The 72,089-nt window shown below is 38.4% G+C and overlaps 2 protein-coding genes, 1 long non-coding RNA gene and 1 other non-coding gene across 4 annotated transcripts; 2 read left to right on the plus strand and 2 right to left on the minus strand.

Moving 5' to 3' along the window:
* The first annotated feature begins 9,889 nt into the window (after positions 1–9,889).
* Positions 9,890–12,289, plus strand: LOC133805657 (uncharacterized). Its single transcript, XM_062243827.1, has 2 exons — positions 9,890–10,635; positions 10,705–12,289. The coding sequence occupies exons 1-2, from the start codon at positions 9,890–9,892 to the stop codon at positions 12,287–12,289; spliced, it is 2,331 nt and encodes a 776-aa protein (XP_062099811.1).
* On the minus strand, positions 10,433–10,539 carry LOC133807730 (small nucleolar RNA R71). The gene has a single exon (XR_009879627.1). It is a non-coding gene; the product is annotated as a small nucleolar RNA R71 (small nucleolar RNA).
* Positions 12,290–32,533: 20,244 nt separating the features above from the next.
* Positions 32,534–34,082, minus strand: LOC133804011 (uncharacterized). The gene is made up of 3 exons (XR_009878264.1): positions 33,660–34,082; positions 32,942–32,999; positions 32,534–32,690 (listed from the first exon to the last, which is right to left on the minus strand). It is a non-coding gene; the product is annotated as an uncharacterized LOC133804011 (long non-coding RNA).
* Positions 34,083–48,774: 14,692 nt separating this feature from the next.
* LOC133804076 (putative invertase inhibitor) lies at positions 48,775–49,516 on the plus strand. Its single transcript, XM_062242220.1, has one exon. The coding sequence runs from the start codon at positions 48,826–48,828 to the stop codon at positions 49,426–49,428; it is 603 nt and encodes a 200-aa protein (XP_062098204.1). The 5' UTR covers positions 48,775–48,825; the 3' UTR covers positions 49,429–49,516.
* Positions 49,517–72,089: the final 22,573 nt, after the last annotated feature.

Consider the following 72,089-nt stretch of genomic DNA (forward strand, 5'->3'; position numbering starts at 1 on the left):
TTTCCTCAAGCAATCTCCAAGAAAATCAAGGGTTCTCCAAAGTTGGGTAAGTCTTCTCCTCCATGCTCTCATATTGTTGTTATTTTCTTCAAAAACTTCATGAAAAAAAAAATGTTGTGGCCGAAACCCCATTGGGAGTTTTTTCTTGAATTTGTTCATGAATCTTATAGATATAATGTGTTGGGTGACTATTTTGATGATGTTTGTATTATGGGTAACCCAACATTATCCTCAATTTCATAAGAATTTCAAGAAAAATAGGTCAATTTAGTATAAACCATGATTGTGGGTTTTGGGGTTTTTGATGGCATGGAGGGTTTCAAGAACATTGATGAACTTCACAATTTTCTTATTTTGATCTTGTGATTGTGTGTTTTGGATGAGGAAACATGTTCATGTTAGGGAGTTCAAGCTTTTATTTTTGGCTATAGGAGCATAGGGGTTTTATGGTGAGATTTTGGGGGTATGGTTAGAGACATGGTCGATCGGCCACTGTCTTTTTTCCTTGTATACATGTGGTCCGATCGGACCACATATAGTCTTCTCGGGCCAATAAGCATTCATCTCCTCGGACACTTGATGCCGATCGGATCTCCTCGGATGCGCTCGGTTCGGATGCAGGCGGATAGGCACGGTTCGCTAAAACCAGGCCTATGTTACTCCTCGGACGCACGGTTTCCGATCGGACACGCATCGGGCTCCCCACGGGCGTGTTGGGCTTGAACTCACACGGCTTGGCATCATGCCAAGCATGGTTTACTGTCATGATCTCCTCGGACATGGGGTGTCCGACCGAACACACCCATGATCTCCTCGAATGTGCCTGCTGGGGAGACACACGACTGGCCACGCATCTCCTCGGGCCTAGGATGTCCGATCGGACACACCCCACTAGCTCCTCTTCGGACGCTGGGCTTGGACACAGATGGATAGGCACACACACACACTTGGAAGCTTCTCATCGAACACATGGTGTCTGACCGGACACTTGAATTGCTTCTCGGATGGCTTGCTTGGATGCACACGGCTGGCCACGCATATCCTCGGACACATGGTGTCCGACCGGACAGCTCCTCGCACGCACCCCTTGGATGCATATGGCTGGCCACGTATCTCCTCGGGCCTAGGGTGTCCGACCGGACATGCCCAATAGCCCCTCGTCGGACGCCAAGCACTTGGACACTTTTAGGAAATTTTAAACATTTTTAGGCACTTTCAAGCACTAAAATTATTTTTTCCCATGCATGCTATATTTTTACCACTTAGATAAATTTTTCTAAGTATAAAAATAAATTTTGTTCTTGTTGAATTTTATCTGTATGGTTACTCACCTCCCCATTTTTTATTTATTTTTGTAGATGAATCGCTTTGACTATAGGGGAGGTGACAACCATACGGACTCTGATACATCTATCCCGTAGTCAATCGAGACTCCTCAAAGCAGCGATTCCTCATCAAAATCTTCCACCAGTCGTACTCCTGAGGATTTCCTCCGTCGCTTCAAGCATATCCTTCCCCGTTCAGCCTTGTATTTCCTTCACGAGGAACAGTTTCTTCAACAAGCTGCATAGTCGACCATGAGGGTGAAGAAATCCAATAGACTCCCCTAGGACCAAGATCCACAGGTTGCCCGCAGAGCGGTGCAAAAGGTGGTGAAACACAATGAGGCCCATACTAAAACTTCTTCGAGATCACCCTCTCAGGAGTTTGCCACCGAGGTCCAGCACTTGGCCATTCAAAAACCACAGAAGGGAAGAGAAGAAGCACCTTCCTGGTTCACTGCCCAGCCTTCAAAACTCAATCCCGGGATGTTCTACAAACACATCCAAGCTTTGGGTTTGAGTGGGGTGAACGTGACATGTCCGGGCCCTCATCAGAGAGCCAACAGGCCCGGCGGAGCATACTGCGCCTGGTCCAGGCACCATATCCACGCAGGAGCGACACTCCCACTACACCCCTATTTTCGGTCTATAGCGGATTATTTCAACGTCTCCCCTTTCCAGATCGCACCGAATAGGGTCCAGGTGTTTTCCACGCTGTATATTCTCTACTTTCTACAAGGTTGGGACGAGCCCACTCCTCATGAGGTACACTATTTGTTCGACTTCAGGACTAACCACAGCCACAAGAACACAGGTTTCTTTCACCTCTTTCACAGGCAAAAGGGGATTAAATACCTTAGTGGTATCGCACACAAGTCAAACCCTGGGAAATATTACATAGAGTATTTCCTCACATCAAACATCAAGGCCAACAACTTGGCTTTTACACATGCGGGTCCGTTCCAGCAACCCTTGCCTACTCAAGGGATGTTCAAGCGAGCGAAGGTGTTGGCTAACATGAGTAGCGAGGAGAAAGACGTGAAAAGTTTGGTCACTATAGATTACCTCTAGATGGTGGGCCTGATACCGTGTAACCAAAATATCACGGTGGAAAGTACCACTGAGGAGAACAACACGACTGATCAGTCCAATGTGGGCACTGAGGTGGTGACTGACTAGTTTTCTCCTGGGCCATCTCCGTTTTCCCATAGACCTGGCGACCTTGTCATTAGGGAGCCTCAGCCTGAGCCTCAGCACAGATCTGCCATTCCCGCTCAGTCCGGGAAAGGAAAGGCCATCCAGACTGAGAGAGAACTCAGCTCATCTTCAGACGACGAAGATGACTTCATCGATCAGATTCTCAACTCAGGTCTAGTAGTCATTGGAATATGTTTAATAACTTGGTGATTTGAGACTAATAAAATTGTAGTAGTAATATACTTATCTACACTTTATTATATATATATATTCTTAACGAATCTCATGTTTTCCTCTTTTGCAGATCCAGAGATGTTCAGGCACTGCATCGTTCCTCTTGCTCCGAAGAGGAAGTCTGGCGAAGGAAGTGGTCTCACTCCCCCGAGGAAGGTCCCGAGGGCAGTGCCACCGAGCCAAGGGAGACAACCTGAGGGGTCAGTTACGATCCCGTAGTTGACCCCTTCCTCACTTCCTCCATTAGCGAGCCTAACTCCCCCAGGCCCGTCCGGCCCGAGCGAGGCACTCCGTGCTGCTAGCACCAAACTCAGGGGGCAGTTGATCAGACCCTCCATGATGCTTCAACGATTCAAGGCTTTGAATCTTTTCCTCAACTCAGTGTTGATGTTGTCTTAGAGAGAGGGATTTCTCAGTTGACAAATGTAAGTGCTCTACCACAAGATAGATTGTTACTTACGTTAATGCTTTGTAGTAACTTTTTGTTTTTCATGCAAACGCTCATGACCTTCTGTCATGCCCAGCAGTGATCAATCGACTACAAGGAGTTGATCAAGGTCCTAAATGATCAACTCGTGGAGGCTCAAGCGAAAACAGACGCTCTTCAATCCAAGCTGGAATAGGCGGAGAAGACTGTAACTGAGCAAAAGGAGTCTCTCAAGGGGTTGGCTGATGGGAATGATCAACTAACCCAAGCCAACAAGTCCTTGACTGATCGGCTAGATAGACTGACTCGTGAGAACGAGGGATTAGCTTGCAAGAATGAGGGATTAATTAGTGAGAATGAAGAGTTGAAGCAAGAGAAGGAAGTTGATCTAACCCGCTACGAGGAGACTTGCTTCAACTGCTTTTACCAGGTGTGGAAGCTAAATAAAACCCCTCAAGCTCGACTTTCTTACCGATGAGATTAAGGCAGAAGAGCTTGCCAGATGTGAGGTCAGGGCTGCTGAGGAAGCTGCTAATCCTACCGGCCCTACACCTACCTCCTCTTCACTGTCATTTCGAGCGAGAGGAGCAGTTGATGCCGAGGAGGGGGTTGAATAGCCTACCAGAGCAGCCAACCAGTGACTCCTCATCCTACCAGAGAAGCTTCTGCATGACCAGTTGTAGTCCTACCAGTCTTTTATCATAGTTTGTTTTATTTTTTATACTTTTGCTCGTATGATTGAGCTGTTTGGCACTTGCACTTTACTTTTCTTTCCTGACTAGCTTGAAACTTTTAAGTCTTTTTATACTTAAGACATTACAAGTTTATTGTGAATAGTAGAGTTTCTATATGCCTTCAACTTTCACATGAGTACTTAGTTTTCTAACTTAGAAATTCTAAACATTTCATAAGTCCATACTAAATATACTTCCTCACGCTCTTATTGCTCTAACATTTTATGAGCATAACGTTTATTATCACACGAATATCTGCTTCTAACTTGGAATTTTTTTTTAAAATTTCAAGTTACTTAAGCTTTGTCAAACAAGTTAGCTTAATGGCCTTTTTAGACTTCCAAATTTACAAGTCAGCCTAAAAAAAAATATCTTTGCTCGTGCTCGTATTGCCTGTGTTGAAGTGCACGCCAGTATTCCTTATGTGCACGCCAGTATACTCTATGCTATGTGCACGCCAGTGTACTGTTGGAGTGCACGCCAGTATGCCTTATGTGCACGCCAGTATACTCTATGTGCCCCCGAAGTGATTGAGGGTTGAAAAATCCTTGATCACTTACTACCTGACCGAATTTGTCCGAGCAGTGACTACTCGTGAAACACATAGAATATACAAACATATTTCAGCAGTTAATCACTACAAAAACATGCAACTATTTAAACGTTGGTCATTCATCTCATGGATACCGACCAGTTGAACACTATCCGGTATATATGTATATTTATTTTTAGAAGACCTGTTTTGTTTAAATCGTAATGACAGTTGAACACTGCCAAGCAAGAATAATCAACACATGTGCAAAATTTGTAGCAAGATTCGACCACGCTGCGCGTGATCTCTTTTATTACTCGTAATAATAAATGACAAAACGTGTCTAACAACGAGTTTCAAACAAAATAACATTGTTCAAAATAACATGACTGGTTGGCAAATAGCCAGTTCACAAGCAAAAAACTTAAATAACAAGTTAAGCACTTGATACAAAGCTACTACTCTGTAAGCAGTATTTATTGATAATATTTCCTCAAGTGCTCGCCATTCCAGTAATTCCTGATCAGATCTCCATTCAACCGAGCAAGCTTGTAGGTGCCGGGTGGCAAGACTTGCTCAATTTGATACGGTCCTTCCCAGTTTGGTCCTAGTACGCCAGCTACTGGGTCTCTGACACACACCTTTTTGGGGAGCAAATCTCCAACCTAGAACTTTCGATCTCGGACTTTGGAATTGAAGTAGCGCGCCACTTTTTGCTGGTGAGTAGCAACTCTCAAGTTTGCCTCCTCTCTTCTCTCCTCGAGGAAGTCCAAGGATTCTGCTAGCAATTGATGATTCTCCTCCTGGTTGTACATGGTCCTTCTATGAGATGGTGGGTCTATCTCCATGGGTAACATGGCTTCATACCCATATGCCAAGGAAAATGGGGTATGTCCAGTTGTTGTCCAGGCAGTAGTCCTATATGACCAAAGGACTTCTGGTAATTCTTCTGCCCAAGCACCCTTAGCTCGCTCCAGGCACTTTTTCAGAGTGTCCTTCAGTGTCTTGTTTACGGCTTCAACCTGCCCATTGGCTTGTGGATGGGCTACCAAGGAGAAGCTTTTTGTGATGCCATGCCGAGTGCAAAAATCGGTAAATATGTCGCTGTCAAATTGGGTACCATTGTCAGACACTATCTTCTTAGGCAAACCATAGCGACATATTACGTTCTTAACTACAAAGTCCAACACTTTCTTCGATGTGATCGTGGCTAATGGTTCGGCCTCAGTCCATTTAGTGAAATAATCTACTGCAACCACTGCAAACTGCACTCCTCCTTTCCCTTTTGGCAATTTCCCAATCAGATCAATGCCTCACACTGCAAAAGGCCATGGACTCTGCATTTGCTTCAAGACATTTGGGGGCGCTCTGGGCACTTTAGAAAATCTTTGGCATTTGTCACACCTCTTCACATATTCCATAGAGTCCTTGTTCATTGTAGGCCAGAAAATCCTTGCCGCAAGATCTTTTTAGATAGACTCTTCCCCTCAACATGATCTCCACAGAACCCTTCATGCACTCCAGCTAATAAATTCTTTGACTGGTCGGGTGTTATGCACCTGAGTAGAGGTAGGGAATACCCTCTTCTATACAACACTCCATCCATCATGGTGTACCTAGCATCTTGCCTCATAATCTTCCTTGCTTCATTACGATCATCTGGGAGGGTTCCTTGCTCAAGATAGGCAATGATGGGAGTCATCCAGGTGTCAGTTATCGTGATCGGCATGGCCTCTTGTTCATCAATGCTTGGCTCCGCCAAGTATTCTACCGGTACTATATTCAGAGTTTCAGCATCTTTTGCACTAGCTAGCTTTGCTAGAGCATCCACATTAGAGTTCTGCTCTCGTGGTACTAGCTTGATGGTGTACTCCTCGAACTGTGCTAGCAGATCTTTGGTCTTATTTAATTATGCCACCATGCGTAGACCCCTTTCCTGGTATTCTCCCAAGACTTGGTAGACCACCAATTGAGAATCACTATTTACTTCCACCGGCCGGGCACGTACATCTCTAGCCAGTCGTAAGCCTGCTAGGAGGGCTTCATACTCCGCCTCATTATTTAAAGCATTGAATCTGAACCTCAGTGCACAATGAATTTGGTGCTTCTCTGGTGTGACCAATATAATTCCAGCACCTGAATGATGCTCATTTGACGACCCATCAACGAAAAGTTGCCAAGTAGGAAGTTCATCTCTCTGCCCAGTGACGCTCTCTTGCTGGTCGGGAACATCATCAATCCCGGTACATTCAGCGATGAAATCTGCCACAGCTTGACCCTTAATAGCAGTCCTCGGCTAATACTTGATTTCGAATTGACCTAACTCAACTGCCCATTTAAGTAGCCGACCAGACGACTCCGGCTTCTGTAGGACTTAGCGTAGAGGCTGGTCAGTAAGGACCTTAATGGGGTGTGCTTGGAAGTATGGCCGCAATTTTCGTGATGCGAGTACTAAGTAATAAGCCAACTTCTCGATCACGGGATACCGAGACTCTACTCCTATCAGTCGCTTGCTAACATAGTACACCGGGTGCTACACTCTATCCTCCTCTCATACTAAGGCAGCACTAACAGCATGCTCCATAACCGCTAGGTACAAAAAGAGGTATTCTCCATCAACTGGCTTAGAAAGAACAGGAGGTTGGGCCAAATGCTCCTTTATGGCCTGGAAAGCTTACTCACATTCTACCGTCCACTCAAACTTCTTGCCTCTTCTAAGCTAAAAAACGGGACACACTTGTCCGTTGATTTAGAAACGAACCTGCTTAGACCTGCAATCCGCCCAGTCAAGCTTTGTACATCCTTTATTCTAGCTGGAGACTTCATTTCTATGAGAGCCTTTATCTTTTCTGGGTTTTCCTCTATTCCTTGGGAGTTCACAATAAACCCAAGAAATTTTCCAGAACCCACTCCAAATGAGCACTTGAGGGGGTTTAATTTCATGTTGTACTTTCTCAGTATTAGAAAAGCACTCCTCTAAGTCTTGCATGTGCCCTTCATCTTCCTTTGATTTCACCAGCATATCGTCTACGTACACCTCCATGCTCTTGCCAATTAAGTCGCGAAACATACCATTCACCAAACGCTGATATGTAGCTCCTGCATTCTTCAGTCCGAAGGGCATGACCCTATAGCAGTATAGCCCTATATCTGTTCGGAAGCTGGTATGCTCTTCATCAGGAGGATGCATGCTGATCTGGTTGTACCCTGAATATGCATCCATGAAGGACAATGTTTCATGACCAGAGGTTGCATCTACCAACTGGTCTATTCTCGGTAAAGGAAAGCAATCCTTTGGGCATGCTTTGTTTAGATCAGTAAAATCTACACAAGTCCTCCACTTTCCATTGGGTTTGGGCACCAACATTGGGTTTGAAACCCAGGCAGGGTAGTATGCTTCCCTTATAAACCCATTCTCCTTTAACCGCTCTACCTCCTCCTTAAGAGCTTTTGCTCGATCTTTGTCAAGCAACCTCCTCTTCTGCTGCACTGTTGGATAGCTTTCATCCACGTTGAGCACGTGGCTGATCACAGTTGGTGAGATACCCACCATATCTTTGTGAGACCAAGCGAAGACATCTTGATTCCTTCGCAAGAATTCTATCAGATGTGCTCTCACCTCTGCTTTCAAATTTTGTCCAATTTTGACCCCCCTCGTCGGGTCATTCTCATCTATAAGGACCTCCTCTAACTCCTCAGATGGTCCCACATCACTTTCATAATCCCCAAAGCGAGGATCAAAGTCCCTTCCCTCGCTTTGGGCAACGCCCTATTTGGTGACTTCATCACCGGATGGGGTCTTCTGCTCTTTTAAACTGATAACTCTATGATTTAGAGTTATTTTTATGAACTTTGAACTTGTTTTTGGATGAAAAGAGTAATGAGGGTGTTGTTAATTGTAAGTTTATTTAGTTTTTACCTTTATTTTCTAATTAGTGTGTCAATTCAAGAGTCTCGTGATTTGTTGGTAGTAATTGTAAATATTTATGTAAATATGTGTGTTTTGTTATCTAGGAAAGGAACCTTAAACTCGCCAAGGGAATCAAAAGAAAAAGGGGACAGAAATTTGGAATTGCTGCTCGAATGCTGTAGGCCAAAATGTTAGCAAATCTGGAAAATGAAGACTGACGTGGACAAAAGCCAGCTGCATTTATTTACTGATCTCAGCGCCTATGTGGCACCCATTTAAAGAATTAAGTCAGCTGGCTGAGGTGGCAAGGAGTAATGGACCAAAGATGGAAATGGGCTTTCTAATTAGGGTAAGGTGAAAAGGAAAGTACCCTAAGAAGAAGAGGACAGCCGAAATAGAAGGGTAGAAAACACAGTACAGTTTTTTTACTCAGCAAGAAACAGAGAGAGAAAAGTTGATGCAGAGAGATATACACAGAAAAAGGCAATACCCATAAGAGGAGACCCACGGCCAAGGAATGAGGAGGACTCTAGAACCCGATTCTACTTCTTCTCCTTCTTCTATACTTCCTTTTCTGTAGTGTATACTCTTGATTCTATAATTTTTTAACTGAATATTTGCTATGGATGAACAATTTTTGTTTTGGGTTGTAATTATCAGTTTGAACATGAACTAATCCTTTTGAGATTTGAATAGCTATGGAACCCGATGTTATGAATTAATGATGAAAATTGCATGAGTTTAGCAACTTGCCTTTGTTCATTCAAGTGAGATGAATGTTAAATGATTGTTAATTACTGTCCATGACTAACAATTTGCTTAGCTAGATCTGATTCTGGAAAGATTTTATCAAGTGGAAATAACTTGGATGATGCAAGAGAATTACCATGTTTAGGTTGTTCTTAGTCAGTAAAATAGGAATATTTTGCTACCTTGTATAACTTGAGAATTGGTGTGTAATTGTTGTTTTGCAACTTGATTAAATATAGGAATGTATTAAATCAAGTTGTAGAATTAATTCACTGAGTTTTGGGAAAATCTCACGTGCTTATCTTAGAATTTTGTTAACTCTGTGCAACTTTGCTGAACGAATGCTGTAACAACTAGGCAGATTAACATAGGGGGAAATAGCTATTTAGATCTATTAATCCATAGGCTTTTTCTTGAATTCAATTTTGCTATCATTTTAGTTATATTTTTAAATAGATTTAATTGCAGTCATTTAATTTCAGATTGATAGTACATTCATTCTCATAATTTCTTCCTTTAATTTTAAATTGTTGATTAGTTGGTTTTACATTTGCTTGATTTTGCAATCCCTGTGGAGACGATACTCAACTTACTACTATATTACTTGTTGCCGACTGTGTACACTTGCACATTTTATTTGCTTAAAATTACGCAACAAGTTTTTGGCGCCGTTGCCGGGGATTGAAAATTAAAATTTTGTATTATCACCTATTTTGCAATTTATTTCTGTTTGTTTTTAAATCTGTTTGTTCTAGCTGTATACTTTCAGGTTTCATCTAGTGCATGAACAAACAAGACGACTTTGAACTTGCTCCTATTGACCCCGAGATTGAACGTACTTTCAGAAAAAGGAGAAAGGCTCAAAAGGCTAAAAGCCGAGGCACTATGGCTGAACATGTTGATGACGAAGGGGATGCCCAGAATGTAATTAATCCTATTGTTTTGGAGAATGATAGAGCCAGAGCAATACGGGAATATGCTGCCCCCATGTTTAATGAGCTCAATCCAGGCATTGTGAGGCCCGAAATACAAGCACCTCAGTTTGAGCTCAAGCCGGTTATGTTTCAAATGCTCCAAACCATGGGGCAGTTTAGTGGGATGCTAACGGAAGATCCTCATCTCCACCTTCGTTCATTTTTGGAGGTGAGCGATTCTTTTAAGCTTCAAGGAGTAAGTGAAGAGGCGTTAAGGCTGAAGTTATTCCCGTTCTCTTTAAGGCACCGAGCTAGATCATGGCTCAACACCCTTCCTTCCGATTCCGTTGCAAATTGGAATGACTTGGCTGAGAAATTTCTAAGAAAATACTTCCCTCCCACCAGAAATACAAAGTTCAGAAGCGAAATTATGTCTTTTCAGCAGCTTGAAGACGAATCCACTAGTGATGCGTGGGAAAGATTTAAAGAGCTTTTGAGAAAATGTCCACACCACGGCATACCACATTGTATACAAATGGAGACGTTCTACAATGGTCTCAATGCAGCCTCTCAGATGGTATTAGACACCTCAGCCAATGGTGCCATTCTTTCCAAGTATTACAACGAAGCATTTGAGATTTTGGAAAGAATTGCAAGCAACAATTATCAATGGTCCAACACTAGAGCTCCTACAAGTAGAAAGGTGGCAGGAGTTCTTGAAGTAGATGCCTTAACGGCTTTAACAGCTCAAATGGCCTCAATGACCAACATTTTGAAGAATTTGAGTTTGGGAGGAAACATTCAGCCAGCTGCTGCCATTCAAAGTGGAGACATCTCATGTGTTTATTGTGGAGATGGTCACACATTTGAGAACTGTCTTTCAAATCCAGCTGCGGTTTGTTATGTGGGTAACCAAAATTTCAACCGCAACAACAACCCATACTCAAATTCTTATAACCCAGCGTGGAGGCAGCATCCGAATCAGTCATGGGGGGGTCAAGGAGCAAGTTCAAGTGGAGCGCCACCACAAGGGAAACAGTCATTTCCGCCAGGTTTTTCTCAACAGCCAAGGGCTCAGCAACCTCACCAATCTCAAGGCTCTCAATCTAGTTCTTTGGAGAGTTTAATGAGGGATTATATGGCAAAGAATGATGCTGTGATTCAGAGCCAAGCAGCGTCTCTTCGTAATCTGGAAATTCAGTTGGGGCACCTGGCTAATGATCTGAAAAATAGGCCACAAGGTTCTTTGCCTAGTGACACTGAGAATCCGAGGAGGCATGGTAAAGAACATTGCAAAGTAATTAATTTACGAAGTGAGAAAATTCTGGAAAATGATGATGAGAAAACAAAAGGCAGCAGGGAGCCCACTTCAATCCAAACTGAAGGGGAAACGAGTAAAAAATCAGCAAGTTCAGCTGCTGAAATTGGCCCAGTTGATACAGCATCGGGTCAGCATTTTGTTACGGAAAAGACTTTGCATAAGCCACCTCCACCATTTCCGCAACGTTTTAAAAAACAGCAGCAAGATGGGCAGTTCAGGAAGTTTCTGGAATTATTGAAACAGCTCCATATCAATATTCCTTTGGTGGAAGCATTGGAGCAAATGCCAAATTATGTAAAGTTTTTGAAGGACATTTTGACTAAGAAAAGGAGACTTGGTGAGTTTGAAACGGTGGCCTTGACGGAAGGCTGTAGTGCCATGTTGAAGAGTAAAATTCCTCCTAAGTTGAAGGATCCTGGTAGCTTTACAATTCCTTGCTCTATTGGTGGAAGAGATATGGGTAGAGCTTTATGTGACTTGGGAGCTAGTATTAACTTGATGCCTATGTCTATTTTTAAGAAGTTGGGAATTGGAGAAGTGAGGCCAACTACAGTCACTTTGCAATTGGCAGATCTTTCTATGGCACACCCGGAAGGAAAAATTGAAGATGTTCTAGTGCAAGTTGATAAGTTCATTTTTCCGGCCGATTTCATCATTCTTGATTATGAAGTGGATAGAGATGTTCCCATTATCTTGGGTAGGCCATTTCTAGCTACTGGGAGGACCTTAATTGACGTGGAAAAAGGGGAGCTCACAATGAGAGCTCAAGAAGAACAGGTAACTTTCAAGGTATTCAATCCTATACGTTCTCCAGATGAAGTAGGAGATTGTTTAGCCATCACTGTCAAGAACTCTAATATGGAGGAAGAGGTACCCACAAGGTATAGCAAGAGAATTAGAGCTAAATCAAATTATTCATTGTGGGTTAAAAAAATACATTTTGGGTGAGAGCTTGAGAAAAAAAAATTATAATAAGAGAGGTTCTTGATAAGTTGAGGTGGTTAGGTTATAAGCCATTAGAAATATTATCTTTTATCCTACCCTAACCTAAACCTTACACTACAAGCCGAGTAAAGTCCTTTTGATCTAAGGGGTAAAGCTAGACTACATTAGTGGAGAGGGTTGCACTAATTCAACCTATGGAAGCAGATATTTTTAAACTTGAGGATCAAGGGTAGTTATTAGAGGAATTCAAGGTGTTGGTGGGAAGAATTTGCACACTCTAGTGATTGGGTTACTTTTGGGAGGCATTAGTGATATCAATAGCACTTAAAATGAGATTGAGACATATAAAGTCAAGGCATATTCACTACCATCATATCATTCCATTCCACATAATTCTGAGAGCATTTTCTTCGCTAAGCTATGATTGATTGATCAGTACTCTCTCATTTACAAATATGTGTTTGTTGTTGTCTTAGTGTTTGTATTGTTTATTTTGCTTCTGTTTTTCATTACTCGAGGACGAGCAATATGCCAAGTTTGGGGTGTGATAACTCTATGATTTAGAGTTATCTTTTAAACCAAGAGTGCTCTCTTGGCCAAACTCCTCTAGCATCTCTTCCTGATCGTTTACAACTGCAAAACTTTGGTCGACATCCATCTCGTCCACCTCCTCTCTCTCAACACATACAATCATGTTGCTCTCCTTGGCTCCCTTCCTCACCTTAGCTACCGAGGCATTATAGCACTCCCTAGCCTCCCTCTGGTCTCCCTGAACACAGCCTATGCCAGCACTGGTCAGGAACTTCATGGAAAGGTGCTAGATTGAAACTACCGCATGTAAGTTTGTGAGCAGTGGTCGACCAATAACCACATTGTAGGCAGACAGGCAGTCAACAATCAAAAACTCGATCATTACTGTCTCATGTTTGGGAGCCTCCCTCATTGTGACTGGTAACTTGATTGTTCCAGCTGGTGACAATCCTTCTCCAATAAACCCATAAATGACTTGAGAGCATGGCTTCAAGTCAGTGATCGAAAGTTTCATCCTCTCGAAGGATGACTTGTAAATAATGTTCACAGAACTTCCTGTGTCGACTAGACATCTCTTCACCTTCATATTGGCAATTTGGACTGTCACAACAAGAGGGTCATTGTGAGGATACCTCACGTGTCGAGAATCTTCTTCAGTGAAAGTGAGGGACTCATTTTTGTATCTTGGGTTCTTTGGTGGTCGCTCCTCCACTGCCATAATTTCGGAGGTGGATACTGCATCCAACTCATGATGAAGGGTGCGAGCATATCTCTCCCTCACCTTATTGCTATCTCCAGCTAGATGTGGTCCTCCACATATAGTATCTAGTGTGAAGTCCACAGGTTCAGGTTGCAAAGGCGGGGATCATTTCCGCTTGAACCCAGGATTGTTATTACTCCCCTCTCCTTGGGTCTTCTCTGCTCGATACTTTTTTAACTTCCCCGATCGGAGGAGAAACTCTATCTCATCTTTGAGATGATTACACTCATTCGTGTCGTGACCATAGTCTCCATGGAAGCGACATAACTTGTTCATATCTCTTTTACTCATTTCCTTCTTGATAGGTGGGGGTTTCCAGTTGGGGACCTCTTGATGACTGGCCAAATAGATCTCCGCTCGGCTTGCCGAAAGAGTGGTGTAGTTGGTGAAACAAGGTTCATACTTAATTGGCTTGTCGTTTGGTCCCGACTTAGCCTTCTTCTCATTGTGGCGGTCAGACTCGTTATTCCCACGTTTCTTACCGCCACTTTGATCATTTCCACCATTCTTGGGGGGATCAGTTGATCCACTCGGGTTGTTCAGGCCCTTCTCTCCCTTCTCAATTGCATCATCTAACTTCATGTATTTGTTTGCCCGGTCCAAAATTTTTTGCAATGTTGAAATTGGGTTGCGATGTATATTGTCCCACAAAGGACTCCGATAGAAAATGCCGGAAGAGATTGCCACCATCTTCCCCTCATCTCCTACTGCAGTAGCTCGGTTAGCTTCTCTCATGAACCTTTGTATGTAGTTCTTGAGAGACTCATCTTTCCCTTGCTTTATATCTGCTAAGTGATTAGTATAAACAGGAGGGGTCCGAGCAGCACTAAACTGCCTGCAAAACTCCTTTCTAAAACTCTCCCAAGAAATGATGGAGTTAGGCTTGAACTTCCAATACCACTCTTGGGTAGTGTCGGAAAATGTGGTGGGGAAGACTCTGCAGTGATAGGCATCACTCACCCCGAGCAGCTCCATCTGATCTTCGAATTTCCCAACATGCCTAATCGGGTCTGCCTTTTCTGTATAAATTGGCAGTATCGATGCTTTGTATTTTGCTGGTGTTTGAGCTGCTCTAATTCGAGCACAGAAAGGGCTGCCACTCCTATGGTCTACTGGATCGATCGCAGCTGGTCGTTTTAACAAACTTTGCACTGCTGCTGTCAAAGCATCAAGCTGGGCTTGGATGCCTGGGGCCACTGCTAGGGACTCAATTTCGGGACCGCCTGGTCGGGTGTTCCTATTCGACAAACAATCATCAAGTATTTCTACTCGACTGGTAGAATGGATTGGCTCTTGCCCTTCGACCAGGACGGTCCTTCTTCTATCAGTAATGACATCCCTCAGAACCTTCTGAGTATTGTGCTTTCCCAACCGATCGAACACAGTACTCCGAGTCTTCTCGAAAGGTTTTCTGGGTGGAACATGCTCCTTGCCAATGCGCTGGTTGGGATGCAGCGGTGGCCTTCCTGTCTGAGCTGGGCGATCTTCTCCTCCTCGATGGTTATTATTATTCTTTTCTTTTGAATGGTTAGTGTGATGACTGTCAGCTTCATCATGCCCATGCCCATCTTTGAAGTGGGAAGTCTCATTGCCTCGAGGAGCTCTATTGTGTTCCTGCATAGAAGGTGTCTTCTTGCTGCCTGCCTTGTGACTTCCTGATCTGGAAGTCTCTAATCGGTGGCTCCTTGAGGGGGTTTTGGAGTTCCCCCTTTGAGTTGAGGCAGTGTGCGATCGGACTCCATCTTCCTCACGACCGGGTGGGTTATTACCACCTCTGCCTGGTCTATCAGTTTTCTTACGACCAGCTTCTGTGGTCCTTGCTCCTGGGGTGACTGCCACTCCAGGTGTAGCCTGGGCATTGGCCCGGGTCAACTGCGTAGCTGCCTCCAGAGCGAGTACAGCTTCGCGATGTTGCCTATCGGCCTCCTCCTGCTGTCGACGGATCTCCTCACTCCTGGCGTCCATTTCCCGTTTTTGCTGCTCGAATACGGCATTCTGCCTAGCCATTTCCTCAGCGAACGCCTCCTGCCCGACGTTGAACTGGGCCATCTCCTCCTGGAAGGTGCTCATGGCTTCCTGGAGCTCTTCAACTTCTGGAGCTACGTCCTCGAGCATGACTCTAGGCTCAGTTTCACGATCCTGAAGGCTAGGACCTTCTGATCTAGCATGCTCTTTAAAGGAGCCCGTCTTCTTGGAGGTTGCATTGGTGTTCTTAGGCGCCATATCACTCCAGGGACCGTCTGTTCTTCTCTTTAGGCTCTCAATGAAAGCACCAAAATGTTGACCGCGTTTTTGGCCAACGACGTGAGAACGTCAAAAATGACAGAACCTTCAAGAGAATTTAAACGACACAGACGGTTTAATAAAGAAAGTAAATAACACACACAATTTTTATAGTGGTTCAGCCCCAATATGTTGGTAATAGCTTAATCCACTTAGAGTTGTGATTATAGATCTGTACTCAAGATCAGATGAACTGAGCCAACTGAGTTTCTTCAGTACAAATTACAAGAATACAAGAATTCTTTCAGATACAAGCACTTTCTCTCTCTAGAAAATTCAGACCCAAAATTTCCAAAAAGTCCCTTTCTGATCCCGTAAGCCACATATTTATAGGCTTAGGATCATACATCTGCTATCCCCTAGAATTGGGATATTTCATTATATTTAAATTACAAAGATATTCAAAATGTAACAGAAACCCCAATTTGTGTGAAGAATGAGAGATTCCCGCGTATGCCGAGACCGATTCTTGTTGAAGCCATTTCTGGGAATCTTGACGTAGTCTGGTCTACCTGGTTGATGAATATCACCTTCTGGTCAGCCATACCTCTACTGACCAGTCACGCACTTGGCTGGTAGGACACGCACTCCTCTGGTCTAACATGGCACTCTGGTCTAGCATGCCATGTCTCTCGTCGAACATGGCACTCTGGTCTAGCATGCCATATCTCTACTTGGACAGTCATGCACTTGCTGGTAGGACATGCAAGTGCTGGTTAAACATGTGCATGCTCGATCGGCCAAGTCCACTACTAGGCAGCAAAGTCATTCCTGGGCAGCAAAGTCACTCTTGGGCAGCAAAGTCATTCCTGGGCAGCAAAGTCATTACTGGGCAGCAAAGTCACTACTAGGCAGCAAAGTCACTACTAGGCAGCAAAGTCATTGCTAGGCAGCAAAGTCATTACTGGGCAGCAAATTCATTATTGGGCAGCAAAGTCACTACTGGGCAGCAAAGTCATTGCTGGGCAGCAAAGTCACTACTGGTCGGATGCACCAACTTACCCAGTTGGTCATGACACCTCTTAAGCAGTCACAACTCTTCATTCCTTGCCACTTGTCATTTCTATTGCCACATATCATTTTCAAATTTTGGGGATAACAGAGAATATATTTTTATACTCAATGGAAATATGGAAAAACCAAAATACAACTCTATGCAAAAAATACAATAGACAAGGTAATTGATTAAATAAATATTACAATTCAATTGCTCAAAATACAAGTAAATAAAAATAAGAGAAGGAAGAGAATTATAAGAACTAAAACCCTAAAACAAAAGATACCAATGAATATGTAAATAGAAATAGAAGTAGAGGATTACAAACTCAATACACTAATAATACAAGAAGAACAATAGAATGAAAAGATCAATGAAAAAACAAACTCTCACACAACCAAAGTGTAGAGTAGTGGGGATCACCAACTTGAACAAGGTTCAAAACCTTTGTCCAAAAGCTTATTTCCCCCTATTCTCTAAGCACTAAGGGATCTCTCTAGGAAATAGCTCTCTGGAATTATCAAGCCTCTATGGTGTATTTTCCAGCCAAGTGCTTTCTGGATGGAAAATAGTGTGTCTTACAAGTGAGCATTTGGCTCCTATTTATAGAGTTTGAGATACCCCTTTGAATTTCAAATTCCACCAACTCCCATGGCTATTACCAATGTTTAATTGGATGTTTATGGAATTAAAATATAAATTTGGGAGTTATTTGGGATGTTAGAACCGTTCAATTTGGAAAAAAACTGAAAAACCAAATAGGCTGTCAGCCTCACTGGCTACGGCCAGGACTTTTCAGTGGCCACAACCACTGGCTTCTGTCCCCCAGGCCGCGGCCACTGAAAGTCAGTGGCCGCAGCCACAGGTCATTTTCAGCACAAAAAAGTCATTTTCCCAAAACGTTTCAAAACGTCCCAAATCATTTCCCACATGATTTTGTAACCTTCAAACACCTATTGGGAGTTAAAAACATGTCTCCAACAGCCATATTTCATCATGTCTTTGTGAAATCTGATCTCAAATGTGTAACATATAATATACACATTATTGGGTAATATTTGGGAGTTACAAATTCCTAACTGATTTTGTAACTCCAAAATATGTCACATTTGGGCACACACATGTGTCTAATTTTTTTACTTTCAATAAAATGTTACAAGGTGTGACAAATCATATTTTGTCGCATTATTTTATCTAACATTATATTATATGAAATAATATAACAATGAAAGCACCAAAATGTTGACTTGTGAAATTGGCCAACGGTCGTATGTACAGTATACGACACCTTTTGAATGAAATAAATGACAGAGTACGATTATCTTAAATAAACACACAGGAATTTTATAATGGTTTAGCCTTGTTCAAATGAACAGTAATAACCTAATCCACTTAGCTTTTAGTATTGATTCACTCGACAATTACAAGTACAAACTGGTGAGTTCACTCGTCAGTAAGATTTTTCTCCCAAAATTCTAGAGAGAGATCAGATCCAGAAAAGAGAGTCCAAAAAAAGTCCCTTTAAATGAAGCCTTGGGTCCTTTATTTATAGTACCCAGGGACTGTTACATGACCAGCCATACTGGGATTATGGTTTGGCACACGATTATCAGGTAGTGGAGATACGTGTCCACCTCTCCATGATCATGAGATCGTGGGTCTTCTCATTGTTTCTTTAGATCGTGGTAGACAATGCACGATTGAAACTTCTGGGAAAATGTTAAGTCTCTGTCGATATATGAGACTTAGGTGCTAGGCCCGATGACTAAAGCTTGGGTGCTGGACCTGCAACCTTCTGGGTGCTGGACCTGTTGATCCTCCGAGTGCTAGGCCTATTGATCTTCGGGGTGATAGGCCTACTGATCTTAGTTTGAATGAGAGTGATTATTTCTCAGTGAAGTGTACTTGGGGGTTTAGGCCAACCACCCCATGAAAGATAGGGTGGGTCGACCACCCAGGTGGCTCTTGGGCTTGCTTAGGCCGACCACCCAAGGGGTTGAGGTCAGGTCGACCACCCCTAGGGGTCTTTGTGCACGCTGGGGCCGACCACCCCCAGGGTAGGGGTCAGGCTGACCACTTCTAGGCCCTTGGGCCTGCTTAGGCCGACCACCCCTAGGGGTTTAGGCTTGGTCGACTTTCCTAGGTCCTGGACCTATCTGTTTTGCCCGTTGGTCTTTTCTCAATACTTTGTCGTTTTTCCCTTATTAGTGATGTCATGTGTCTCATTCTCATTCGCCACGTCATCCTTGTATTTTTTAGGGATAACAACATGCATTTGAGAAATGAAAAGTTTACAATATTATATTTTCATAATAAATACACGTTTTTCGTTAGGTAACCCTTCTAAAAATTTGAAAAAATCAAAATTTACTTTTAGAAATATTAATTAACAACTATAAATATAGATCATTGATCTTAATCCAATGATTAATATTAAAGTAACCATCTATGAGTAGCAACCATTAAAAGTGCACTCATATATATATATATATATTTTTTCCGGAAAAACAAAAACAACAAAAGGGGCAAGGTCTCATGCTCATAAATGCATGTAAAGCAGCAAGGTTTAAGAAATTAATAATTAAAATTCAAACATATATTTATATTCCAAATTAATTACATAAATAAAATTGATTATTAGCTATAGCAGGTAGAATAATGTGACTACTAGAATCATGTTTAGAGTACATATATGGAGAGAATAGTAGTAGAAGTACTACTAGTTTTGTATATCATTTTTGTGGTAGTGAGAGAGAGAAGAATGTGTGTATGTATGTATAATAATAATAATAATTGTTATGCAATCCGAACCAATCTCACACACTAGAACTAAGCAACAATAATAACCAAGAACAATACTCTACACCAGAAACACACACAATAAACTCAGTGTTTTACGTGGTTCAACCAAGATCACAAAGATCTTAATCTACTCCACGGGGGAAACCAGCTCTTTAAGTTTTATTTAGTGAAACTTAGCCTATGTTACAATTGATACAAATTAAAAGAATGTCAAGCCTTATATATATATATATATATTTATATATATATATATAGGCTGAGAATTATTAACTCTAACTAACCTAACTGAATCGACATACTAATATGAGTTGTTACATTCTAACAGGCTTAGGTATTAATAGACAGTACACAAGTAACATTAACAGTCAATATATCACAATTCTCCACCTTGACTGATAATTTACATAAGAAATCTGCTAAGAACTAAGAGAGAGGAAACCCGATCATTATACTTCATTCTTCAGTGATCGATAGCAAGTTTAAATAATGTGTAAACTTTGCATAAGGTAGGGCCTCAATGAGCATATTAGCTTGATTTTCTTTAGTTGAAACCTTGTTAAGCATTACCTTTCCATCTGAGATTACATCTCTAATAAAGTGCAGCCTTACATCGATATGTTTGGTGCGCTCATGGAATACTTGGTTCTTGTTGAGATGTAGAGCACTTTGACTATCACAGAATATGATAATAGATTTCTGATCTAACTCGAGTTCTCTAGTGATGCCTTTAAGCCATAATGCTTCTTTGACTGCCTCTCTACATGTAATATATTCAACTTCTATTGTAGATAGTGTAATAATTGATTGAAGGTTTGCCTTCCAACTGATTGTGCAGCCATTTAGCTTAAACACACACTCTCACTGAGACCTTCTTGAATTGATATCTCCTGCATAGTCAGAATCAACAAAACCAATAACTTCATTTTTGTTAGTTCTTGAACCGTACACCAAACCTGTACGAATGGTTCCCCTTAGATACTTCATAATCCATTTTACTCTCTTTCAATGTTCCATGCCCGGATTTGCTATAAATCTACTTACTTACCATAATGTACATAATGCTTCCAACCACATTGGTATAGGGTATACTTTCCATTTTATTGTTGTCTTCTTCCGTGAGTGGGGATTGATTTCTGTAAAGTTTAAATTGTTGAGATATGGGAGTACTTACTAACCTTATTTCAGCAAATCTGAACCTGTCCAATATCTTGGCAATATATTGTAATGACCCAAATTCACTAATATGGCTTAAGGGCCTTGATTAGTGTGCCGGGAGGGCATAATTGGTTTATGTGTGAATTTATTGATTTAATGCATGATTACATGATAAGCATGCTTGTATGATTATATGAATATAAATGTGATTAAATGTTATACTTGTGAGAACCACATTATTATATGGGTAAATTTGCAGCGGGTGACTTGAGGCGGTCCTAGGGAGCAAGATAGCGGGAAGGTCACAACGGGGCCTAATGTTTGACTTTCGACAAGTCAAGGGGTATTTCAGGTATCGGGTGGTTATTTAGATTACCGGGTTATGAAAATAAATAATTGGAGATATATTTGAGGTTAGGAAGTCTAGGTGGGAATATTGGGGAATTTTACCATTTTGCCCTCGGGGACATTTTCGGTACCCCGAGCTTTGGGATTAGCTTAATTTCCTAAGGATAGACTTAAGGAGCTACAGAAAACAGTAGAACATAATAAACCGACTCTTTCCTCTTTCTCCCTTTCTCTCTCAAAGGAAACTCTTGGAATCTAAAGGAACTCAGCTGAAAGCTCTGTGATTTAGGCTTGGGTCTTGAGGATTAGCTCAAGGATTATCAAAGGAACTTAATCAAGGTTGAGGTAAGCATTGAATTTTATTTTCTGTGGTTGAAATTCTGTGATTTTGAGTGTGTTCTAAGTGGTTTTTGGGTTTTGGATTTGAAGATTAAATTGAGGCTAGAACCTTGGAAGTTAGCCCTGAAAGCTCTTGGAGGATAGGTTCTGCAATTGAGGTAAGCTCAAATTTAAGGTTTAATGGCTAAGTAATGGTGTTTCCATGGCTGGGATTTGTGTTCTTGAGTTAGAAAGTTTCAGTGATTGAAATAGGTTTTTAATGGGTTTCTAGTCTAGTTTTCAGCTGGGTTGTGTTGTTGGAATCTTGTGGGAAGTTTTTGGATAATTGAGTTGTGGAATTGGGGTAGTTTTGGGTGAGTTTGCATGAGGTTTGAGAGTTAAAAATGGAGGTTTTTCTGGGTTCGAAGGGGTCGGGCCGTGGCATAGTTCTTGGTGAGTCACAGCCCTTCAAAGCTGATGTGTGCTGAGGAAGGAGGGGGGGCCGCGGCATGGTCTGAGTAGGGCCGTGACCCTTAAGGGATTTTGGGATTTTGAGATTCTAGGCTTGGGAATTTAACCTAGGGTGCTCGGGATTAAATCTTTTACCAAGTTTGGTGAAGTTCAATGTTCCGGAGACTAGAACTTTGTCTAGAACCTCATTTAAGATTGTTGATGGTATCCTTTATCTTGGTTGTGACTAGGTGTTAAGCTAGGGCTCGGGGATCGGATCGCGCTCAAGGGGCATCGCTCATAACTAGTTCACTTGGAAGCCAAAGGTAAGAAAACTGCACCTGGTTGTGTATTTGTAATGGGACTAAGGGTTCCCTAATATGTATGCATGGTATTATGCCATGTAAATAGTAAGCCAACAGCCTAAGAGTGCCAAAGGTTACACTCGCGCACAGGGCGCGGCTCGGCCACTAGTAGCCAAGGACAGCTTATTATGCACTAAGCTCAGTTTAAGCGGGTCGGAGTCAGTGGGGTAAACAAAGGGTGCGGCCTAAGTGGTCGGCCCTAGTTATTATGTAATTTGACTGTTATTAATGATTGATTGCATCTTTGATTCTGATTACATGCTATGTGATTAATGTGGAATATTAAGTGGTTGATCATGCTTGATAAATTATTCTCTCGATATGATTGTTGAGATGTGTAATATGTTTTCTTGCTGGGCCTTGGCTCATGGGTGCTACGTGGTGCTGGTAAAGGCAAGGGCAAACTTGATCAGCCCTGACTTGGAGAGCTCTGTGAGCAGAATGTACATGACCAGCTGCTCAACCGCCACGGTTGGGAGGATAACAAGAACAGAAAAGCTATAAATGTCTGTTTTGCCTTAGAGTGGGTGATGGTAGTCTGTATTTTGGAAATTTTGTAAACTAACCTTTAAACACTGTTCCTTTTTGGGATCTCATATGTAAATTTGTTTAAGTATATGAAATGTATCTTTTGAGACCAAAACCATTTTATCCTTAGCACATTTATGGTTTAGTGACACGTTTTGACAAAATGACTCGATTAGCAAGTCATGCACCTTTATAAGTACACAATGTAGCGGTCCTGGCTATCCAGGGCATTACATATATCCACTTTGAGACAACTTGAGCCTTCTATTGCTTCTATCCCTAGTGATCTCTATTCCCAAAAATTTCTTGGCTGGTCCAAGGTCTTTCATTTCAAACTCCGTACTCAATAGCTTCTTCACTTTGCCTATCTCTCCTTTATGCTTACTTGAAACAAGCATGTCGTCTACATATAGGAGTAAGTAAACTACAACTTTTGCATTTCTTACATAAACACATCTGTCATATGAGCTTCTTTTGAATGCAGATTTTGTAGCAAAATCATCAAATCTCTTGTACCGTTTTCGTGGAGATTTTTTTAGGCCATATAGGGACCTTTTCAATAGACAAACATGATCCTCCTTTCTTTTTTCTTCAAATCCCTTTGGCTGCCTCATTAGAATTTGTTCTTCTAAATCCCCATGCAGAAAAGTGGTCTTGACATCTAGTTGTTCAAGTTCTAAGTCTTTAGTTGCTACCAGACTTAATAACATTCTAATTGAGGTGTGTTTAACCACTGGAGAATGATAACTCTACAAAATAGAGTTATCTTACCACTTTTTATGTGCTAATTGTTGCTTAATTCTTTAGTTTTTAATTGATTTATTAAGTTTTAAAGTAATTTTGAATTTATTGAGTTTATTTTGATTTTATATATTTTTGTGTGTTTTTATAGTTATTTTGTTGTAAAATTTTGTAGTTAATTATTTGAATTGTTGTTGTTTAGTTTGAGGTAAAAAAAATGTTGTATTATTGAAACTAAATGTTAAATTAAATTAAGTTATCATTAATATTTTCAAAGAATTAAATTGATTTATTTTATAGTTGAAAATATTTTATTATGATTTATTTTATATTTATTTTGTAGGGAATTTATGGCATTTTTTCTCTTGAAAAGAAAGAAAAATGAAGGAAAGGTGGCATTTTCAAGAATTAAAGCTGAAAAAAATAAGGACAATATGGCATTTTCAAGAAAGAAAGACAGGAAAAAAATGTGGCATTTTTGCCATTTCCTTCAGCCTTTGGGCCACCTACCAGCACCAAGACCAGACCCAATGCCAGCTCTTCTCCAGCCATGCAGCGACCTTCCCCTTTATTGAGCCCATAAATGGTCCCTTTGTCCCCTTTGTCTAAAAATATCACATTTTTACCCCACATTTTACCCAAAAATCATCATTATACCCTACAATTTACCCATATTTTTCATATTATAATTAATTCAATTAATTTAATCAATTTAAATTGATTATTTTAATACCTTTTTTTGGCTATAAATAAAGGAGTTTAGGGCATAATTTTTAGGGGGGGTACACTACACAAAGTTTCTACACTTTCAAACCTCTTTATTCTCTTCATCTTCTTCTTCTTTTTTGTTAATTTTCTATGTATTTTTAGAGGAACAATTTGGGGGTTTTCCTCCAAATTTTCCTAGTTATGTTTGTAATTTTGTTTGTTTGTATTTTCTATTCTAGTTAAGAGTTTCTAATCTTTTTAAGATTATTAAGGTGATGATGAAACAATATGTAACTAGATAGTATTTATTTTGTATGTTGATATCCTATTTTGTGCAACAAAGTTTATAGATTTTTCTTTTTCAAATATTTTATTTCATCTTAAATATCATGTATTTTGGATTGTTAGCACATATTTACAATTTGTTCTTCATTAGTGCAAAAACATAATATTCTTTGTGTAAGATGTGTCATTAAATTGTACACATCCATGCTTAGAACAAAAATATTATGTTTTGCCTTATAAATAATGTTCATTGATTTATTTGTTATTTCATTAGATTGATTTACACTAAATGTTTTGAAATTATACTTTTTGAAAAGTGAAGATAGATCCTATAGTTTTATAAAAACTTGTGCTTAAATAGAATATCTAATTTGAATAAGTGGTGGTTTGATTAATTTCTACTATTACTAAAACTTGGGAATCAGTGTACTTTTAAATATTATTGAATTTATATTTTGTGGATTCTATTATCTTAATAATCTTTCTTTTACCATCTTGATTTTTATTATTAATTTATGTTTATATATTGTCTTTAATTTCATTATTATTATCTTTTATTTTATTTTATTGTCACAAATTCTCATCAATCTTTGGGGCTGGGTTAGAATTTATTAATTTTCGTTTAAAATAATTTTCTTTTCGATTTTAGACAATTCATTTGGGTACGACATCCTTGCTTACATGACCACTATTCTATATGAACGATTCGTGCGCTTGCGATATATAAATATTTAAAACATACCCGTTTTGGGTCCATCAAGTTTTTGGCGTCGTTGCCGGGGAGTTGCAAGAGAAAAGAAACGAAATTTATCTCAAGGTTAGTGAATTCTTCTACTAGTTATTTTAATTTTTGCACTTAAAAACTAAAAAAAAAAAGATAAAAAGAAAATTTGGGACGATTCTACCACTCATAAAAAAAACTTACTTATTTAGTTATATTTATTGTTTTTTTTAGTTGACGGCACTTGTGCCTTCTATTTATCTTTTTAATTTTTATAGTCGATGGCACTTGTGCCTCCTAATTTTGTTATAATTTTGTTGTAATTTATCTTGTTGTTATTTTTTATTTTTTATTTTTGCAAGTTACTAGTTGATGGAAATTTTGTCTCCTAGTCTTTTATTTTATGTTTTAGTTTATGGTACTTGTGCCTTCTAATTTTTACCTTAATTTTGTTATGGTTGTGGCATGTTATGCCTCCCTACTCTTGCCTAATTTTTGATAATCTTACTTAATTTTATCTTATTTTTCTTTGTCGTTTAGCATATTATCGTGTAATTGTTTAATATCTTAACATTGTTTTTGTTCTCTTAATTTTATTTTCTTTTTCTTTTTACCTTAATTGTCATTTAAAAAAAAATTAGTTTGTCATTTAGTTTACCATATGGATCTTTTTAACTATAGTTAGAATTCTAAGTACAACTATTATGAGCAATCAAATTTAAATTATGGAGAAACTAATGATATGCATGATCCAAATTTTTCATGGAGTCATACCCAGTCTGCAATAGGGCATGAATTCAATGTTAAGAAAATTAGATTGCCTCAATGGAAATGGTAAGATAATACAACTCTATGCAATAATATTACAAATAAATATTGATTGATTAAATAAAGTTACAACTCTATAACTGAAAAAATACAAAATAAACAAAGAAGAAGAAGAAGAAAAAGAAGAAGAGAATGGTGAAAAATACAACTCTAAACAAAAGATTACAAGTAAAGGAAAGAAGTTTGAAACAAAAGAAAAGAAGATTACAACTCTAAACAAAAGTTACAAGTAGTTAGAAAATGACAATAAGAAGAAAAGCAATAGAGAAAAATGTAAGAACAGAACAAAAGGAAACTCTCACTTACACAACCTAAGTGAAGAGGGTTGGGGATCACCAACTTAAACAAGGTTTAAAACATTTGTCCAAAAGCTTATTTCCCCCTAACTCAAGCACTAAGGGATCTCTCTCAGATATTGGAAATGATTTCTGGAATTATCAAGCCTCAAGATGTTTCTAGCCAAGTGCTCTGATGGATATAAATGTTGTGTCTTTCAACTAAGCTATAGGCTCCTATTTATAGAGTTTAGAGACACCCTTTGAATTTCAAATTCCACCAACCCCATGGCTGTTACCAATGTTTAATTGGATTAATATGGAATTAACAATGAGATTTGGCAGTTATTTGGGTTTTTTTAGCCGTTCAACAAAGATTGAAAAAACGAAAAAAATTGTCAGTTTTGGCCTGTGGCCGCGGCCAGAGACATTAGTGGTCGCGGCCACTACTCTCTGTCCCACAGGCCGCGGCCACTGACCATTTTCAGCACTTAAAAATGTGTTGTTTTTGCAAACGGTTCCAAACCCTTCCAAATGATTTTGTAAACCCCAAAACACATTATTGGGGTTGAAATCGTATCTCTAGCGGCCATTTCACATATGGTTTTATGAAATTCATCTCAATATTGTGTAATACCAAATTTACACAATAAAGGGTAATATTTGGAAGTTACAAATTTGTAACACCAAATATGTTACATTATTTTGATATATCTAAATATTGTAACTCTCTATTATATGTTACAATATGTGACACTCTTTGTCACATTTATTTTATCTAAAACATTATATTTTAATATTACATTATATTATAAAATAATATAACATTCCCCCACTAGATTAAATAGTTATCTATTGTAACACTTATTTAATCAATCATTATATTTTCAAATATAACATATCCCCCACTTGATTAAATAAGAACTCTCTCTTATAGGAGTCATTGCATTAGTGCATAAAGCAAAGTGTTTTTCAACTTGAACTTTAGTATAGTGTAATTATCACAAAATTTGTCAAAAATTTGGTTACACTAGGCATTGAACCATCTTTTCATGATAACAAATCGGTTATAACACACACACCTTTGCGATGTTCACTTGAGACCTCTATGTCTCGCTTTGCACCGTTAATAGCCATGTGAACTTTCCATTCATGGACGTTCTTGAGAATACTCCCAATTCTCATGAGAGGCGGCACCACATCTAGGTCCATATAGGTAGAATTCTTACAGCATTTTGTTACCAAAAATACTTGTCTTCACAAGACTGAATTCTATTAAAAAACATTTCGGTTTTAACCCTCAACTTGGTAACACACAAGTACTCAATATCTCATATGGGACTTGTTTTGAGTACAACTAATATTCACTTGATTGACTTGTTGTTACCTATTGAACATAACACTAGTTAAATAACTAGTGTTAAGATAGGTTACCATCAATCGTGAATCTTTTTAGGGAGTTTAAGTCCCATCCCTCGAGATGATGTAGCCACTAAATCCCTCGTTAGTGGCTTAGTGAAAGGATTCGCTAGATTTTCACTTGTTCTCACATAGGATATTGAGATGACTTCTCTTTGAATCAATTATCTTACATATCCATGTCTTAGACCAATATGTCTAGACTTCCCATTATACACTCCGTTGTATGCTCTAGCCAATGTCGCTTGGCTATCACAATGTATCGATATAGTAGATACATTCTCTTTGATTAGGGGAATCTCTATCAGCAGATCCCTTAACCATTTGGCCTCTTTGCCGGTAGCAGCTAAAGCTATGAACTCTGCTTCCATAGTGGAATGAGATATACAGGTTTGTTTCTTGGAACCCCAAGAAATTGCACCTCCACCAAGTGTAAATACCCAACCAGATGTGGACAAGTTGTCCCCAAGATTGGATATCCAACTTGCATCTGTATATCCTTCTAAAATTGAAGGAAATTTGGAGTAATAAAGGCTTAGTCCTTTGGTTTTCTTGAGATAACCTAGGACTCTTCCAATTGCCTTCCAGTGATCCACACTTGGATTACTTGTAAACCTACTAAGTTTACTTACCGCAAATGCTATATCAGGTCTAGTACATTGGGCAGCGTACATTAGACTCCCTATAGCACTAGCGTACTCCAATTGAGCCACCGCTCTTCCTTCATTCTTCTCTAGTTTTACACTATGATCGAATGAAGTATTGGCATCTTTAACCTTGAGATGGTTAAATTTTTTCAATACTTTCTCAACATAGTGGGCTTTCCCTAACGCAAAACCCCCACTATGTTTCTTTACTTTGATACCAAGTATGGTGTCAACTTCTTCAAGATCTTTCATCTTGAAGGTTGATGATAGAAACCTCTTCGTTTCTTCTATCCCTTTCATGCTATTACTTAGAATAAGCATGTCATCCACATATGAGCAAACAATGATCTCATATCCCTTACAATTTTTGGAATACAAACACTTGTCTCCATTGTTATGTCTAAACTCATTAGACATGATGGCTTGATCAAATTTCTCATGCCATTGCTTAGGAGCTTGTTTCAATCCATATAAGGATTTTACAAGTCTACATACTTTATGTTCATATTTTGGTAGAACAAACCCTTCGGGTTGTTCCATATAGACCTCCTCATTGAGGTCACCATTAAGGAATGTCATTTTGACATCCATTTGATGAACATACAAGTTTTGTATAGAACCTAAAGCGAACAAAATTCTTATAGAAGTTGTTCTTGCAACAGGCGCATAGGTATCGAAATAATCGATACCCTCTTTTTTACTAAACCCTTTAGCTACTAATCTAGCTTTAAAGGTTTGGATAGTGCCGTCAGTGTGGTATTTTCTCCTAAATACCCACTTACACCCAATTGGCTTAGACCCTGGTGGGAGGTCTACCGATTCCCAAGTGTTATTGGAAAGAGTGGAATCCATCTCATCATTGATGGCTTCTTTCCAAAATGCACTATCTCTCGATTGCATAGCTTCTCTATAAGTCTTAGGATCATCCTCAACGAGAAGTACAATAAGAATTTTCTTAATAACTTCCTCTTTATTTCCTTCTACCATGTAGAATGAAATTCGTTGAGAATCTATCTCATCCACTACTAGACTTTTATGATTTTTAAGCCTTTGACTTCTTCTAAGTTCAAAGGGTTGCTTTACATCCTTTTGAGAATTCTCCTCTTGAGAATCAACTTTGGATGTAGAGGCTTGAGAATTATTCTCATATAACAAATTCTCCTTTATAGATGTTGAAGCTTGAGAACTGTTGTCACATAACATATTATAAAAAAAATTCAACTTCTCTAGATTCAATTACAATATTAGACTCTAAGTCTAATAGCCTATAAGCTTTACTAATGTTGGCATAACCAACAAAAGCACACTTTATGGCTCTTGAACCTAACTTTGTTCTATTAGGTTCATTTTTCTTGCAACATGCAAGACACCCCCACAGTTTGAAGTACCCTATGTTGGGTTTTCTTCCTTTCCATAACTCATATGGAGATATCTCATTTTTCTTCATCAGTATTCGATTAAGAATGTGACAAGCGGTTAAAATCACTTCACCCCATAAGTTGAAGTTCAACTTAGAAAACACCAACATAGAATTTATCATCTCTAGATAAGTCCTATTTTTCCTTTCGGTAACACCATTGTGTTGTGATGTATAAGGTGCAGTGCACTCATGAATTATACAATTTTCTTCACAAAATATATTGAATTCATTACACTACTACAAAAATTACATGATAAGTCGGTTAAAAACTGACATCTGAATGTTCATAAGTCGGTTGGGAACTGACTTCCCATGCAGTGACTTATGATGTAAAAACGTGGTAGGTCAGTTGGCGCCAAACCGACATCTGGTATAAGACATGGTACGTCAGTGGAAAACCGACATCTGATGTAAGACATGGTACGTCGGTTGCAAACCGACCTCTAGTGTAAGACATGGTAGGTCGGTTGTACACCAACCTCTGGTGTAAAACATGATATGTCGGTTCACAGCCGACTTATGGTGTAGACATCTATTGTCAGTTTTAGTAGAACTGACTTATGGTGTTTTTTTCTTAAAAAGTGTATTACGCCCAAAACAAATCATGCTTTTTATATAAACAAACTGAACAAAACAAAACATATATCACAATAATATAAAATACTAGAATTTGAACTAAGTATCTAAAATAACGAGTCTTAAGTTAATTACAAAATGACTCATATAAGCATTGTAAACTATAGTTGGACAACAAAAGTGTGTATATCTTCAAGAAAGTTTAAGTTAATATTGTAAGTATATCTCATTAAAAGTCTATGTTAACAAAAGTGGGTGGACTTATGTAGTACTCATCAAATCCATGACGCATTGTGCCCATTCGTCACGTACTTCATTGATCTCATCCTTTGTGTAATAGTTCTTCCCGCCACACTAAAACAAAATTCATTGCATGAGTTGAATTAATATACTTAATCTTAAGGTAAAGCTAGAACTTTAATAATGAATATTTTCACTTACGTTACTAGTTAGCCATCGCATTGAAAATTCATTTGTCACGAAGTCCTTCATCATCCTCATAACATAGAATTCACATTGTGCTGATTGTAATGGTTGACGAGGACACTTAACTGTTCTCCACACAACTTCCTTAGTTTTCACATTATTTGTGCGTAAATGTTGAAAGACACTAAATAATAATAACGTAAACATTTAGATGTTGTTAATTTTAAATGAATATAAGAGTATGTAGTTAATTGGTTAGATTTTTACCGAGAAATGAGAAAATAAAACATAATTCTAGATGAATTTGGGAAACATTTCCCTTGTAATAGTAACCTAACCATCTGTCAATAGAGAATCAAGCAATTCAAACAACACACAATAAGTTTCTTCCTTATATCTCCGCAGTACACAAATAAATTTCCCAAAAACTACTTCACTAAAACATACAAGTTCTCAACCTTCCATTATCACCGCAACACACACTTTAAATCTCAGAACCTACTTCACTATGAATGGATACTTAAGATATTCAAACTCCTCTAACATTTTTATAATAATATTTATAAAAAAAATAAGAGAACATACGTACCTCTTGCAATTAACAATAATCAAGCAAATTAATTCACTTGGCAATGATCCATGCTAATATTTCTACCCTACAAAATTAAATTAATACCTTAAAGATTACTAGACAAATAAAAATTAAGGTCATTGGTGATTATAAATCAAAACAAAATTACATGCACACACCAAAATTAAATAATAAATAACAAAATTAATAAACATAAGAGAACTAATAATATTATTAAGAAGCATGTTCTTGCAAACATAGAAATGGCAGACAAGGCATGCAAATTATCATTACACCAATCATAAACCTCATGAGTATCACTGAACAGATTCCACTTCTCCATTCGTTTCAATGCCTCTGCAACTTTTCTTTTATGGGCTTCATCATATTCTTCACCAATAACTTGGATTTTGAAAAAAAGAAACAGGGGGAAAAATAAAAAAGTAAATAATAACAACAGAAAAACTAAGTATGTTTGTTGAAAACATTAATTTCACTTGATATATCTGAATCTTCTATCTAGTAAACAAGAAATATATACCTGCAACACTTTGTTCTAAATGGTAGTGGCAGTATCATTCCCTTGAGTTAACTTCTCAATGTTATTCAGTGCTTCCAGGCACATATTGTACCACTCTACCTAGAAATAATGATTGAATATAACTTTTTTAGTTACATTAGCAAACCAATAAAATTGATGCTCTTATACTTCCTATTAAGTAAATGATTTATGTGCTAGAACATGTCAGATGTTTGGTAGAAACAAATTAAATAAACTATAACAGTAGCACACACAACTTCTACACTCAAACAAGAGATTATACAAGATGGTCATCTTCCTAGTTTTTTTTTTTTTTTATCAAAATGAAGCTGCCGACAATCTTTATAGTTCTCATCATGTAAATAGGTAGAGGCATTAAAAGGAGCTTTATGAATGCTCCCTTCCAAATAATGAAAGTGAGTAAACCAATTTGGAGCCTTGTCTTGTCTCATCTAAAAAGACATACAACGCATATTAAATTATTTCCTTAGCAAATATTTCTTTCACTGTATTTAAATATCATTGCATATTTGACTCTATATCAGTGTAAACATGTTTGAGACAGTTGTTTCAAACAAGGCTCATCATTCACTATTATCCACATAAGAAAGGTAAGATGTACTAACTGTATCACTGTCTTCAGCTATCCTCAAAGAGAACTCTACCCCGGGATGTTTTTCGTACAAAGGCTTCTTAATCTTATCCAAGGCTGTAAACATTTTATATTTAGAAATCAGAATTCTCCAAATTCAGAGGTCACCTTAAAATTCAAATTATAATGCGTTGCTTTCCATCAAAAGCAAGCAAAGATCTTCCTAATGCACACTTGTAAACTTCAAAGGATCCTACTATCTAGTTGAATTTTATCAATATTGTCTACGCATGACTGATTTACTTTAAAAATGTCAAAAAAAAAATTATGCGCAACCCGATTTAAAATATTATATAGACAAGCCTTACAACTCTGCTTCCACTAGCTCTACCTCTTCCTCTGCCACGTCCTAGTCGAGGTGGCTTTCTATTTGAAAACACATAAGAGGGCAACTTAGTAATAGTATCAAGTAAAAATGAAAACTAGTATTCATGTAGTATACATATGAAATAGCCTTATTGCAGTACCCAAAACCTATTACGGGCACTCAAAGAAAAGATGTGCTTTTCTTATTAAAAAACAGATTTAGATAATACCCTAGCTAGCCTATCAATCTATTAATTCACCATTTATTTCCAATACTGTATACAATACATATCTAAGAGAAAACACTATTGGATTTTGACGCATATTCATTCAATAATATGTCTCATACTACTCAAAAGAACTCTAGAAACTCACATATTTCAGAAAAATCCAAAGGAGAGGAAAAGAAAGATAACCTACTACAAAATATCATCAAACACTGCTACAAATTCAAACAAATCGTTCAAATTATTAAATGCCTACATCTTTTCTCATTCAATCAAACACCTTAACTACATTCATTATATAGCCAATAAAAATTCTATAAACTTTTTCATTCTCACAAAAAAATCACAAAAGAATGGAATATCACATTCACAAAAACTTATAATCAACAAAATTACTAATATTCAATTCAATATATCTATATATATATATATTTATCTACATACACATAATCAAAGTTATTACCAAATCAACATTGCTGGAAGAAAATATTACCAATGGTTGTGAAGGAGATAGATAGAGGCTGAGATAGGGCATCTAAAGGAGTTGTATGTTGCAGATTGGTCGCTGGCAGAAGCGCATGACCGAAGATGGGTTGCTGGCTGAAGTACTTGGGTTGGGCAACTGAGATTCTGGCAGCAATGGTCGCACATGGGCGCAGAGCAAGGTCGTTTGCAGCTGCTGTGCCCTTCGTCTTCGTAGCCCCACGTCGTGCCTGAAGTCGGCGTCCTTCGTTGTCGAACGCTCATCAGTCGCTTGAGGAGAAAATGGTGGAGCCGTTCTTCTTCGTAAGTTCATAAGTCGCATAAGCCAGGCAGAGAGGAAATCAGTCAACCTAAATGAAAATATTAAGAGAGGAGAGGAGAGAGGGCTGGTCAGAGAGAGAGAGAGAGGGGGAGGGCGGAGGACACTGATAGGAAAAGAGAAGAGGGAGGTCGGTTCAATGTGAACCGACATACATTGTCAACTTATTTAGTTTATTTTTTTTCTAATATTTATAAATATGCTATTTATAAATTAAAATATTTTCTTATTAAAAACTAAATTAAAATTTTTTAATTCCAAATAATTAATTAATTAATATTTCAAAAATTATAATATTAATAAGTATATATTTTTTATACTTATTGCATTCACAAATCAATTATATATATGTATTGTTTGATAAAGTAATACATTTTAAAATTCAAATAATACAAAAAAAAAAATTAGACGATTTTTAATAATATATTTTTATAATGACATGATAGGTCAGTCCATAGAACCGACCTACCATGTCACATGAAAAGTCAGTTCCCACACAACCGACTTACCATGTCATTTAAAAAAAATATTAATTAAATACATTAAAATATTTATAAAGTTTTTTTATTTTAAATTATAAATACTATTCAATTAAAATATTTTTTTCATTGTAAAATATAATTATTTTTTATATTATAAATAATAGATTAATTTGATTCATCTATTTATATTTCAAAATATTATAATGTAGATAAATAAATATAAATTTTTTACATTTATTTCATACACTACTAAATAAATTATTGTATTTTAAAATTCAAATAATGTAAAATAAATAAAAATGTGACATGATAAGTCAGTTCATATAGTACCGACCTACCATGTTAGAAATGTAGGACATAGTAAGTCGGTCCACACAGAACTGACCTACCATGATTAACATGGTATGTCAGTTTTGCAGGAACTGACTTACTATGACATCTTCAAGCATGGGAGGTCGGTTCAATGTGAACCGACATACCATGTCAACATGGTAGGTCGGTTCCTGCATAACCGACCTCCCATGCTTACCTTTATTATACATGATATGTCGGTTCTATGTAAACCGACTTATGAACATGTGGTAAGTCAGTTTAAGTAGAACCGACTTCTCATGGCCGATGACTGATGTCCAGATTGTAGTAGTGTTAGAGAAGTACTCTCCTCCCATAGTGGAATGAGATATACAGGTTTGTTTCTTGGAACCCCAAGAAATTGCACCTCCACCAAGTGTAAATACCCAACCAGTTGTGGACAAGTTGTCCCCAAGATTGGATATCCAACTTGCATCTGTATATCATTCTAAAATTGAAGGAAATTTGGAGTAGTAAAGGCTTAGTCCTTTGGTTTTCTTGAGATAACCTAGGACTCTTCCAATTGCCTTCCAGTGATCCACACTTGGATTACTTGTAAACCTACTAAGTTTACTTACCGCAAATGCTATATCAGGTCTAGTACATTGGGCAGCGTACATTAGACTCCCTATAGCACTAGTGTACTCCAATTGAGCCACCGCTCTTCCTTCATTCTTCTCTAGTTTTACACTATGATCGAATGAAGTATTGGCATCTTTAACCTTGAGATGGTTAAATTTTTTCAATACTTTCTCAACATAGTGGGCTTTCCCTAACGCAAAACCCCCACTATGTTTCTTTACTTTGATACCAAGTATGGTGTCAACTTCTTCAAGATCTTTCATCTTGAAGGTTGATGATAGAAACCTCTTCGTTTCTTCTATCCCTTTCATGCTATTACTTAGAATAAGCATGTCATCCACATATGAGCAAACAATGATCTCATATCCCTTACAATTTTTGGAATACAAACACTTGTCTCCATTGTTATGTCTAAACTCATTAGACATGATGGCTTGATCAAATTTCTCATGCCATTGCTTAGGAGCTTGTTTCAATCCATATAAGGATTTTACAAGTCTACATACTTTATGTTCATATTTTGGTAGAACAAACCCTTCGGGTTGTTCCATATAGACCTCCTCATTGAGGTCACCATTAAGGAATGTCATTTTGACATCCATTTGATGAACATACAAGTTTTGTATAGAACCTAAAGCGAACAAAATTCTTATAGAAGTTGTTCTTGCAACAGGCGCATAGGTATCGAAATAATCGATACCCTCTTTTTTACTAAACCCTTTAGCTACTAATCTAGCTTTAAAGGTTTGGATAGTGCCGTCAGTGTGGTATTTTATCCTAAATACCCACTTACACCCAATTGGCTTAGACCCTGGTGGGAGGTCTACCGATTCCCAAGTGTTATTGGAAAGAGTGGAATCCATCTCATCATTGATGGCTTCTTTCCAAAATGCACTATCTCTCGATTGCATAGCTTCTCTATAAGTCTTAGGATCATCCTCAACGAGAAGTACAATAAGAATTTTCCTAATAACTTCCTCTTTATTTCCTTCTACCATGTAGAATGAAATTCGTTGAGAATCTATCTCATCCACTACTAGACTTTTATGATTTTTAAGCCTTTGACTTCTTCTAAGTTCAAAGGGTTGCTTTACATCCTTTTGAGAATTCTCCTCTTGAGAATCAACTTTGGATGTAGAGGCTTGAGAATTATTCTCATATAACAAATTCTCCTTTATAGATGTTGAAGCTTGAGAATTGTTGTCACATAACATATTATAAAAAAAATTCAACTTCTCTAGATTCAATTACAATATTAGACTCTAAGTCTAATAGCCTATAAGCTTTACTAATGTTGGCATAACCAACAAAAGCACACTTTATGGCTCTTGAACCTAACTTTGTTCTATTAGGTTCATTTTTCTTGCAACATGCAAGACACCCCCACAGTTTGAAGTACCCTATGTTGGGTTTTCTTCCTTTCCATAACTCATATGGAGATATCTCATTTTTCTTCATCAGTATTCGATTAAGAATGTGACAAGCGGTTAAAATCACTTCACCCCATAAGTTGAAGTTCAACTTAGAAAACACTAACATAGAATTTATCATCTCTAGATAAGTCCTATTTTTCCTTTCGGTAACACCATTGTGTTGTGGTGTATAAGGTGCAGTGCACTCATGAATTATACAATTTTCTTCACAAAATATATTGAATTCATTAGAGAAGTACTCTCCTCCTCTATCACTTCTCAACACCTTAATCTTTTATTTAGTTGATTTTCAACTTCTAATTTATACAATTTAAAAGCATCAAAAGTTTCATATTTATGCTTTAAAAGAAACACATAGGTATATCTACCAAAATTCATCTATAAAAGTAAGAAAATACATTTTACCACCTCTAGTTAAAACACCATTTAATTCAAAAAGATCACTATGGATTAAATCTAGTAAATTAGATGATCATTCTACACTAGGAAATGGTTTCTTAATCATTTTTGCCTTAACGCATGTTTCACATTTACCATAGTTTTTAATATTGCATGAAATCATACCACATTTTACTATTCTTTTCATGGTTGAAAAACCTATATGCGATAGTCTAAGATGCCACAAAAATAAAGAATCATATTCAACAATATAGGTGGAATTAGCATTTTTATTGATAACATTGAAAGTTACATCATTGGTGCACAATTTAACCATACCCTCACAAGAGTACCATTTTCCCAAAAATACATTTGATTTGGTAAGCATAAGTTTACCGAACTCAAAAACAGCTTTAATGTCGAGCTTTCCAAGCAAATCACCACTTACCAAGTTTCTACTCATTTCGGGAACATAAAGTACATTCACTAATGTAACTTTCTTGCCGGAGGTGAAAAAGACTTCAATGGTACATTTGCCAAGTACCTTGGATTTTCCCTCATTGCCCATTTGAATCTCATGGTTGCCCTTTGACTCTTCAAATGTCTTGAACAATGATTTGGCATAGGTGACATGGACGGTGGCACATGTATCATACCACCACCCTTTCACCTTGCCTTGGACTACATTCACCTCACTAAGGGTAGCAACTATGTTTTCCTCTTGAGTTGCATTCACCTTGGGTCATTGTTGGTCTTTTCTATGCCTACACTCTCTAGCATAGTGACCATTTTTCCCACACACAAAGCAAGGACCTTTCTCGCCCTTAAACTTGTTTGGGTTGGTTTTTGGATCCAAAGGTTTCTCGTTACCCTTTTTCCCTTTGTTTTTGGGATGTTTTGGTTGTGACACCGCATTTGTTTTGGAAGTCTCTCCATTAGACCCCTCCATAAGTTTATCTCTACATATCGATTCCTCTTCGATTCCAATATGCTTTTGGATTTCCTCCAAAGAATAATCCTCATTTTTATGAAGGATTCTTTTCCTATAGCTCTTCCAAGTTGGTGGTAATTTAGCCACTATAGCACCAACTTGAAAGGCCTCGGGAAGCTCAATCTTTAAAACTTTCAGTTTGTTAACATATTTGCAATTCATGAATTTGAGGAAGAATAGGTTTATCACCAAAAAATTTGAAATCAAAGTATTGAGATATCAAAAACTTTTTGGTACCTTCCTCTTCCGCCTTGAACTTTTTCTCAAGTGCATCCCATATCTCCTTGGCCGATTTGGTCTCGGTGTAGAGGTCATAGAGCCTATCGGAAAGAGCGTTGAGGATATGACCCCTACAAAGGAGATTGTCCTCCTCCCTCTTTCTTCTTTTCTCCACCTCCTCGGGAGTGTCCTTGTCGGATGGTGTTGGGAGATGTTCTAGAGTGGATTCTAGAATGTAGGCGATTTTGAGAGTGGTCAAAAGGAATCTCACCTTGTCTTGCCACCTAGTGAAATTGGATCCATCAAACCTATCCAACCTCACTTGGTCTTGATTCATTATCTTGATGGTCTCACCTTCCATTGAAACAAACAAAGGTTAAGCTTTTGAATGTTAGGAAAATTAGATTGCCTTAATGGAAATGGTAAAATAATACAACTCTATACAATAATATTACAAATAAATATTGATTGATTAAATAAAGTTACAACTCTATAACTGTAAAAATACAAATAAACAAAGAAAAGGAAGAAGAAGAAGCAGAAGAAGAAAATAATGGTGAAAGATACAACTCTAAACAAAAGATTACAAGTAAAGGAAAGAAGTTTGAAACAAAAGAAAAGAAGATTACAACTCTAAACAAAAGTTACAAGTAAATAGAAAATGACAATAAGAAGAAAAGCAATAGAGAAAAATGTAAGAACAGAACAAAAGGAAACTCTCACTTACACAACCTAAGTGAAGAGGGTTGGGGATCACCAACTTAAACAAGGTTTAAAACCTTTGTCCAAAAGCTTATTTCCCCCTAACTCAAGCACTAAGGGATCTCTCTCAGATATTGGAAATGATTTTTGGAATTATCAAGCCTCAAGATGTTTCTAACCAAGTGCTCTAATGGATAGAAATGTTGTGTCTTTCAACTAAGCTTAGAGACACCCTTTGAATTTCAAATTCCACCAACCCCATGGCTGTCACCAATGTTTAATTGGATTAATATGAAATTAAAAATGAGATTTGGGAGTTAGTTGGGTTTTTTGAGCCGCTCAACAAAGACTGAAAAAACTGAAAAAAATGGTCAGTTTTGGCCTGTGGCCGCGGCTAGATACATTAGTGGCCGCGGCCACTGACCATTTTCAGCACTTAAAAATATGTTGTTTTCCAAACGATTCCCAACCATCCCAAATGATTTTGTAACCCCCAAAACACACTATTGGGGTTAAAATCATATCTCTAATAGTCATTTCACATATGGCTTTATGAAATTCATCTCAATATTGTGTAATACAAAATTTACACAATAAAGGGTAATATTTGGAAGTTACAAATTTGTAACATCAAATATGTTACATTATTTGGATATATCTCATATATATAAATATTGTAACTCTCTATTATATGTTAGAATATGTGACACTCTTTGTCACATTTATTTAATCTAAAAATTGAGACAATAGTAGGACAACTTGCAACTGTTATAGAGTCAGAAAAACAAGTTTACCCCAACCAACTCATTCCCAATCCAAATAGTCAAATTGAAAATGAAAAGGAGAATGAAGTTGTTGAAGAACTTGTAATATGCATCCAACCCCCTAATAAAACCAAAGAGTTGGATGAAATAATTTTCGAGACTCATGAGGAAAATGAAAAAGATATAATTATATCTCAAGAGCCCATAAATAAACAAATTTGTATATTTACTCAAAATAAAAAGGAGTCTAATATAAATATGCAATTTTCTTAGTTTATTGATATTCCCTTAAAATTGCATATTTCTAATTTTCTTGTAGGTGTGAAGTTATCAATTATTATTTATGGCATATACACCAAAGTCATAACTCACCCTACAAATGAAATTTTACACCATCGATTGGGTGTAGGTTAAAAGAAAAAAAAATTATAGTCGAGCTAAAGACTATAAACTAAAGCGCTTTGTGGGAGGCAACCCATACTTTTCATGTTTCATTTTATATTTCACTTTTGTTGTGTGTTATGTTTCATGTTTTTCAAATTCCAAAAAGATTGAAGGAAACTTCTTGCCCAAAAAGAAAAGAAGAGAAGAAAACAAAAGAGCAAAATCAAGGAAGCATTCATTAAAGGGAGTATTTCTTAATTTTTTCCATTTTATTAAACATTGAGGACAATGTTTCATTTAAGTTTGGGGGTAGTGTGTATGTATTTTTCTTTGTGTTTATGCATGTTTTTCATTTGTTGTAAAATTCAAAAAATATATTTTTTCTTTATTTGTTTTTATGTGATTTTTCATTTGTTGTAAAATGTAAAAAATATATATATTTTCATTGTTTTGTTTGAAAAAAAAATATTGGCGATTTTCATTTTCTAATGATAAGAATTATGATTGAAATTGTTCTTAGTTCTTAGAAAAATATAAATAATTATTAAGCTTTACTTTTAATTTTTAAGTTAGTTTTGTTTAAATATATATTTTTCATAATATGTCACTTTTCTATTCTATTCGAATTTGTGATATTTGGATATAGTTTATTTAAACATTAAATTCTTCAAATCTCTAAAGAAAAGAAAATTGAAAAATCCTAGAATTTGCTTGATTATTTCTTGAGATTTAATTTATTTTTGTTTGCATAAGCTTGTCTAAATGTTCACATGATGATTTGATATTTTTGTGTTTGTATGTTAAGTACCTATTTTGAAAACAATTTTAACTTTTCAAATTAATTACATAAGCTTTACTTTTATTTATGATTTTCTTTGAACTATTTCCATTATGACGAAAACATTAGACATCACCAATTAAAAAAAAAATGTGTTTTTAATTTTTCTTTTGCTCGAGGATTAGCAAAATATTAAGTTTGGGGGTGTGATAACTCTACAAAATAGAGTTATTTTACCACTTTTTATGTGCTAATTGTTGCTTAATTCTTAAGTTTTTAATTGATTTATTAAGTTTTAAAGTAATTTTGAATTTATTGAGTTTATTTTGATTTTATATATTTTTGTGTGTTTTTATAGTTATTTTGTTGTAAAATGTTGTAGTTAATTATTTGAATTATTATTGTTTAGTTTGAGGTAAAAAAAATGTTGTATTATTGAAACTAAATTAGTTATAATTAATATTTTCAAAGAATTAAATTGATTTATTTTATAGTTGAAAATATTTTATTATGATTTATTTTGTAGGGAATTTATGGCATTTTTGCTCTTGAAAATAAAGAAAAATGAAGGAAAGGTGGCATTTTCAAGAATTAAAACTAAAAAAAATAAGGACAATATTTCATTTTCAAGAAAGAAAGACAAGAAAAAAATGTGGCATTTTTGCCATTTCCTTCAGCCTTTGGGCCGCCTACCAGGCCCAATGCCAGCTCTTCTCCAGCCATGCAACGACCTTCCCCTTTATTGAGCCCATAAATGGTCTATTTGTCTTATTTGTCTAAAAATGTCACATTTTACCCTACTTTCTACACATTTTACCCAAAAATCAGCATTACACCCTATAATTTACCCCTATTTGCCATATTATAATTAATTCAATTAATTTAATCAATTTAATTAATTCAAATTGATTATTTTAATACCCTTTTTTTGGCTATAAATAAGGGAGTTTATGGCATAATTTTTAGGGGGGATTACACTACACAAAGTTTCTACACTTTCAAACCTCTCTATTATCTTCATCTTTTTCTTCTTTTTGATTAATTTTCTATGTATTTTTAGAGGAACAATTTGGGGTTTTCCTCCAAATTTTCCTAGTTATGTTTGTAATTTTTTTTGTTTGTATTTTCTATTCTAGTTATGAGTTTCTAATCTTTTTAAGATTATTAAGGTGATGATGAAACAATATGTAACTAGATAGTATTTATTTTGTATGTTGATTTCTCATTTTGCAACAAAGTTTATAGATTTTTCTTTTTTCAAATATTTCCTTTCATCTTAAATATCATGTATTTTGGATTGTTAGCACATATTTACAATTTGTTCTTCATTAGTGCAAAAACATAATATTCTTTGTGTAAGATGTGTCATTAAATTGTACACATCCATGCTTAGAACAAAAATATTATGTTTTGCCTTATAAATAATGTTCATTGATTTATTTGTTATTTCATTAGATTGATTTACACTAAATGCTTTGAAATTATACTTTTTGAAAAGTGAAGATAGATCCTATATTTTTATTAAAAAATTTGTGCTTAAATAGAATATCTAATTTGAATAAGTGATGGTTTGATTAATTTCTACTATTACTAAAACTTGGGAATCAATATACTTTTAAATATTATTGAACTTATATTTTGTGGATTCTATTATCTTAATAATCTTTCTTTTACCATCTTGATTTTTATTATTAATTTATGTTTATATATTGTCTTTAATTTCTTTATTATCATATTTTATTTTATTTTATTGTCACAAATTCTCATCAATCTTTGGGGCTGGGTTAGAATTTATTAATTTTGGTTTAAAATAGTTTTCTTTTCGATTTTAGACAACTCATTTGAGTACGACATCCTTGCTTACATGACCACTATTCTATATGAACGATTCGTGCGCTTGTAATTTATAAATATTTAAAACATACCCGTTTTGGATCCATCAGAGAGAAAATCACATTGTAGTCTATACCCTCTCTTTGAGTGAACCCCCTAGCCACAAGTCTTGCCTTATACCTAGTCTTTTCTAAACCAAGAATTCATTATTTTATCTTATAAATCCATTTGTTGCCAACCACTCTTCTTCCAGCACCTTTTTCTACTAAGATCCAAGTCTCATTTTTGTTTAAAGACTCAATTTCTTCTTTCATTGCCTTTTCCCACTCTTGTTTATCACTTGAACTCATAGCCTCCTCATAATAACTTGGTTCATCTTCACATATTTCAGCAACATTCAATGCATAATGCACCACATCTGCAAAACCAAATCTATTTGGGGGTTTAATAGCTCTCATTTTTCTTTCTCGTACAAGTTGGTGATCTTGAGTGTCCTCTTCTTGTTCAAAATCATCACTTTCCACAACATCAGCTGGTTTTTGAACTTCACTCAAAATTTCTTCTGTATCATTCATGTCCTTTTGTTTCTCATTGCTTGGTATCTCCACCTCAAACTGTAGCTTACCATCTGAATCACATCTTGACTTATTAACTTATGACTTGACTGTGTCCTTATACAACTTACCTTCTTCAAAGATAACATCTCAGCTAATGAAGAACTATTGATGGTTCCCTAGTTCTGTGCTCCACATTGTGTACCCTTTAACACCTTCCGGATACCCAATAAAAACACACTTTCTTGCTCTAGGCTCAAGTTTTTCATGCTTGATGTGAGCATAAGCCACACAACCAAAAATTCTCAAATTTCCATAGCTTGTCGTGTGACCAAAACAAACTTCTATTGGAGTCCTAAACCCAATGGTTGATGATGGACACCTATTAATAAGAGAGCAAGTTGTCACAACTACCTCTGCCAGAAAACCTTAGGCAAACCCAAGTATACCAGCATACATTTGACTCTTTCAAGTATGGTTCTATTCATCCTTTCAGCTAGACAATTTTTTTGAGGGGTTCTTGGCATAATAAGATGTCTCCCTATACCATCTTGCCTACAAAAAAGATTAAATTCCTTTCCTTTGCACAAAACTCCAATCCATTGTCAGTTCTAAGCTTTTTAATCTTTTTAATCTTTCTATTAGTTTGAGTTTCAATCACAAATTTAAACTCTTTGAACTTTTTGAATGCATCATTTTTATTTCTTAAAATGTACACCCATACATGTCTAAAAAAATTATCTATGAAAGATAGAAAATACCTTGCACCTCCCTTTGAAATTTTCCTTGAAGGTCCCAATAAATCTGAATGTAGATTATCTAAAATGTCTTTAGTCTTGTGCAATCCAACTCCAAACTTGACTCTTGTAGATTTTCCAAGGAAACATTGCTCATAGAAACTCAGGTCTTGAATCTTGTCTTTGTCGAATACCCCTTTCTCACTAAGAATTTTCAGACCTCTCAAACTGATATGCCTGAGTCTTCTATGCCAAATCATGGTAGATTGCTCTGCATTCTTGGACACCAAATTCACTTTATGCTTAGAGGTACCTCCTTGTAACACATAAATTCCATTCTCAGTTGCTCATTTCATGATTATCATTGAGCCTTTAATAACCTTTAATTGACCATTCTCCACCTTAACAAGATAGTTATCTTGCTCAAGCATAGCAACTGAAATCAAGTTTCGTTTTAGCTAGAGAACATCCCAAACTTGTTGTAATTCTGTAACTCTTTCATCTTTTAATTCTAACTTGATTATGCCTATTCCAATAATGGGGCATGCTCTATTGTCTCCAAGTTTCACAGTACCTCCATTGATGACCTGATATTTAGAAAATTGACTTCTATCAAGACAAATATGGAAAGAAAATCCTGAATCAATGACCCAATCCTGATCTAAATATCTTTTTAGTGACCACCAATACACTAGCACTATCATGACCATCATTTTCTTCTCCTTCAGAAACAATATTGGCATCTCCATTCTTCTTGTGATTATAATCTTTCATTATAGGACAATCTTTCTTCAGATGTGAAGTTTTGTTACACATAAAATATCTTCTCTTGAATTTTGAGTTTGTCTTCCCTTTACTTGAATTATTCTGGCCCTTGTTCTCCTTCTTGTTAGCCTTTCCTCGAATCAATAGACCTTCCCCATTACTTTCTTCCATCTGCTCATATCTTCTCTTTATCTCCTTTGACATCAATGCATTATGCATTTCTTCTAATGTCAATGAGTCTTTACCATAGATCATGGTATCCACAAAATGCTCATAACTAATTGTGGGAAGAGAATTAAGGACTATGATTGTAACTTCCTCCTAATCCAAGACCGTTACACTGTGTAATTAATATAGTACTTAACTTGCTAAATAAGTCATTTGGACTTAAAACGTGTAATTAAAACTAACACCAAGTTTAGGTACTAAAAATTTAGGTCAAAACTCAACAATTCCATTAAAAGAGTTTGAGTTCGATACATGGGATCCCAACAGAGTTTAAAACTGTTACGGACTCAAAATGATTACAAAAGTCGACCTAAGCGACAAAATCAGGGTCCAACCCTAGTTCCAATAGATGCCCTTGTCCTTGGCGGTCAAGTAGGTCGCATATGTACACCCTTCCCTTGAAGCTCTACAACTCATGGTAGTCCATATTTTCTTTTTCTTTACCTGCATCATTTAGCACCCGTGAGCCGAGGCTCAGCAAGAAAACATAATCGTGCTCATGAGTAGTAAATCATCAGATCACAAAATTATAATTAGCATGCCTAGCAGTAATAACCTCACTCGTCCATGCATTCAATCCATAAAAGTGACTATAGAGTCACACTAGGGCCCATTGCCCTATTCTCCAGGCAGTGAGATGTGTTTTACTATCTTCGACGGGGAAAATTTTCTTATCTTCTGGTTTGCAGACCTCTGGAAATTACAAATTTGAGCATGCTGGTTTGATTTGGGAGACCCGGAGATCGACTTCTCAAAACTGAGTTTTTTGTTTCAAAAGAGTTCTCCTCAGAACTGAGACATATTGCTTAAAACCCTCTCGAGCTAGGCTACAAATGCCTAATGTCTCTTTATTCCGCCCAATAGGTAGCATTTATTTTCCCCCTGTTAACCCAACGGGCCCATCTTGTCCCACTCCGAATGGGCCCTTGGACCCTGAGACCCAACATGAGTAGCTGGGCTTCCATCCAAACTACCTCCGCCCAGAACTTTTGGACCTCTCAAATCAACACTTTTTAAGTCCGGCCCACTACAAGCATCTTGTACTGGGTCATTTGAATTAGGAGTAGGCACAGGCTCCATTTCAGGTATTACCAGCTGTCTCTTTTGCATTATCATCATTTCTGTGTTGGCTTTAGCTCCAAAACGGGACAACTTTGGTAAGCTCTGTTGTTTATTTTTGGGTCTCCAGACTTCCTTCTGTCTTCTAAACACTAAATGGGAAAGGTTTGGTTTTGCAGGCTGGGGACTCTTCTGGGCACCAGCCACCCTTTGACTTGCTGCACCTCTTCATCTTTAGACCCACTGATGAATATCTCCTCCATCGCCGGAGTTGGCAAAAGCACGAGATTAAACTGTTCTGGTGCCGGTGTAGTCACAAGGGGAGTGTAAGGCAAACCACTGCGTTCAGAGAAACGATCTTTAAGAGCGGATTGGGCCTTCAACCAAGGTCCAAAAAGATTTACTTCTACCCCATGCAAATTGCAAACCTTTGAAGGAATACGACTAACACAGAACTTCCTCCCATGACCAATGTTGCCACAGTTAAAGCAGAAATCACATTTGCACCAGTTAAAGTCTTTCATATTTCATTTGGACCCAGGCATAGTCCCCACTTTTCTTCTTCTGATAAAACCCTGCAAACAAGGGCTTTGAAAGTTGTACTTCGACTTTAATGCGAAGCTATTTGCACTAGTTTTGTAAACCATTGCCATTAAAGTCAACCTCTAAAATCTTGCCTACCTTTTCTCCAATGATTGTGGCATTATTACTAGACAATATTCAGGAGGTAAATTGTGGACTTGTACCCAAAATGCCACCGAGTCAAATGACATCTCACACAGATGTACATCAGCTTGCCATTCTTTTAACACTAAAAGATCTCCATTAATGCTCCAAGAGCTCCTATCAAGGACCCACTTCTTATCCGCTTCATGATCAAACGTAAAGCGGAAAATATTTCTATTGGACAATCCCACTTGAGCAATGGAAACAGTCTCGGGAAGGTTCCACACTCTAGAAAGAATACCCCTCGTGACCCGCAAACTCTGAAGTTTTTTGGACAAAAGTTTGCCATAAAGGCTCAGTAATGAGTAGTTATGGCACTTACCAGCATCCGGTTTGATATCCAAAGTGGCATTCTGAACATAAAGCACCACATGAGCCTCCGGATTAGTATTCTCCATATCACCTATAGGACAACCAAGAACCAACGCAAACGAAAAGCAAAACGCCAAGGAACGAGAAGACAACCACATGAAGCATAGAGAGAAGAAAGGGATGAACAAATAGAAGGGACAAGGGACCAAAGAGAACACAACACCATGACAAAAGGAGAACCAAAGAAAGAACTGGAAGCCAAAAAAAGGGGGAAGCAGACACATGAAAAGGAGGGTAAGGCTAAGCGAAAAGGTTGACAAGCTATGGAGCTTGGGAACAAAGATTGGAATCTTCGGAGTAGGAAGGCTTGGGGATTTGAGAAACACACACGACACTAGGAGAGAGAGTAGAGAGATATGCAAGTTAATGTACAGTGTGGAAAACCCTAGGCTCCCATGAAAATTTCTAGGTTGGAAAAATTATATGAACAACAGAAATCTAAACATTTTAAGCGTATTTGGTATAATTATATTTTTAATGAAAATTTCACTTTATACAAATAATAGTATTGTGTATTACTGCTAGTTTGCTCTCTAAGTGACCTTTCTTTTTTATCAATATATCCACGATCTTTAAAAAAAAATAAAAAATAAAAAGCTACAAATGTTGGTTTGGATGAATGAGAATTGAAAGAGAGAAAAGATACAAGGAGTTTGAGCTCTGATGAGATTAGTATTCTACCTAGAAAAAGCTATGATAAAAGTATTGCCAGACAATTTGCAGCTAGATTTCTGATTTCTAAGTTGTTTTTGGTAGTGATTCTTTATTACGAGTAAGTTCGACGTTTGCTAACTCATAACTAGATTGGCTTAACTATAGCCTATATGGTTTGACAAGTTTACTATTCTTCTTCTCCCTTATTTTTTTTTTTAAATAACTTTCCACCAAATTCCCAATTTAGTTACTATAATAGGCACTCTCTAGGGGGGAACAAAAAAAGAGAAGAAAAGAGAGAAGAAGTGGAAGAAATATGGGTAATGAAATCTTTGTGCTTGGTATTGGGAAAAAGTAATTGGGTCAACAGTATTATGCATTTTTAAGCTTAAAATATTGTAAGTGTCAATAAAATATTCATAAATAATACAACATACGAAATGTAGTAATTTAAAAAGTATTAAATGTGCCACATTAATACTTATATATTCAATATATATTTAACATATTTTAAAATAATATATCCACAACCTAAAAAAGAAAAAAACAATGTAGAAACTTTTTCTTTTTTGAAAAACAATTTCTTTGACCTTAGTATTTCTTTTAATGAAATATAGTTAATTTAGAAGCTAAGCTTACTCCTTAGATCGGTCCTACCTTCCCTTTTATATTTAATCACGCTTGTATTTTTATTTATGGGCCACAACTTATTTATAATAATCTAAAAGATAAAACTACACATTAAAAATTACATAAATAATCAGTATAAAAAGATTAACATCAATACCATCTAAAACTTGTATAAATACCCTCATCCATCCACAATTATAAACTAATCCAACCATTTTTTCTCCTATATTTCATCATGAGAACTCATATTTTTCCTTTCCTCACTATTTTTCTTCCCCTTTCCTTCTCCTTCATCCTCTCAACTGTCCATCTCTCCCTCGTGGCTTCTTCTTCCTCCTCAAATCTCATCCAAGACACCTGCAAAAAGTGTTCCGACACTGACCCAAATCTCAAGTACAACTTTTGCACAGGCTCCTTCGAGTCCTCGCCCGACGGTCGCCAATGCACCAGTCTCCGAGACTTGGGTCTCGTCTCGATAAGATTGACCAAAAACAACGTGACTTCTACTAAGCATTTCATCAAACACCTTCTCCACAATGATAAGAAGAAGAAGAAATTAGACCCTTACGTAAAGGCTTGCTTGACCGACTGCATGGAGTTGTTTAATGATGCGTTGTCGACGATCAAAGTGGTTGTGAAGGATTATAAGGCGAAGCGATACGACGACGCGAATATTAATTTGAGTTCGGTGCTTGATGCTTCGTCGACGTGTGAAGATGGATTTAAGGAGAGCGATAGTACTAAAAAGCATGTTGTTTCGCCTTTGACGAAGAGAAACGACAATGCGTTTCAGCTTACTGCTATTTCTCTTTCCATTATAAATATGCTCCATAATTAAATTAATATTAAAAAATAATTTATTTGTATTTAATTATATTGTTTAATATTTTAATTAAAAATTAATACATGGGTCTACACATAATTATTTTTTTACATCTTTACTTCATGTTAGATTTTATCATTATAATAAGCACATAACACAAATAAATAGATAAGAATTGAAAAAAAAAAAAGTGAGAGAGTATGTGATAGGGTATGAGAAAACATAGATGAAGATTATAATTTTATTTCAACTCTCCCTTCAAAAAAAAAAAAAACTCTAGGCTTGCATATTTTTTATTAATGTTATGTTCAATTGATAAATTTATCCTTTTCTTTTTTCCAATAATCATGTAATAAAGATAAGTTGTTAAATATATATTTGCACCTTTTTTAAAAAAAAATTAAATTAGATAAATTGAGTTATGAACCATGATGCTTTTTTTTAATTTATTTATTTAACTTTATGGAGTGTAATAAATAACTAGGTGTGAAAATTAATTTATATTGATGAGCTTTGAAGCCAAATTAGGTAAGGAGTACTTTCCAATCAATAAATGGCATTATTAATTCAGTAATTCATTACAAGATCTTCAAGAATTTCGATTGAATCCTTCACACTAAGTTTTCCTATCCATTTTTTTTAATATTTTGGCACACAATAGTAAAAAAAAACACTCGAACATTCTCAACAAATTTAGAAAACATTTTATCAAAATCTCTTAAAAAGCCAAGAAAAAACTCTTATAGTTAACCAAAAAGTATTCAGTAAAACCCCTGGAAAAAAATATTATTGAACAATTTGGACTTAATCCACAGCTAAAATCTTATTCAAACTGACCTTTATTTAAACTCTCACCACCCTCAATGGGGCAAGAAAATGACTTGCACTCTAACTAGTCAGTAGTCACCAAGGCCTGTAAATCACAAGAATTATAGAAAGTCAATATTGAATCATTAGCACTAAAATGTAAAGGTAATGTTCAATGTAGGAATTATTAATACATTTTAAGTGAGAACATATTATGGATGTACACCAAACCTCAAATTTAAAAGCCTTAGGCCTTAAAAAAAAAGACATGTTCAAACTTTTTCTATTCATAATGGAATACTTGTGTTTCATTGTCTTTATGAGGAATACAAAATAAAAATTAATAAAAAAAAGATCAATTTTAAGTTTTTCTTTTTCTTCACTAGTCCTTACTTTGAAAAGGAAAAGTAATTGAAGTCTCTTAATTTGGATGGTAAAATTGATGGTGTGTTTGTTGAAGTTAACTTCAAGGGTGAGGTTCCTAAGTTGGTTGGTTGTTGCTTAATTTATCTTAGACTTAAAAAATACACAATTTTAAATCAAGTTAATGATGAAATATTATTAGTACTCAAAATTGTAGTATATAAAAAAGTTTGGTATTTTTAAATCGTTTTTTTTCTCTTTGACCTGTTTTAATATTCTTTCATTTAATTAATTTATTTTTGACAATACTTTGAAGCTTGTCAGGTTCGGTCATAAGTTGTAGGAGACCTTATATAAAATATGTTATTTTTAAAAAAAAAAATTATATATAAAGTGACAATTTTTAAAATTTTAGAGCCTTTATATGTGTAAAAATGGTATTTTTCTAAATGTTGGGGTCTCATTATATGGGGGCCCTAGGCACAGGCTTGGCCCGCCTGTGCCCAGGGTCGGACCTGAAGCTTGTAACACGATTTCCCTTTCAATCGGCTGATTATGTTATCGACACTTGGCTCAAACTCACCAAAGGTCCAAAGATAACCCTACAATTTAGAACAAGCAAATTGATATTTTTAAAAGAAATGACTTTTATACTATCAATATGCAAAAATATGATAATTATATATTTTTTAATTTGTATGGGAAAATTTATTAAAGAAAAAAATAAAGTATGAGAAATACAATTAGTAGCCAACTAAAATATGGAAATGCCACATTTTTATCATAATTATGTTTTATTTAATTTTGAAAGTAATTTTATTTTATTTTTTTTCAATTTTTTATTTTTCCTTTATTTTTTAATTATTTTTTCTTTCTTTTTTTCCCTACTTATGTTTTCTTTCATTTTTTATTTTTTATTTTTTCTCTACCAATTTTTTCCTTCTTCATTTTTCCATTTTTCTTCTTCTCTTTCTTTTCATTTTTATTCATTTATCTATTTTTTTCTTCCATTTGTATTGTTTTTTTGTTGTTCATATTTTTTCAGTTCTCTTTCCGCTTTTTATTTTCATTTTTTTCCTTTTATTTTCTCTTCATTTTTGTATTTATTATTTTCTCCTTCCTTTTTTTTTTCTTTTTTCACACATATGAGCTTTTTTTTTTATTTTTTTCTTCTTCCATTTTTTTTTTCTTTTTTTTCTACCAATTTTTTCATTCATATTTTTTTCTTTCCATTATTTTTATTTTTATTCATTCATCTGTTTTTTTATCCTTCATCATTTCTTTTGTTTTGTTTTTTTTCATATTTTTTTAGTTTTCTTTCCTAAGTTTTTTTCATTATTTTTTCTTCATTTTTTGTACTTATTCTTTTCTCATTCCATTTTTTCCTTTTTTTCACACAAATATTTTAACATTATATACTTATTTTACTATTTTTTTATTTATTATATTTTATTATTGTAATTTTTTATAGTTTTTTCCACTATGTATAAAAAAATTAAAATAATTTTTTCCAGCATTTTTTTTTACTATAACTCTTATAGGAACACCAAAATTTAGAAATAAAAATATGAAAACGTGAATGGGTAATCAATTACTCTAATGGGAACATTCAAATCTAGAAAAAATATTATATGAAGAAGATGGGAGAGAAGGAAAAGGGGGTGGTTCTGATTTTTTTTTTAAAAAAAAATCTTTAGATCTGTGGTAACTGGTTACCTTCTCGTTCTTTGTGTGTATATTTATGGGGATATCTGGTTACCTTCATGTTCTTTGTGTGTATATTTCTGGGGATAACTGATTACCTTCACGTTCTGATGTGTGTGTGTATTTTTGGGTTCTTTATGGTAACTGGTTACCTATGTTACTAAAATCATAGTTATTTCTTCCCACAACAAGAAAAAAGGGCTTTTACTTCGGTTTTTAAGCTGGATTTACTTTGGTTTTCGCTAAAATTCGCAACCGTAGTAGTTCGGAACGAAGTAAAATGTAGTTAAAAACCGAAGTGAAAAATAGGCTTTCTACTTCGGTTATTATGTAAAAACCGAAGTAGAAAGTGGGGATTCTACTTCGGTTTTTACATAATAACCGAAGTAGAAAGTGGGGTACGCTTCCTTGTTGGACACTTTCTACTTCGGTTATTATGTAAAACCGAAGTAGAAAGTGGGGTTTTTACTTCAGTTTTTACATAATAACCGAAGTAGAATCCCCACTTTCTACTTCGGTTATTATGTAAAAACCGAAGTAGAAACCCCACTTTCTACTTCGTTTTTACATAATAACCGAAGTAGAAAGCCCATCCCCCCCTTTTTTTTAATAATTATTTCTAATTATTTTTAAATGGCCCAATTCTATTTCTTTCTTTTTTTTTTGCCCTAATTTTTTTAAATAGTCTAATTATATGAATTTATAGTTATATATATTTTTACAATTGGAATTGGTTTATTTTTATTTAATTTATAACAAAAATAAAAATCACAAAATTTATACACTTAGAATTAAAATTCTTATAAAATTAAATATTTATACATTCACATAATTGTTAAGTAGAATAACCTAATCATTCATATATACATTCACATAATTGTAATTAAGTAAAATAACCTAAGCATTAATATATACATTCACATAAAACTAAATGTATGTATAAACAAAATAGTCTTACTAATAAATTTAAGTCATCAATCGGCTTAACTATTCTTGTTGGATTGGCAAGATGTCCTCCCGACCCTTGGTGACAATTTGACTACTAGTAACTTTGTCATTTAGTTCATTCTACGAAACAAACCAATGATAAATTAAATTAGTAACTTGTAACAACACTTAAAAAAATTTCTTACTTTGCTTTAAAACACTTACATCTCTTTCTTCAATTTTTTTGTCCAAATTATCTTCGACAAGAGTCTTCTTCGTTTCTCGTGCTATTATCCAAATTTCATATCCATCTACATCTTCCACTCCTAGTTCTTTTTTCTAGGACATCAAACATAATTGAAGTTTAATTATTAAATTTTCCTAAGTCTAACAAAATTTCGGCAGCATAACAACTGCATTTTAACATCTCCAAAAATTTAAAAATCTGTAAATAACTCACAAAATATATCAACATAGTGTGCAAATTGAAAAAGAAAAACAATTAATAAAATCTATAAAAAAAATTGGCAGAGTTTCCTTTGTTTTTGTAGCATATCCTAATTTTATAATTATATATAAATTCAACACAAACAAACACAAAATCAACATACATAATTCCATCCTTATATCACCGCCAACAACAAATTTCCCAGAACCTACTTCACTAAAGTAAGGCATGCAAGATTTAACTCTAATTTTATAAATAAATATTGCAATAGTAATAAATAAAATTTAAAGATTACTCACCTCCAATATTACTCTTGAAGTCACCCAAAATCAATACCGAATTGGCAACTAAATCAACAACCCTACTAAAAAGCTTAAACAAAAACAAATAAAAATCAATTACATAATTAATTAAACTAGTTACATAATCATCAAACAACATATCAAGCTAGCTAGTTATAGAAAACAAAAAAAAAATGTCACTAATAATCCAAACATTTCAAGTTCTAACATTGGCAACAACATTACCTATTGAAGCTATGTTTAGAAATTTAAATAGCAAGTCACAACAATTTTTAAATTTTACTAATATATATATATATATATATAATTAATAACATTATATAAAATAACAAAATAAATAAAAAAATATAACACAAATATACTAAAAAACAAGTATTAAATTCAGAATAATATAAAAAAAATTAACACAAACAAAGTTTTAAGGTAACAAACATTCTTTGATGCTCAAAATAACTTCTAAATCAATATTAGCAACTCTAAAACCTATATATAATAAACACATTATATCTATAAGAAAAAAATCTGAAAATATTATAGAAAATAAAAAAAAATCATACAAACAAAGATTTAGTGATTCATACATTTTTTGAAGCTCAAGAACTTATTTTAATGGAAGAAAATCAGCAAAAGTCCAATAACAATACCCATTTTCGAACCCTAAAAATACCCACACCCAAAGTCTTTATTTTCTCCCTTAAAAATAAAAATGGAACTAATATTTCTGTTTTTAAGTAAGAAAAATGGTTTCAAATGGTAAAAAAAAACATAAAAAATGGTATATTTTGTGAAACCCTCGTGGGAGTACGACAACAATGGAGGTTTTCTGGGTTTGACGTTTGGGATTTTTACTTCAGAGAGACGAATGAGCCGCGGGAGCTATATATTAGGGTATTAAAACTCTTTTACTTCGGTTCTTATACAAAAACCGAAGTAGAAAGGGTACTTTCTACTTCGGTTTTTATATAAAAACCGAAGTAGAAAGTACCATTTCTACTTCGGTTCTTATATAAGAACCGAAGTAAAAGCCTTTAGGGCCGCGTTTGGTTACTCCATTTTTCACGTCGGTTTTTTCATAAAAACCGAAGTAAAAAGCCCCGATATAGTGTGCAAACCAAACATGACCCTTGTCTATTTTCTATTTTAACTTCGTTTTTTTAAGAAATCGAAGTTATAGCTTTTTTTTTTGTACTGCAATTTCCAAAAGCGAAGTAAAAACCCATTGAAAGGCTTTTACTTCAGTTTTTTTTATATTCTATGAGTAAAAAATGAAGTAAAAGCCTATATTTCTAGTAGTGTCCTTTTTAAATTAAGTGTTCTTCCTCTTTTTCCTTCAAATTTGATGTTTCTTTTCATATTTAATATGAGAAACATGTCACCCCTCTTATGGTTATTGGTTATCCCTCTTATGACAGAAAGTTACTTATCTCAGGATAACTGGTTACCCTTCCTGGTACATGTTATTTAACTTAGCTCTAGGATTTTTTTACATAACTGTCAAAGATCAATCAAGTAACTGGTTACCTTACACAAGATTTGAAAAAAGAAATGTACAATCTAAAAAAAGAAAAATAATGTTTATAATAAATCAAAATAATTTTAAACACAATTCGTATTACAAAAAGAAATTGCAAAACAACCAAAGAAAATTTTAATATAAAATTAGTAATATTAAAATAAAAAATAAAAACAAATAAGCTAAAAAAATAGTAATCAAATTATAAACATACCCTTTGTACGCCCTGATTTTCCATGGGCTATTAGCGAGCTGAGAGATGGCCTAGTTATATCAGCCACGTGGATACCACATGACCGGGGCTGCTGTCGTCAGGTCCTACCTCTTTAGCTCGAGGTAACCAAAGGTTCACCAAGATTGTTTAAGGGCCGAGTCAGGAAAATAAAGACCGCAGGTCAGGGAGGCGTCCAGCTCGGGGCACGAGTTGGAGGTGGAAGTCGTGACTCCTTATAAAGTCAACCACGCAATGTAAACGTGCATATATCAGACATCACGTGTCTGATATATCCCTGAATTCTCGGACACACAGCATGAACGTGCGTATTCAGGCACCCACGACTGGGTTGGGCCGTGCGGCCCATTATCCCCCTTACCTGTTGATTAGACCACACTTCATTTGTCAAGTTTTAGGAATTAATCATGAATGTCACAGAAGTGACATGATGGGTAAGAAGGTCACGGGTTGACCCCCCTTACCAACTCCCAGGTGCCCTCTCCTATAAATATGGAGACCCTGGGAGTTGCAAAGGGTTGGATTCGATTGTGTAACAAAATACCTTGTAAAGAATATCAGAAATATAGCAATAATATTGGCTAGTGGAGTAGAAGGATTTTAACCTTTGAACCATCTAAAAAACGTAGTTGTGTCATCAGTCCATTTTAAAAGATCATCTATCTATTTCGGTTCATTATTAAGCACTAATATCTTCCTCTTATTTTCTTAATTACCTGTTGGCGAAGAACCGCGTCAACAGTTTGGTGCTTTCATTGAGAGCTAGTCAGATTGGTGCTATCGCAAACATCCAACTATGGTGACCACTCGATCAAGGCATGGTAACGAGGCGGAACAACATGATGGGCAGGAGGCTCATCATGCCGCCATCTCCGGTGAGCAAAACCTTGAAGTTCAGCAGCGGCCGGGCAAGCAGCCAGTAGGCCAGGATGACACTGGAAGTTTAGCACCCCGGCCGCCTAATCCAAACCCGGATTTTACACAGCGGTAGAGATGGAGAACGCTCAGCTGAGGAGTCAACTAGCAAAAGCTAGTCAGCAGATTAAGGAGGTGTTGGCCCGAATACCTCCCCTTACAACCGACGTTAATGTCAGAAAGAGGCAAGGCGAGACTCATAAGTCCCGTCGGGGTAATCGGTCCAGGCCTAGTCGCTCGGTCAGACCTCCGACATCTAACTCTACTCCCTCGTCGCACCGCCGAGAAGCAAACTTCGAAGGAACACCCAGAGCCGAACAATAGTATAGCCGCTCGGTCCGAACTTCAACTCCCAGCTCACTACCAGCCTCGAGCGCGCCCAGGAGGGCTCGAGGGAATTCTAGAAGGAGATCTGGGGAGGGCTCACAGCACCAGCCCGTCCCCGCCAGCCGTCCTGCGCCTCGTCCAGATCGCCAGGTGCAAGGCCCGCAGGTTAGCAGGGTCGAAAGGCCCCCACCTAACCTGATCCGCCCTGACAGAACCAGGATTGCATCCCCGGTCAAGCATCCTCCTTCGCCGATAAGATACCCGTCTCCTCCTCGGCCTATCCGAGATATTCCAGCTTATCGGAGCAGCAAGAGAAGCCCGCCATCCGCAGGACCTTCCCATCGTAGTAGGGCGCCCAGAGGAAGCCCGGATCCTCACCCCCAAAGGCGGGCTTCGAGCTTCTCTAATGGGAGCTACTGGACCGAAAGTCGCCGGAGTGACCTTTCTGGCGGAGACCTGCGTCAACGCCTAAGCTCGGCGCAAAGCCCTCAAGCTACCCCGAGGGGCGACCTACGAGATCGCCTTAACTCTCACAGGGGGGACCCGGTAGGAGGTGGAAGCCATGCTCACTCAGGGGGAGACCTTTCCGAGGTACGTAACGGCGGGAATGTCCCAAATAACATATCTCAAGATAGGAGGGGCAATAACCCACCAAACGTATGCAATGGATCCAGAGCTGTTGAACAGCCCCAGAATGACCAAGGAGATCAGGACAAAACCCTTGAGCACCTAGCTCAGATGGAGGAGCTGATGAGGAAGCTCCTGTCGGAGAAAGAAAAAGACAAATATGATTCAGGGGAGGAGCTTGAGCTCTTCGCCCCCAGCATAGTGGCAACGGCATACCCGCCCGGTTTCCGTATGCCGCACCTGTCCAAATTCAACGAAGACGGAGATCCGTCAGATCATCTGGGTATGTTCAATACCCTGATGATGGCCCACAACATTGGCCCTGAGCTGAGGTGTCTGATATTTCCCTCCACGCTGATTGGGCCAGCCAAACAGTGGTTCAAACAAAGTAAGAGGCAATCAATAAGCTCCTGGAAAACTTTCTCTGCTGACTTCAAAAGGGCATTCCGAGCCTCCCAGGCTGCCCGCGTCAAGGCCAACTCCCTGGCTAACGTGAGGCAACAACCCAAGGAGCCTCTGAAGGCTTACCTGAGCAGGTTTGTGAACATCGCCGCTCGGGCCAGGGATGCAGATGACAGTTCCAAGCTCATGGCTTTGAGGACTAGAATCCTCGTCGGAGGGGGACTCTGGAATGAAATACAAAGGAAAGGAGTCAGCTCAGTAAATGAATTCCTAAATAGGGCCCAAGGGTGGATCAACTTGGAGGAGGCCCAAGCCTCAGCTGCAGGAACCAGCCAGATCCCTGAGCAGCTCGCTGGAGTGGGAACGGAGGTCGTGACAGCAACCCAGAACATTACACAGAATAACCAGTTCGGTGGAGGCAAGAGAAAGGGGAACGGCAAAGGCAACCAGCACGGCCCAAAGAAGAATAAGTCCGTAGAAAAGTTTAAGTCGGTCTACGCGACTTATACGGAGCTCACCCACTCTATGGAGAACATCTTCCTAGCGAACTCTGCCCCCCTCCCCTGGAAGAAGCCAGAGCCGTTAAAGCACCAGAAGGGGAAGAGAGACACCTCCAAGTTTTGCCGTTTCCACAACGACGTTGGCCACAATACCAATGATTGTAGACACCTGAAACATGAGATTGAGACTCTCATCAGAGTCGGCCCCTTGGCTCAGTATGCGCAGAACAGGGTTCCAACAAGCCGACCTGCTCCGGAAGTCCCGGTCAGTCAGCCCGGGTCTCGGGAAGATCAAGACGTCCCTCCTCTAGTGATAGGAGGAGAGATATCCACAATCTCGGGAGGTCCGCATTTGGCTGGTGCGAGCAGGGGTGCCCAAAAGAGGTACATAAATGACTCAAGGCTCATAATGGAGTAGAGTTCGTCCCCAAGCAGCATCTACCAAAGCAGCAGCGATTGGAGAGGCAACATATCATTTTTACCGAAGAAAATGCTAGCCATGTTCAGTTCCCTCATAACGACCCTCTAGTCGTAGCAGTGCAGCTCGCTAATCGGAGGGTTAGGAGAGTGCTAATCGATAATGGGAGCTCGGTAAACCTTCTATTCCGGTCCACGCTGGAGAAGATGGGTTTGACTGTCGCCGGGTTGAAGGCGACCTCCATGATGCTATATGGTTTTTTGGGAGAAGGATCAACGGCTATAGGGACGATCGAGCTTGTAATCACCCTGGGAGAGGGATCTCGGACAGTCTCAAAACTCCTCGAGTTCGTGATCATCGACTGCCCCGCTGCATACAATGCCATTTTGGGCCGACCTACACTCATAGCTTTTGAAGCCATCACCTTCGCTCGCCACCTCGCGTTGAAATTCCCTTCTTCAACGGGGATATGCACGGTCCGTGGCGATCAGCTTGCTGCCAGGGAATGCTACAGCATTTCCATGAAGGGAAAGTCGAAACCCGGGCAGCTAATGATGGCCATCCAAGGTGGAGGAGAGGAATCTCAAGAACCTTTGACTAATCCTGAGATTGAAAAACCTCAGAGCGCCGAAGGGGAAAGTATCGTCCTAAGTGAGGATATTGACCCCCGAATAGGCGAGGACAAGTCTGAGCTCCAAGCGATTGAAGAGCTTGAGGAAGTAAACATCGATCCACAAAATCCTTCACGGATGGTCAAGCTCAGGAAAAACCTCTGTGGCAAGAGGAAGGCGGAGCTGATCAAATTTCTGCAGGATAACCTGGATGTGTTTGCATGGTCACACGAGGACATGGTGGGAATCAGTCCAAATGTCATCATGCACACCCTTCATTTGGATAAGAGCGCTCCTGCAAAGTCCCAGAAGTAGAGGCGCCTGGGAACAACTCGGGCTGAGGCCTTAGAAGAAGAGGTAGTCAGGCTCAAGAAATGCGGCTTTATCCGTGAACCCAAGTTCCCGGTTTGGGTCGCCAACCCCGTGCTAGTCCCGAAGCCCAACGGGAAATGGCGGACCTGCATCGACTTCTCCGACCTGAATAAAGCCTACCCCAAAGATTGTTTTCCCTTGCCAAGGATCGACCAATTGGTGGATGCCACGACAGGGCACGAGCTCATGTCCTTTATGGACGCATACTCAGGCTATAATCAGATCGCCATGAATCTGGCGGACCAGGAACACACCAGCTTCATGACCCCAACTAATGTCTATTGTTACAAGGTCATGCCGTTCGGGCTGAAGAACGCAGGTGCTACATACCAGAGATTAGTGAACAGAATGTTCGCCAACCAGATCGGGAAGAACATGGAAGTGTACGTTGATGACATGCTGGTCAAGTCAAAGACAGCCGATAACCATGTTTCCGACCTGGAAGAATGCTTCAAGATACTAAGAGAATACGGCATGAGGCTTAACCCTCAGAAGTGCACTTTCGGGGTTGCGTCTGGGAAATTCCTGGGTTTCATTGTCAACACTAGAGGAATCGAGGCAAACCCCGATAAAATCAGGTCGTTGCTCGAGCTTCCCTCACCTAGGTCGCGTAAGGACGTTCAAGGCCTGACAGGAAGGGTGGCAGCCCTTAATCGGTTTATTTCAAAATTCACCGACAAGTGCCTGCCGTTCTACAACCTGCTCCGAGGAAATAAGAAATTCGAATGGACAGAGGAGTGCAAAAGTGCTTTTCTCGACCTGAAGGCACATCTGGCATAGTCGCCCGTATTGTCCAAACCAAAGGTAGGAGAGCCTCTTTTCCTCTACCTAGCTGTCACAGAGGATGCAACTAGTGTCGTATTGGTCCGTGAAGAAGACCAGGCTCAGAAACCGGTCTACTACATCAGCAAGAGACTTCTCGGGGCTGAATCCTGATACCCGTTGATGGAAAAATTGGCGTTCTGTCTTATCACGGCCTCCCGAAAGCTCAGGCCATACTTCCAGTCCCACTCAATACACGTCATGACCGATCAGCCTTTAAGGCAGGTTTTGCAAAAACCTGAAGCATCGGGATGCCTGTTAAAGTGGGCTGTCGAACTCAGTCAGTTAAAAGTTTTGTACACCCCCCGAACTGCCATAAAGAGTCAGGCCCTGGCCGATTTTGTGGCAAAGTGCACAGGATTCAGGGAGGATCCTGTGGAGGAGTCACCCTAGGTCACCTCGCCCCAGGCGTCATGGAAGATCTTTGCGAATGACTCATCTAATGAGAACGGGTCCGGGGCTGGAATCATTTTGATATCCCCTGAAGGGCATAGATTCCACTCGGCGTTGAGATTCGAATTCAAGGCCTCCAACAACGAGGCTGAATACGAAGCTTTGCTGGTCGGATTGAGGGTAGCCCAGGAGCTAAAGGCGAGATCATTTCAGTGCTTCAGTGACTCCCAGCTCGTGGTAAACCAGGTGCTAGGTGAATATCAAGCACGAGGAGCCAGGATGGCTGCTTACCTGGCCAAGGTAAAAGTCGAGCTGTCCGCATTTGAACGAGGCTCAATCGAGCAGATACCTCGAGAGCAGAACGCTAACGCAGATGCCCTCGCCAAGCTCGCTACCTCCGGGGAGGCGGAGACGCTGGGGTTAGTACCAGTGGAATTCCTGGAGAAACCAAGTATAGAAGAGGTCGGGGCGGAGGTCGAGATGATTGACGCCAGACCGACCTGGATGACTCCCATCCTCGATTACCTCACCAAAGGAAAGTTACTCGAGGGACGTAATGATGCACGACGGGTACTGTATCAGGCTCCAAGGTATACGATAGTAGATGGGGTGTTGTACTGACGTGGGCATTCCCTACCTCTCCTACGGTGTGTTCTACCAGGCGAAGCGAAGGCCATCTTGTAGGAAGTGCATGAGGGTTTTTGCGGGGATCACACTGGGGGGGCAAAGCCTGGCCCTAAAAGTCTTAAGGCAAGGGTATTACTGGCCCACTCTATCAAAGGACTCGATCTCATATGTCAAGAAATGCGACAAGTGCCAGCAATTCACCACAGTTGCCCGAGCTCCCCCAATTGAGCTGAATATGATCTCTTCCCCGTGGCCATTTGCAGTTTGGGGAATCGACTTGGTTGGCGCCCTCCCTACTGGAAAGGGTGGGGTCCGCTACGCTGTGGTGGCTATCGACTACTTCATAAAGTGGGCTGAGGCAGAGCCTTTGGCGATGTTCACCTCCAAGAAAGTCCTCGACTTCGTAGTCAAGAGCATTATCTGCCGGTTCGGGTTGCCGAAGAAAATCATATCCGATAATGGGACTCAGTTCGACAGCGATCTCTTCACCGAATTTTGTGAAAGGTACGGCATCATGAAAAGCTTCTCCTCCGTGGCCTACCCTCAGGCGAACGGCCAGATCGAGGCCGTCAATAAGACGCTAAAGGCGAGCCTTAAGAAGAGGCTGGACGAAGCAAAAGGGGCCTGGCCAGAACAGCTCCCTCAGGTACTGTGGGCATACCGGACCTTGCATCGGACTCCTACGGGGCATACTCCTTACTCCCTGGCTTTTGGGAGTGAGGCAGTCCTTCCTGTTGAGTTAAAAGTATATTCTCATAGAGTCCAGGCATATGACCAGGATCGTAATCATGAACTACTTTGCTCATCCCTCGACCTGATTGATGAAAGGCGAGAAGAGTCACAACTCCAGCTCGCACATTACCAGCAAAAAACTACACGTTACTTCAACTCAAAGGTCCGAAAACGCTCTTTCGGCATTGAGGACCTGGTCCTCAAAGATGGAGTACTAGGACCAAACTGGGAAGGGTCTTATCAAATAGCCAAGGCCATAAAGGAAGGAACCTACAAGTTAGCCCAGCTTAATGGAGAAGCGGTCCCACGAGCTTGGAACGCCATCCACTTGAAGAAGTATTATCAGTGACACCCTTGTAAAGCTTACTCAGAAAGGCCATTTCTTATGTATTAAGCAATGAGAATTAAATCTTCTTTCATTATTGTGTATATTCGCAAATGTAATCTCAAGTAACCACGAAAGACCCTTTCCTAATTACTTGGGGGGGCATATGGTACCTGGCTAATATAACCAGGTCGCCTTAAAGACTTGGAGGTTGATTCAAATCGATTGGTCGTTGTTAAAACACGACATATTGATGAAGGATTAACACAAACTAAGTCTTATCCTGGATATAACCAGGTCCTAAAACTTAGAAGTTGATTCAAATTGATTAATCAGTGTTTTTCTTAAAAAGCACAAGACATTAGTCAAAGAATTAACGCGAACTAAGTTTTCAAAATAACGTCCTGGACATAACTAGGTCCTAAAACTTAGAAGTTGATTCAAATTGATTAATCAGTGTTTTTCTTAAAAAGCACAAGACATTAGTCAAAGAATTAACGCGAACTAAGTTTTCAAAATAGCATCCTGGACATAACCAGGTCCTAAAACTTAGAAGTTGATTCAAATTGATTAATCAGTGTTTTTCTTAAAAAGCACAAGACATTAGTCAAAGAATCAACGCTAACTAAGTTTTTAAAGCGAGGTCCGGGATTCAACTAGGATGTGTCTGAAAAATTGGATCGAGAATGGTTAATATGTTTTTCCCAGGAAAATATAAGAGTATAAATCATGGCACCATGAAAAAGAAAAACAAACTAAGGTGTATAGAATCAAAAATTGACTAAAACCAAGTGTCTCGAGGTGAAAAAACCTCATACAAAGTTACAAAAAATATATATATATATGTAAAAATAAAAAATGAAAGACCCTAGGCTCCACCGAGCTGCTCCGTGGAGGTCGCCGTCTCGCCCTCCTACTCGGCCACTGTGGAGGCCTCCCCAGTCTCAGAAGGCGCCTCTTGCTGGAGGCGAGCTTTGAACCCTTCCCGGAAGTCCTCCCAGTCCGCTCCTAAAAAGGAGAAGCCGCCGTCCGAGTTGAAGACCCAGCAATGGTAGAGCATGTCCTCCATGGCGGAGCTGGAAGCTGCCTTCTCCGCTGCCAGGGCGGCCTTGGCCTCCTCGGCTCCAGTCTTCGCAGAGTCCAACTCGGCCACTACGGCAGCAAGGGCGGCCTTGGTAGCCTCGGCCTCTTGAAGTTTAGGGCGGGCTGCATCCAACTCAGCCCGCACGGCCGCCAAGGCATCCTTGGCCTCTTTTTCCTGCTGCTGGGCCGCCTGCAGGGCGGCCAAGGTCATTTGATGGGCGGCCAAAACTGCCTAGTGATTGCCCCTCATGTCCTCGAGCCGAGCCTTGGACCTGGATATGCTCCAATGAAGAGCCAAAGTGCCCTACAAAACAAAGAGGCAACTGCCTTAGGAAAAAAAAAAAAAGACAAGGCAAAGCATGGTAACCAAAGTATAAAAGAACAAAGCCAGCTTACCGTTATAGCCATTCCCAGTGAAGACTCCATCACGCTCTCCGGGCTCCTGGTCTCGATTGCCCGCAGGTCCCTTTCCGTGGCCCCGTAGTAATGGTCGACGGTGTAGGTCACCGTCTCGTACACCGTCCCCCGAAAGACGTTAGGAATTTTCTCCAGGGCCTGGGGGTCCACCGGAATGCGCATCTCGGTGGCGGCAGCTACCAAAGTCTCGGGCTCCATCTCCATATCCCGGATGAAGGTGGGAGCTCGTGGAGCGGGCGGGGGCATCTTCTCCATTGCTGCAGGAGGTGGAGGTACCTTGGCCAGGGCAGCTGGGGTCTGGTCTTTCCCCTGTGCAGGGGACTTGGTTGGTGTCCCAGCGGCCTTCTTTGCCACCCGGAGCTTTTTCACCATGGGCCTGGAGGTCTCGGCGGAGGAGTTCCCTCCGGTGAACCTAGCTCACAAATCCTTGTTCCCAGGCTGAAACATCTCTTCTGGCAAAACAAAGGCAACACTAGTATAAAAGTTAGCATTTATGCAAGAACAACATGGATAAGGAGAAAACAGAATTAAAAAACATATATCATACGGGATCCTACCCCCCGAGCTAGAAGAGGAATCTATGGTCACGACCATCGGCCCCGGAGCTTCTGCGGGGGAATTTAAGACAATGACTTCGCGGGCTGGCACGGGTTCCGGGTCCGAAACTGGCTCAGGAATAGACTCTTCTACATATTGCCTAAGACCCGGAGCTACGATGCCCTCCCAAAGCGAGGGCCATGACCGAAGGTTGGTCCCGTACTCCTCAAATAAGGTCAACCTAAAGGCTAGGGTGTTGTCTACAACTACAGTACCCCTAGGGCGGCTACTTTCGTAATCCAGCACAAGCCGGTCGACACAATGGAGCAGAGTTATGTCAAGGTCTGGGTCACTTCAATGGCGTTGGACGGGCTGGTTGGGATTGAACCTAGCTATCCGGGGGTCTGCAGTGGCCCTATCTAAGCCCCTAAATAGATATGGGTTACCTTGGCCGGAGGGGTCGGCTGCTGCCCCGGACTGGGCCCTCTCCATGTTAGCTTCTTGGGCGACCTCCCGCGCCCTCTTCCGCCTCATGAGGGGCACCTCGTCCTCGTCTCCTCCCTCGGCCTCTCCTCGGGAATGGGCCTCACCTCGCGAGCTAGGGGAGGCCCCCACAGTCTCCTCAGGTTCAAAGTCTGGCCCGGGGAGATCAGTTTGCATGCCAGCATCGTGTCATCTGTCACGAGCTGGCGGTAGTCCTTTTCACTAGGGGGCAGACCCGCCAGCGTCTCGTACTGACTCCCGAGGATCACAGACTTGTCTGTCCTCGCGAAAATGGCTGCAAAATTATTCTAAGTCAGAAATGGATAAAGGGGGAGCTAATCAATACTTAACTTACGAGCTAAGAGTAAAAGGTACTTACGAGGACGATTGAAGTAATGAAGTTCGCAGTTGCGAAACCCCTTGGAGATGAAGAACCGGTCTTTGAAGTCGTTGGGGTGGCTGGGCAGCTCGATGACCGCAGCCGTGTTTGGAAATCGGGTCAAGTAGTAGAACCCGTCGCCTCGCCTCGCCCCTGCTGCTCCGGGCTGGCCTTGAGGCAGAAAAAATATAAGATATCTGGCTGAGTGGGGACCTCCCACTCCTGTTTCAGGAACAGATATCTCAACCCCGCCAACAAACGGTAGGAGTTGGGGGGGGGGGGGGGGGAGCTGGAAAGGAGCCAACTTCACATAGTTGAGGAAGTCGGCGAAATATTGGTCCAGCGGGAGGAAGGCCCCAGCCTTGAAGTGCTCATCACTCCAAGCCGCATATTCCTCGTCAAGCGGCGCGCAGCTCCGCTCACCTTCTAGGGGAGGTCGGGCGATCAGGGCGCCCCTCCCCAGTTCGATGTTGTGGGAGAGGAATATTTTATACACTCTCCCCTGGTCGGTGATCTTCAAGACGATCCTCTCGGCCTCGAAAAAAGCATCGAGCGCCACCTCGAGCTCCCGCTCCACGGCCGGCCCAAAGACGGGGATTGGGAAGTCTGTCATCACCTCCTTTCCTTTGGACTGTTGGAAGGACGAGCTGCCTGTGGTCTTCTTAGGAGCGTTCTTCTTGGGTCCCATCTGGTCGCCTAGCGAACAAAAGAAGAAATTTCAGACAGGGCGACCTAAGCATAAGAAAGAATCTGAAGAACTGTTTCCTTTGCACGGGCTGAGGTAAGCTCAGCTCGTGGAGAGTGAGACCACGCGGTTCTATGAACACGCGCCTATGCTCCCAACAGATCCCCGATTACTCGGAATTCGTGTGTCAGGAGGGTCAGGATAAAAGTTTGCCTTGGAAGGAAAATTTCAGTAGGCAAGAGGTGCAAAACTGCATGTGAAGCGTGTCCCCTAAGCTACCCGATTTTGCACCCCAAAATTCTGGATATTTTGAACAAGCATACCCAAAAATCACCCCAGAAGGTTTCCCCAGAAAAACGCACCCTATGAGCCATGCTCCTAAATGGTTTTCTTCTACAATCGATGCCCTAACCTAAAAGCCTACACCCTTCATACCCACAAAAAACCAACAAACCCTTGCATGTAGCTACAGGAACTATTTACCTAAGCTACAGTGAAGAGAAAATTTAAAGCATGCACGGTCAGAAAACTTACGAAGTATGTTGCTGTAGGAGGGATGAAGGGGTCATCTGAGTTGGGGCCTCGACGGAGTGACTGGTTCCAAAACCTCAAAGGAGCCCTTGCGCCTGATCTTCTGAAATGCTGGGAACGGTAACCGGGAGAAAAAGAGGGTTTTTTGAGGATGAGAAGAAAGAAGAAGAAGGGAAATTCAGAAAATTTTCAAATAAACAGGTGGTCCATGCGTATGGTGGCCACCCCTTTTTATATACGTGAAAGGTCATGAGAGGAGGGCCGTTGGATCGCCCTGATGTGGGATCCGAGGCTCTCCACTCGAAAGGCGAAACAATGGCTGAGTATAGGCTAGGCCATTTAATGCGATTCTGGGAAGACGTACTGTCACCAACCACGATGCTCCACGTATTCGACGCCTGTGTAAAAGGTGGAATATGGAGAGTCCATGGAGAAGCCTAAAAGCCTCTACTGTGGCCCCAAATGACGTCGTGTGCCACGAGCAGAGGCTTGGGGGGAAAATGTACGCCCTGATTTTCCACGGGCTATTAGCGAGCTGAGAGATGGCCTAGTTATATTAGCCACATGGATACCACATGACCGGGGCTGCTGTCGTCAAGTCCTACCTCTTTAGCTCGAGGTAACCAAAGGTTCACCAAGATTTTTTAAGGGCCGAGTCAGGAAAATAAAGACCGCAGGTCAGGGAGGCGTCCAGCTCGGGGCACAAGTTGGAGGTGGAAGTCGTGACTCCTTATAAAGTCAACCACGCAATGTAAACGTGCATATATCAGACATCACGTGTCTGATATATCCCTGAATTCTCGGACACGCAGCATGAACGTGCGTATTCAGGCACCCACAACTGGGTTGGGCCGTGCGGCCCATTATCCCCCTTACATGTTGATTAGACCACACTTCATTTGTCAAGTTTTAGGAATTAATCATGAATGTCACAGAAGTGACATGATGGGTAAGAAGGTCACGGGATGACCCCCCCTTACCAACTCCCAGGTGCCCTCTCCTATAAATATGGAGACCCTGGGAGTTGCAAAGGGTTGGATTCGATTGTGTAACAAAATACCCTGTAAAGAATATCATAAATATAGCAATAATATTGGCTGGTGGAGTAGAATTCCTCTTATTTTCTTAATTACCTGTTGGCGAAGAACCGCGTCAACACCCTTCCATATTAATAAAACTTGATTAAGAGTAAAATTATGGCATAAACCAACTTCTATACAAAAATATGGGAAAATAAATCCATAAAAGTGAAAATTCTTAAAAAAAACCATAGATTAACTTTTTTTTTTAAAAAAAACCTTATTTTTGCATACTCTATTAAAATTCTCATATAAAATGTAATTTCCTCAACTTATAATCTAATTATTCTTTGAGATTTTTTTAATTGTAATTTAAGTTATTGAGTTGTAAAATAGTAGTAATTAAATCTTTTTCTTCACGAAATACTTAATTTTTTAATTTTTCTATAAACTATGCTGTCAAAATAATTGTAAGGACTTGATTGCTTCTGTTTTTAAAATATAAGGATTTGGTTGTAAAAAAAAAATTATATACTAAATTTAGAAAAAGATAATACATTAGAAGTATTTATACTATAACCCCATAATTTATTTAAAATAAATAAAAAAAATAGTTAAAAAATATTCACATGTTCACTTCATGTGCAATTACTTAGTTTTTTTTTTATAGGAGTAAACAAATGATCTATTAACTACGAAAATTACACAATTCACATCATATTATATATATATATATATATATATATATATATAGTGTGGTGCAGCTAATTTTCTTGCCATAAGAATTAGGAGTTATATTTTCTTTACTATGTGAATGTTACATGAATATCTAATATTTTAAATATTTTGTACCATTTTATATATAAAAAATATATAATTGTACCAAATTCAATATTTACATAAATAGCATAAATTTTATGTTTTAGTATACAATATTATAATTCTTTTTATATATTTGAATAAATATATATTTTTTAATTTATCTTTCTATAATCAACCATAAATTTGCTGTTATAATAATCACACAACTGTATTATGTAAATCTTGAAATTTTCTCACCAAATTCATGGCCTTGCCTTTGTTTCGCAAGCAATGATTTTTTATTTTTTTTACTAAAGTTTTTAAGAAAATATACCTTGAATTAAATAACCGGTTATTTCAATATATCACTTTCTAAAGAGTAGGTTTTTGTGTCAAAATATCTGCCTAAACATACTTTTAGACGTATATTGTTGATACTAAGAAATGTCAACGACACTTTTGATAAAAGACAATGAGAAACACAAAATACAATAGTTTTTTTTATAAAAGATAATGAAAAACACAAAAACAAAGAAATCAAAAAAGTGACCTACCTCAATAAATTTACTTTAACTTTAAGAAAATACACAAAAATCTCTAAATCTTGAGATTCGGCTGTGTAACAATACTTAAGTTGTAATTATCTTTACAAATCTAATTAAACATCTATTTATGAGAAAATAGGTCACAATTAACTTTCCTATTTTCATGGTATGATTCTCTATATTACAACTTAATTATAATTAAATATATTCAAATTTCAAATAAGAATATTATTTGAACTTAAACAACTTACATCATAAAATTTGAGCGTTCAAATCTTCCTTCAAATAGTTGCACATTTGGTTGCAGCTCTAAAAACCATCCAAATAGAAAGAAATGATCATTCCAAATTGGTAGAACTATTATTTAACTCGGTCACCACAACATCATTGCAAGCACAACCCTGTCATGGTGCGACCATTACTGCTCGCAATATCCCACCCCTTACTTGAATGAAGTGATGTGAGTCTCCAATTTCAATTTAACCATAAATCACTTAATTAATCCTAGTCATTTTAGTTCCAAAAATGAGCACAACATATAAATATATATTTACATATGAAAAAATAGTTGAGATTTGATATATTTTTTTAAATGTTTATTTTAATTTAGTTGAAGTTGAGATTTTGAATCAATTTAAAATAAAATTATGGAAAAATAAAATAATATAAAAAACATTAAAATTAGAATATATATGCTAACTTTATTTTATTTAAAAGTTTTAATATTTTTTTAGTTCAAATTGGTTTTTATTTTTTATGTCATGCATTAAATAAACATGGATTGTGCCACATAAGCTGTAACACCCTGAATAGCTAATACCATTACACTGTGTATTTTAAATAGTGTTGGACTTGTTAATCAAGTCACTTGGATTTAAACGTGTAACTAAGGATAAATAGTGGAGTAGGGTTAAAAAAATTTAATCATAGGAATAGTTGTTTCATTAAAAAGTTTGAGTCTGTACATGGGATTCCAAAATAAGTGTTTACAAAGCATTTACAACTTCAAAAATAATTACAACATAAGTCGGCCTAAGTGGTAAAATTAAGTTTGGGCTTGTACGCCTTGGTTTTCCCACGGGCTGATTAGCAGGTCGAGCCTCGGACTAATCAAGGTTAGTCCGTAAATTTCCCCAGGTCAGAGATCCTGTTTTCGAGGTCGTACCCCCTTTAGCTCGAGGTATCCTCAAGGACTCTCCAAGGTTGCCCAAGACTGGGGGAAGGAGTCTGAAGGCCGAAGGTCGGGTCAGGGAAGCAGCTCGTGGTACGAGCTGCTCATGGATCTCTGACCCTTTGTAAAGTCAACACACGCAAGATAAACGTGCCTATATCTGACATCACGTGTCCGATATCTCCCTGACTTCTCGGACACGCAGCAGGAACGTGCGTATTCAGACACCCACAGCTGGGTTGGGCCGTGCGGCCCATTATCTCCTTATCTATCGATTTGACCATACTTATGTGTCAGGTTTAGGAATTAATCATGAATGTCACAGAGTTGATATGACAAATAAGAAGGTCACAGGATGACCTCCTTACCAACTTCCAGGTGCCTTCTCCTATAAATATGGAGACCCTGGGAGTTGGTAGGGGTTGGAAAAAATAGTCTCGAAAGAGATATACACTTTGTAACCAAATACCCAAAATATATCAATAATATTGACTAGTGGAGTAAAAGGATTTTAACCTTTGAACCACTTAAAAACGTATCTTGAGTCACCTAGTTCATCCTCTAAGATTTCATATCTGTGACGGTTCTATTTTCAGCACTAATCCTTTTCTCTCTTTCTCTTAATTACCTGTTGGCGAAGAACCGCGTCAACATGGCTCTAGTCCCAGTTGATTCCTCGGTCGTGGCGGTCGAGCAGCTGCAAATGTACACGCCACCCCTAAAGCTATCCAACTCATGGCTGGTCCAGCTTCCCCTTTCCCTTACATGCACTACATAGCACCCGTGAGCCAAGGCTCAGCAAAAAAACTTAAATCAACATATTCAAATAAGCAACAGGATATAAACAACATGGTTAGCAGTAGCAATCCTACTCAAACAAACACATAGCTCAACTTAAACAATCAACGAGTTACACAAGTGTAGACAACACTTCTAATTATTTAGGTGGCACTCGGGCTAGCCAAGCGCGTATCGCACTCCCAGGTTGCCTTAGCCAAATGGCCTGCGTTCCGCATGCTTATTGCCGTCCCCAGCGCCCATAGGCCGAGCTTTTAGATTTGATATAATCAAACATATAGATTGCATAACACACAATCAGATGCAGCATATACAAGCATGCCTAATCAAATAATCACATTCATAACCACAGTCATTCATTAACAGGGGTCGAGCCCCAAGTACAACCAGGGTTCAGTTTCCTTACCTCGAGTCTCGAGCAAATAATGTATGGCAATCTCAAGCATGATCCTTACTCCCGAGCCCTAGCGGTATAACCTAGTCACAACGCAATAACAGAGAACCATCAATCACTTAGACTATTTAAGAGCTTCAAGTAAATTTCTAGCCTTCAAGATCTCGAATTCTTCTAAACCAGGTAGTAAAATCATTCCCAAGCCTTTAGGTTCGAGTTCCCAAGATTAAAAACCCTATTTGGCCAAAATTTTCTATTTGAGTCGCGACGCCCCCGACAAGCATCGCAACCCTCAACAAGTCGGAGAGAAAAATCCCAAAGTTTCCTAGGCACGCGATGCGGCGCAACCCTATTAGTGTCGCGGCGCTAAGGCGGTTCAGTGAACCTCCCTTAGCCTCTGAGTTCATGCGGGTCGCAGCGCGACCCCGCGAACCCAGAAATTCTGGGGTTTTTCCTCGTTTTCCCC

The sequence above is a fragment of the Humulus lupulus genome, chromosome X (genome assembly GCF_963169125.1).
Source record: "Humulus lupulus chromosome X, drHumLupu1.1, whole genome shotgun sequence".
In the NCBI taxonomy this organism is placed as follows: Eukaryota; Viridiplantae; Streptophyta; class Magnoliopsida; order Rosales; family Cannabaceae; genus Humulus; species Humulus lupulus.

Coding starts and splice junctions, on each gene's coding strand:
- LOC133804076 (XM_062242220.1), top strand. CDS start 48,826: ATGAGAACTCATATTTTTCCTTTCCTCACTATTTTTCTTCCCCTTTCC.
- LOC133805657 (XM_062243827.1), top strand. CDS start 9,890: ATGAACAAACAAGACGACTTTGAACTTGCTCCTATTGACCCCGAGATT. Junction 10,636..10,704: donor AATGGTGCCATTCTTTCCAA/GTATTACAACGA, acceptor GTCCAACACTAG/AGCTCCTACAAGTAGAAAGG.